Source organism: Mirounga angustirostris, unplaced genomic scaffold (genome assembly GCF_029215605.1).
Source record: "Mirounga angustirostris isolate CCGP_5_RB_7025 unplaced genomic scaffold, mMirAng1.0.hap1 SCAF_6, whole genome shotgun sequence".
Lineage (NCBI taxonomy): Eukaryota > Metazoa > Chordata > Mammalia > Carnivora > Phocidae > Mirounga > Mirounga angustirostris.
This window is the reverse complement of record NW_026991714.1, coordinates 25357303-25429004: the sequence shown is the minus strand read 5'-3', so window position 1 is coordinate 25429004 and position 71702 is coordinate 25357303. Positions and strand designations below refer to the sequence as shown.

Sequence of the window (71702 nt, the reverse complement as noted above, 5' to 3'; positions counted from 1 at the left end):
TTAGCAATGGGCTTTTTCTTATTTTTTTTTTAAAGATTTTATTTATTTATTTGACAGAGAGAGGCAGTGAGAGAGGGAACACAAGCAATGGGAGTGGGAGAGGGAGAAGCAGGCTTCCCGCGGAGCAGGGAGCCCGATGTGGGGCTGATTCCCAGGACCCTGGGACCATGACCTGAGCCGAAGGCAGACGCTTAACGGCTGAGCCACCCAGGCGCCCCGGGCTTTTTCTTATTTAGTGTTACATAAGATAACTATGTATCTTATAAGTCATGGTATTTTTGATTTGATGAAAAACAGTATAACTAGTGGGCTCTGCTTTACAAGTGTTAGTTGGAGCTTATTAATACTGCCAACTACAAAGGAAGGTACCCTGATTTGTGTGTTGAAGGGGAGAAAGGAAATTTAACATTCTTCCTTCTTGGCCTGAAGCAACTTGTCACTGTCATTCAGACTCTATATGAGAAAAAAACTTATTTTTTTTTAAAGATTTTATTTATTTATTCATGAGAGAGAGAGAGAGGCAGAGGGAGAAGCAGGCTCCCAAGGAGCAGGGAGCCCGCTGCGGGGCTCGATCCCAGGACCCCGGGATCATGACCTGAGCCGAAGGCAGACGCTTAACCGTCTGAGCCACCCAGGCGCCCTATTTTTGTTTTTTGTTTTTGTTTTTGTTTTTTGTTTTTTTTTAAAGATTTTATTTATTTGACAGAGAGAGAGACAGCTAGAGAGGGAACACAAGTAGGGGGAATGGGAGAGGGAGAAGCAGCCTCCCCGCCGAGCAAGGAACCCAATGCGGGGCTCAATCCCAGAACCCTGGGATCATGACCTGAGCCGAAGGCAGACGCTTAAAGACTGAGCCACACAGGCGCCCCCTATTTTTGTTTTTTAAGATTGTATTTATTTGACAGAGAGAGACACAGCGAGAGAGGGAACACAAGCAGGGGGAGTGGGAGAGGGAGAAGCAGGCCTCCCACAGAGCAGGGAGCCCGATGCAGGGCTCTATCCCAGGACCCCAGGATCACAACCTGAGCTGAAGGCAAATGCTTAACGACTGAGCCATCCAGGCACCCGAAAAAACTTATTTCTTGGCTAGGTTGACTAAAAGTCACTAAAGACTTTTACAGATCTCCCTAAATTAAGCCAACTGATACTTACCTTCTCCAGGTAAAAATCAGGAATTCTCTGAGTGGAACACCTCCCAAGTCAGCCAGGATACACTCTGGCAGCTAGTTCAAATCACAGGAAATATGGTAAGGGCCAGGAGATTTTTGTCACATTTCAAGGATTTAACCCAGTAGTTCTCAACCTGAGCTGCACATTGCAATTTCTGGGGCACCTTAGAATAATACAAATGCCTGAGTCCCACACCCAGAGATTCTGCACCTAGAGCATTCCTAGGCACTGATATATTTAAAAGATTCTTAGTGATTCTCATGTTCAGACAAGGTTGAGAACTGTTTCCATAATACAAGACTGGGGGTGCCACCCAAATTATTGGCCTAGTCAGGGAATGAAGACTTTCTGAGAAAATGTACTCATGTACTCATGACCACCATCTGTGCTTACTATCAGCGATTACAGACTTCAAAGACCATGGGAGCTAAGAAACAAAGCATGAAAGAGACAGTAACATCAACATAGCTCTCAGTTCTGGCCAGAAGGACTGGAAGGAAAGAAATAGATATATGTATATATGTATCTATGACATTCCCTTGAAGATACTCTCGAACAATGGGGAAAAGGCACACACAGAAGGTTATTCGTTGCAGTATTATTTGTAATTGCAATATTTTGGAAACAATCTAAGTGTACATTTATGGTACGATACACAATGGCATACTCAGCAGCTGTTAGAAAAAATGAGGAAGAACTGTGAATTGATGGAAAGTGGTTGCCAAGACATATTTCTAAGTGAAAAATGCAAAGCACAAATGCCGCCCTAAGAAAGAAGGGTATATAAGAAGATATGCTGCATTTGTCTGTTTGTGCAAAAGAAACACAGTACAGGAAAGATAAACCAGAAACTAAGGAGATTGGTTTCCTGTAGGGGATAGGTGGGAAAAAGATGCAAAGGGGGGTAAATGAGAATGGGGTAGCAGGAGTGAGGAGGTAGTGATACTCAGAGTATATATTTGTGTAGCTCTGACTCTTAGAACAATGGTAGTGTTACCCATACCCCCAAAATAAAGAAATAACTAAAACCAACTGGGACGTGGAGAGAGCCCAAATGGAATAAAAAATACTAAGTGAACCTACTGTAAGTTAAAAACATAGCCACACTAAAAAGGATGGGAAGAACTAACAGGAGCCCTCGGTTGGATATCACAAGCCTAGAGACAAAAAAAAAGAACTGCAGAAAACACTTGCATTAGCTAAACATTAGTAATTGTTGCACAAAGGGCTATTGAAGAGTGCAAAAATGAGTGGGCAGAAGTTTGAAGAGAAGCAGAATTTGCATAGTCTCAGAATATCTCCTGCAAGATATCTATTAACTACAAAGGGAAAGATAGTAGTTCTACAGTGCAAAATCTAGCAGAAGCCACCTGATCCCTTGGTCCAGTGATAAAGGTCAACATCACCAGTAACAAGACAAAGAAAATCATGAACCTGATACAATGCACTGAGGACACAATGTTACCCATAACATTCAGCTTAATCATAAGAAAACGTCAGACAAACCCAAATTGCGGGACATTTGACAAAATAACTGATCGGTCTCTTCAAAAAAATCAAAGTCATGAAAGACAAAGTCAAAGGAGCTTTTACAGACTGCATGAGACTAAGGAGAAATAACTACATGCCATGTGGGATCTGGTCAGGAGCCTAGAACAAGAAAAAGTCATGAGCAAAAAAGCTGGTAAAATTCAAGAAAGGTCTTTAGTTAGTAGTATTGTACCAAAGTTAATTTTTTTGGTTCTGACAATTGTACTATAGTTATGTAAGATGTTAACATTAGGGGAAGATGCGGGAGGGATGTATGAAAACTCTCAAGACTATATTTGCACCTTTTCTGTAAGTCTAAAATAGTTCAAGGTAAAAAGATGGGGGGCTTTTTTGGTAAAAAAAGGGTTTGTTTTTTTTTAAAAAAAGGACATTAACTCCTTCATCAACTCTTATGAGGATGACTGACCCAAGTCAAATGCACACTTTGTACAACCGTCCAGATCATTGCCTCATAATAGAAAGGAAGAGACAGAAGACTTAAAAATCCAACTTATTCACACTCAAGCCATCCCACATAAAGTTACTGGATCTGGGAAGGAGATAAAGAAGTGGCGGGGGGCGGGGGGGAGGTGGAAAACATAACCCTTAGTCTAAGTTATGAATTCCAAAAACAAGAATCCCTCGTTCCAAGTCTTGACATATGGGGTCTAGAAATTCATTTTGGAGTCTCTTCCTCCAGGTCCAGAGCATGGAGCAGCCTCTTGGCACGAGACCTGTGCAGGCGTCCAGGGCCCTACACTTGGAAGGGTCCCACCCTTGGTTTAGTGTTCTGCTATTGCAATCTTGAAATCCTTAATAATCTTTGAACAAGGGAGCCCTGTATTTTCATTTTGCACAGGGCCCCACAAATTAGGTAGCTAGTTCAGTCTGCCTCCACTTGTCAACCATAATTTAGCAGAAAGAGAAGCCTCATTCACATGGTGCACCCTGTCCCCCCAGGCCACAGTTGATTGCTCTGGGATAAGCCCCTGACCCAAGATGAACCCAATTAGATTCCTTCCCAAGAATTTGGAATGTGGACTAAGTGGCCCCCATAGTCTGGCCCATCTGTTGAAGAGAACAGATATGAATGAGAGGGCTACTGGCGTCCAACAAATGGAAACCATGGTAGTTGGCTTCAGATTGCACAATAAAGCAGAGGTTCAGAAGCAAATCAAAGATAATACTTTCTGCACCCAATTTGTTCCCAAGAACATACTGCATTAACATCCTCTCATTCTGTTAAATATCCTTGGAACTTTATAAAAGATAACCTTTTTTGCTTGTGCTATTCCAAAACATGTTCTGTTGAGTACAAAAGTCCTAACTCATTCCAATCCCCAACAAGGCAGAATGCTCAAACCCCATTTCTGTTGGAAGGGAATAGGGAAGGGAGTATCATTTCAAACTGAAAAGATTTACAAAACCATTTCTAAAACCAAAGCAACCATTCAAAGTTGCTTTAAATAAAGAAAACCCACAGTTGCTCCTTGTCAAAAACAAAGGAAAATATTGCATAAAGGAAAAAGCAACAAAAAAAAATATTATATAAAGACAACACATTGGTTTCTTCTCAATTCTCTGAGTCTCCAATCCAATGTAGTCATTTCAATCATCTTTACTGGACTGGATGCTAATATACTTGATGAAGTTCAAATTCAAGCCCTTTAAAAAAAAATTAGATAAAACACCTGATGAGGTTTTCAGTGTAGCTTTTTCCCCTCATTTACATATTTTTCCTTCTATACCTCCTATTTTTACCTTTTTTCTTTTTTTAAAAGATTTTATTTATTTATTTATTTTAGAGATAGAGCATGAGTGGGGGAGGGGGGCAGAGAGAGAGAGGGAGAATCCTAAGTAGACTCCCCACTGAGTCTGAAGCCCCAACACAGGGCTTGATACGGGGCTTGATCTCACAACCCTGAGAGATCTTGATCTGAGCCAAAATCAAGAGTCAAACACTTAACCAACTGAGCCACCCGGGCACCCCTTACCTTTTTTCTTTTTTACAGAAAACTTACATAACTTGTTATACAAGTCAGACTTCAAGCTATGGGCACTTCAAGGAAAGAGAACTGTTCTGTTTGGCAATAAATCTGTATAGAGGGAAGGAAGAAGAGTTTATTCTCCAATGTCTCCCAACCTCAGTGACCTATAAACAGAATCTGAGGTCTACCTCATCCCAGGCCAGAATCCAAATACTGAGAGTGTTCATCTGCTAGGGGGTGTGGAAACTTCTGATGTAGTGCTCCCAGAAACTGGGAGGTTCTCTTGTAGAGGCTTATTCATCCAAAGAACCTCAAAAGGGTTCACGTCCAGAATATATAAAGAAATACGGGGGTACCTGGGTGGCTCAGTCATTTAAGCATTCGACTCTTGATTTTGGCTCAGGTCATGATCTCAGGGTCTTGAGATTGGTCTATATAGTTTTCTTAGGATCTTTATCAGGTTTTGCTATTGATATCACATTAGCATCATAAAATGAGTTGAAAAGTTAGTAATTCTTTTTTTTATTCCTACTTTAGTTTTTTTAAGTAAAAAATGAATGTCTTTATTTTTTAATACACTTTATTTTTTAGAGCAGTTTTAGGTTGACGGCAGTATTGAGCAGAAGGTACAGAGATTTCCCATACATCACCTGCCCCCACACATGCATAAACCTCCCATTATCAACATCTCCCACCAGAGTAGTACTCCTGTTACCTTTGATGAACATACAACAAATGACACATCATTATCACCCAAAGTCCTTAGTTTACATTAGGGTTCACACTTGCTATTGTAGATTTTATGGGTTTTGACAAATATATGACATATATCCACCATTATAGTGTCATACAGTGTAATTTTACTGCCCTAAAAATCCTTCTGGGCTCTGCCAACTTATCCTGCCCTACCCGCAACTGCTGGCCTCCAGTGATCCTTACATGATCTCCATAGGTTTTTTTGCCTTTTCGAGACCATGGTATAGTTGGACTCATACAATATGTAGCCTCTTCAGATTGACTTCTTTTACTTAGCGATATGCATTTTGTTAATAATTCTTTTAAGATTTTATTTATTTATTTGACAGAGAGAGAGGTAGCAAGAGCAGGAACACAAACAGGGGGAGTGGGAGAGGGAGATGCAGGCTTCCCGCAGAGCAGGGAGCCCGATGCGGGGCTCGATCCCAGGACCCTAGGATCATGACCTGAGCCAAAGGCAGACGCTTAATGACTGAGCCACCCAGGTGCCCCAGCAATGTGCATTTAAGTTTCCTCGATGTCTTTCCATGGCTTGACAGCTTATTTCTTTTTAGCATCAAATAATATTCCATTGTCTGGATGTACCAGACAATGTTTATTTATCCATTCATCTACTGAAGGATATCTTGGTTGCTTCTAAGTTTGTCAATTAGGAATAAAGCTGCCAAAAACATCCATGTGCAGGTTTTTGTGTGGACACACTTTTCACTTCCTTTAGATAAATACCAAGAAGTATGATCACTTGTTTGTGTGGTAAGAATATGTTTAGTTTTCTAAGAAACCATCAAACTCTCTTCCAACGTGACTGTACCAGTTTGCATTCCCAGCAACAATGAAAAGTTCCTGTTGCTACATCCTCATCAACATAAGGTGTTGTCAGTTTTCTGGATTTTGACCATTCCAATAGGTGTATAGTGGTATCTCTTGTTTTAATTTGCATTTTGCTGGTGACATATGATGTGGGGCATATTTTCATATGCTTATCTGCCATCTTTGTATCTTCTTTGGTGAGGTGTCTGTTTAGATCTTCTGCCCATTTTTTAATCAGGTCATTTTCTATTTCTTGAGTGTTAGGAGTTCTTTGTATATTTTGGATAACTGTCCTTTACCAGATATGTCTTTTGCAAACATTTCCTCCCAGTCTGTGACTTATGTTTTCATTCTTTTAACAGTGTCTTTCACAGAACAGACCATTCTAATTTTGATGAAGTCCAGTTTATCAATTCTTTCTTTCATAGATCCTGCCTAGAGTTGTATCTAAAAGTTATTACTCTGTGCAAGGTCATCTGCATTTTTCCTATTTTAACTTCTAAAAACTTTGTAGTTTTGCATTTTATATTTAGTTTCTTTATTTATTAATTAGAGAGAGTGGGGGAAGGGGCAGGGAGAGGGACAGGCAGACTCTGTCCTGAGCGCGGAGCCCAACGTGGTGCTGGATCCCACAACCCTGAGATCATGACCTGAGCCCAAATCAGGAGTCAGCTGCTTAACTGACTGAGCCACCCAGGCACCCCACATTTAGTTTTGTGATCCATTTTAGGTTAACTTTTGTGAAAGGTATAAGTTCTGTGTCTAGATTCATTTTCACTCAAGTAAGTTCTATGCCCAACGTGGGGCTTGAACTCAAAACCCCAAGGTCAGGAGTTGCATGCTCTACTGACTGAGCCAGCCAGGTGCCCCTAGATTCAGGTTTTTTTACAGGTGGATGTCCAGTTACTGCAGTACCATTTGTTGAAAAGATAATCTTCCTCCACTGTACTAACTTTGCTCCTTTGTCAAAGATCAGTGGACTGTATTTAGGTGGGTCTATTTATTCTTTCACCAATACCACACTGTCTTAATTAGTGTAGCTTTATAGTAAGTCACATAATGTCAATCCTCTGACTTTGTTCTTTTCCTTCAACATTGTGTTGGCTATTCTGGGTCTTTTGCCTCTCCATATATTAACATTAGAGTCAATTTCTTGCTACCCACAAAATAACTTACTGGGATTTTGATTGGGATTGCATTGAAACTATAAAGCAAGTTGGGAAGAACTGATCATGACAATAATGAGTCTTCTTATCCATCAGTATGGAATATCTCTCCATTTATTTAGTTCTTTGATTTCTTTCATCGGAGTTTTGTAGTGTTCCTCACATAGATCTTAGACATTTCTGTTAGATTTATACCAAAGTACTTCATTTTGGGGGTGCTAATGTAAATTGTATTGTGTTTTTTAAATTTCAAATTCTACTTATTTCTTGCTAATATATAGGAAGGCAATTGACTTTTGATATTCACCTTGTTTCCTGCAACCTTGCTATAATCACTCACTAGTTCCAGGAAGCTTTTGGCAATTCTTTCAGATTCTATACATAGACAATCAGGTCATCTGCAGACAAAGACAGCTTTATTTCTTCCTTCCCAGTGAGTATGCTTTTTATTTCCTATTCTTCCCTTACTGCACTGGTTAGGACTTCCAGTACAATGTTGAAAGGAGTGGTGATAGAGGACATCCTTGCCTTGTTCCTGATCTTAATAGAAAAGCTTCTAGTTTCTCATTATTAAGAATGATATTAGGAGCACCTGGGTGGCTTAGTTGGTTGAGCTTCTGCTTTTGGCTGAGGTCATGATCCCAGGGTCCTGGAAGGGAACTGCGAACTGCATTCGGCTCCCTGCTCAGTGGGGAGCCTGCTTCTCCCTCTGCCTCTGCCCCTTCTCTCTTCTTAATTAGCTTAGCTGAAGGCTTATCAACTTTAGTGATATTTTCAAAGAACCAGTTTTTGGTTTTGTTGATCTCCTGTTTTCAATGTGAGTGACTTATGATGTAATATGAATTTTTATTATTTCTTTTCTTCTGCTTACTTTGGATTTGATCTTGTGGAGTTTTTCTTAGAAAATATATTATAAATCCTAAGGAGTGATTGTGGAAGCAGCTGAAACATCAGCAGTGTTCCTGTTCTCAGGCTGTTGAACGCAATGTCCCCGTAGGAGCAGGATCCCATGATCCCCATGGGCAGGGCATAAGTTAGGAGCTATGAAAGAATGTAACCCTCAGTCTCCCCTTTCTGCACCTGGCGATTGCCAGCCACTCCTCATCCCATGAATGACTCCCACTCAACATCCCACTCCTCCCTTATCCCATGAATGACTCCCTGCATGCCTACGCAGAGGGGAAAATGCAAGCCTGCTTCATTTGCCATCCCTTTGTACTCCTTTCCCACGCTTGGAGGCATCTGTCCTTGCTTTTCTGATAAAAAATAAAACAAAAGCTATGTGTGGGGTTCAGCTGCTGCAACTCTCCCTTGCGGAGGCCACCCTGCAGAGCCGTTCGGACTGGTGTCAGAACTTTACTTCAGTGCGCAGTGACAGATCTGCTCTTCTTTTTCTAGTTTTTCTTAAGGTGGAAGCTTAGATGATTGGTTTTAGAGCTTTTTTCTTTTCTAATATATGCATTCAGGGGCATTTGGGAAGCATCTGACTCTTGACTTTGTCTCAGATCATGATCTCAGGGTCATGGGATCAAGCCCCACATCGGGCTCCGCACTGGGCTTGGAGCCTGCTTAAGATTCTGTCTCTTCCTTCCTCCCTTCTTCCCTTCTTCCCTTCTTCCCTCTCTCCCTCTCTCTCTCAATAAATAAATAAAATAATACATGCATTCAGTGCTATGAATTTCCCTCTAAGTACTGGTATATTAGTCAGGGTTCTCCAGAGAAATGGACTATGTGTGTGTGTGTGTGTGTGTGTATGGAATATATATGAGAGATTTATTCTAGGAATTGGCTCATGTGATTATGAAGGCTAAGAAGTCCCATATGATGCCTTCTGCAAGCTGGAGAACCAGGAAAACTGGTGGTGTAATTCAGTCTGGGTCCAAAGGCCTGAGAACCAGGTGGGACTGATAGTGTAAGTCCTGGTTCAAAGCTAAAGGCCTGAGAACCAGGAGTTCCAGTCCAAGGTCAGGAGAAATGGATGTCCCAGCCCAAACAGAGAAAGTAAATTTATCCTTCCTCTGCCCTCAGTGGATTAGATGATACTCACCCATACTGGGGAGGGTTGTTCACTTCACTCAGTTCACCAATTCAAATGCTAATTTATTCCAGAAACACCAGCCTCAAGAGCTCAGTGGTGGGGTGCCTGGGTGGCTCAGTTGGCTAAACGGTTAAACGGGTAAACGTCTGCCTTCAGCTCAGGTCATGATCCCAGGGTCCTGGGATTGAGCCCCGCGTCGGGCTCCCTGCTCAGTGGGGAGCCTGCTTCTCCCTCTGCCTGCCACTCCCCTTGCTTGTGCTCTCTTTCTCTGTCAAATAAATAAATAAAATCTTTAAATCTTCTACCTCCTTGGGCCAGGACTTACCTTCTAAAATTTAATCTCTTACCTCCCCCAGCTCAACAGACCCACCAAAGACAAATGGAAACCTTCTCAAGCTGCCCAGAGCCCTCATTCTCTGCTCTGCCAGACCCTTCTTTTCCTGCTGTCGTGGCTCTTCTGGATCCAGCCTGTGGTATTGTCCAGCCAAAGGTCCTCCTCCTCGGGTCAGGGGATGGAGAAGTTACCTGTCAAACAAACCCCAGCCCAGCTGGTGACCCCCGCACCTCAACTCCACAACTTGTGAGCACCTGGCAGCATCCTCAGGCTGCCTGTCTGTTCACCTGCCCTGGCCTTCATCCCTCACCTCAGTTTCTGGTTCAGCAAGCTCTTCTTCCAAAGCTCTTCTTGTATCTCAGGCCACAGACTCCTCCTTCGTGCCTGAAATTGTATGGGGATGCCGTACCTGAGACTGCCAGACCCCACAGCTGGAAGGGAAATAAAGAAACCCGTCGGCCAGCCTGCTCTTCAACTCAGAGGGCCAGTGGGAGCCATAATTATGAAAGGAGAACCAGCCTGGGGATCAGGAGACATGGGTGTTAGTGTTGTCCTACCCGCCAACTAGCTGTGCGACATCCTTACTTCTCTGCATCTCCATGTTCTTTGCTGTCACAGAAGAGCTTAGATGGGATGCTTTATTTTTTTTTTTAAAGATTTATTTATTTATTGGAAAGAGAGAGAGAGAGAGAGGGTGTGAGCGAGCAGAGAGGGGGGCAGAGGGAGAGAATCTTTCAAGCAGACTCCATGCTGAGCAGAGCCTGATGCGGGCTCAGTCCCATAGTCCACGAGATCATGACCTGAGCCGAAACCAAGAGTTGGATGCTTAACCGACTGAGCCACCCAGACACCCCTAAATGGGATGCTTTAAGTGGTCTTCCCAACTCCACTTCTGTCTCTGAAAGCCTCCTGAGCTGCTGCCCAGGGCTCAGGTGTCTCAGGAGAGAAAAAGGTAACAGCAGGAATATTTATCGCAGCTTCTCATTCTATTTACTAGGTCTTCCCGAGGCCACAGGATGAAGTATGCCCCGAGTTGGTGAGGGCGCTAGAAGATGGAGGGGGAGAAAGTGCAAGTCTGGGGCGGAAGAATGCAGGCTCTAAGATCTGCCTCTGGTTCCAGCCCTGGGGCCAGAGACATGGGCTGTGCCCTCTCTTGGGTAAAACAAGCCGAGACCTTGGATTTCCTCCCTGCAGCCTCAAGGTGGGACAGGTGGGAAGTGTTGTCTGCGGCCTACAGCTCTCGGCGGCCGGCGGAGGCCTGCTTGGCCACTTCCTACGCTTCAGACGCCCCTGGGCTCCCTCATGCTTCCTTCACTCCTCTCACTGCTGATCCAAGGAGGCCTGAGGGCTCCCCGCTACTTCTTGCGCACGGGTCTCTGCCTCGGAGTCTGTGGCTCAGGAACCCGAGCTCTGGGAACGTGACACGTGGCCTGCAGGGTCCTTCGCCCTCGGGCCCCTGCCACTCTTTCCGGTCTTCTTTCTCTCCAGGGCCGCCTTGCCCGCTACCCCTCGGCCTCACCAAACTCTCAGCTCCCCAGACACCAAGTGCCCTCTTGAGCTCTGTGTGACTCCGTGCACGATGTTTCCACATAATTTGTTCAACACGCATTCATCATGCTACGGTGTCAACCACAGGAAAGAGAGGGCACACTCGAAACGGGGAACTGAGGAAAGGTGAGGGAAGGGCCGTCGAAAGGGCGGAAGCAGGGCGATGGGTGGCCGGCAAGGCGGCCAAGACTCCTAGCCCTGGAAGCCGGGAGCGCGATGGGTAAAGGGAGGGGCGGCGCGTGGAGGGTGCGGGGCGCGGGCTCAGGGCTTGGGGCGCGGGGCCGGCTCAGTCACCGGAGCGCGCCGCACCTGATCTCCCGGTCTGAGTGCGAGCCCCACGCTGCAGGGAGAGAGTCCTTGAAAAAAAGAAAATCTTAAAAAAAAAAAAGAGCTGTAGTTCAGACAGGAGCGCCATCAGACAGGAGCTCTGAACTTCAGGGGGAAGGCAGCCGTTGCTGAAGGTGAGCTAGGGTGAAAAATTCTGCAGCCTTTCTCCCGCCACCCTCCAAACTCCCACGAGAGCAACGGAAGCCCACTGGAAGCGCAGAGCAAAAGATCAGGGCACAGAGGCCCGGGAGCTGACCGGAGAGGGGAAACAGTGGGTGTGGAGGGGCAAAGAGAGCACTCAGCGGGGCCCTGCTGTGTGCCAGACATGCGGCAAAACAGAAGAGCATTTGCTGTCCTTCCATTTCCAGTCTCAAAGAGGACACTGGACTCGCATCAATAAATCATAAAAAAGTAATGAATATACCCAGTACTTTCAGGAACACATAAAACACTTACAAAAATTTACCACGACCTAGCCCGCAGAGCAAGTTCCAACAAATTTCTAAAAACTGGCATCATACAGACCGTTCTCTGCCCACAATGTCGTTGTTATAAGTCATTAACAAAAACACAAAGAAATTCTTCCTCACAGTTGGAAATTTAAAAACATACCCACGTAAAACTCAGAGCAGAGAAGAAATAGTAACAGCAAACAGAAAACCCTGAAACTGAACCATAACAAACATGTTTCATAGTAAAACGTAGGGGTTGCAGCAACAGTTATAATTCAAGGGAAATTTGAAACATCAGCATTTGTGTGAGGAAGGAAGAAAATTGAAAATTCATGAGCTAGGGCGCCTGGGTGGCTCAGTTGGTTAAGCGACTGCCTTCGGCTCAGGTCATGATCCTGGAGTCCAGGGATCGAGTCCCGCATCGGGCTGCCTGCTCGGCAGGGAGTCTGCTTCTGCCTCTGACCCTCCCCCCTCTCATGTGCTCTCTCTCTCTCATTCTCTGTCTCAAATAAATAAAATCTTTTTTTTTAAAGATTTATTTATTTATTTATTTGAGAGAGAGAATGAGAGAGAGCAAGCACATGAGAGGGGGGAGGGTCAGAGGGAGAAGCAGGCTCCCTGCCGAGCAGGGAGCCCCATGCGGGACTCGATCCAGAGACTCCAGGATCATGACCTGAGCCGAAGGCAGTCGCTTAACCAACTGAGCCACCCAGGCGCCCTCAAATAAATAAAATCTTAAAAAAAAAAAAAAAATTCATGAGCTAAATATCCAACTTAAGAAGATGGGGCAGGGGCCCTAGGTAGCTCGGTTGAGCGTCTGCCTTCAGCTCAGGTCATGATCCCAGGGTCCTGGGATCGAGTCCCTCTTCCTCGTAGGGCTCCCCACTGAGTGGGGAGTCTGCTTCTCCCTCTCCCTCTGCCCCTCCCTCCACTCGTGATTTCCCTCTTTCTCAAATAAATAAATACAAATAAAAACTTTAAAAAAGATGGGGGAAAACAGTGGACTATGGAACTCGCCCTTAAAGGGAGAACCAAGATGATAAGTAAGACAGAAGGAATTAGTGGGCTAGGAAACAGAGGTGCAGTTAGAGAAGCAAGCAAACCAAAAGTGGGTTCTCTGAGAAAGGGGCCCCGTCGCAGTACATTCACATATTAGAATGATCTCTCGCGGTGAGAACAAACTGCAGTGACAGCCAATTAGCTTGGATAAAAGTCAGACATAATGATTGAAGAGAAAAAAACTATAGAAGATGAAGTACAAGTAACACCATTTTTTAAAAAGATTTTATTTGAGAGAGAGCATGAGTGGAGGCAGGGGGCAGAGGGAGAGGGAGAAGCAGGCTCCGCACTGAGCAAGGAGCCCGATGCAGGATCGATCCCACCATGACCTGAGCCGAAGGCAGACGCTTAACCGACTGAGCCACCCAGGTGCCCCGGTAATACCATTTTTAAAGCTCAAGAACATGCAAACCAAAATTATATATTGTTCAAAATGCATGTATATTTGGAAAAGCTTTTTGTTTTTTGAGCAAGAGAATGACAAGCACAACAGTAACCATGGAGCAGGAGAGAGACACAGGGCTGGCGTCTGGAAGAGCACACAGGGGCTTCAATACTGTGGTAAGTTCACATGGTTTTAAAATTATCATGGTTCATAGCTTGCAAGGATGTTATGTATATATTTTTAGCAGGTATCAAATAGAAAGTAATAGTTTTTAGAAATTGTGAGCAAATCCTGCTTACTAAGAGGTCTCCGACTAAGCATTGTTTCTGCACATTCCCAGCTTGGATCTCGGAGCCTGAGGCTTCACATTGAGCCTGGCGTTGGCCCATCCTTCTACCTTTTCAACTCCTGGATTCTACATAGAGAAAGGCTGTCACTTAGCATATTCTTAGATGCTTGAGCATTTTTAGGATTGATCTCCTTGGGACGCCCTGCTGAGACAACAAGGAAGGGAGAAGAAAGGAAAGAGAAGCCAAGGGGTCTTCTCTTTGTCCTTCCCAGAGCCCCAGCCATGAGCCCTCCATGCTTGGGCTCCACTCTGTACATCTACTTTCACCGCCTTGCCTCCCAGTAGTGCCAGAAGGGAGGGGGTGGATGCTGAGCAGCTCAAGAGGTGAACTATAGTGGACATACGTCATCTGAGCCTGCCCTGAACATAGGTCCCTTTTCTAACAGTTCTTTGATTTCCTTTCAGGAATTACATCTCCTCCACTGAATGCGGTTTTGACGGGCAGACAGGTCTAGATGCCTGCCTCCCGCCACAGAATCTGGAGGGGGCAGAGCCTTCCAGCTGTGAGCCAATACAGCTACGAGATGGGCCTGGGACTTGTGCTGGGCCAAGTGAGAAAATTCTCCCTGACTGTTGCCTCATGAGGGAGTGAAGGGGACTCTTCACAGCCACAGTGAAGCCCTTGGCAGCTGCCTGCAGATCTACCGAGGTTCCTACCCACTGGTCTGTGGGCCTGTAATATCTTTCCAATACCTATTTCTTTTCTCTTGAATTAGCCATTCCAATTATTTTCTTAAATTGCAAGAAAAATAGATGTTCACAGCAGATGAACAAAAGAATAACAGAAATGCAATACATTGAAGTTGGAGTTCTCTCCCCAGGAAAACCACTGTTATTTGTTTGTTATGTATCCTTACAAACCTTTCTCTAGCCATATACAGAGAGAGAGACTAGATCTCTAGAGAATTTGGGGTTATGGGAGATTATTACCCCAAAACGGGATCATATGAAATATATTCTTATTTATTCTTTCCCTCAGTGATCTAGTATAAACATTCTTGTCAGTACATAGCGATCTGTGTCATTCCTTTTAATGGCTGCATAGTATTCCATTGGGTGAGCACAATTTAATCCTTATCTGTTGCCAGACATGAACATTGCCTCCAACTTTCTAGTATTACAAATAATGATGCAGTAAATATCCTTATACTTACATAATTTTGTATAACTGTGAAAATACCTCTGTAGGTAAGGACTGCATAGAAATCATTTCAGGAGCAAAGGATATACGCATTTAAAATTTTCATAAAAGACACTGCTAAATTGTCCTGCAGTTACACCCACTTCCCAACAACATAGGGAAGTGCTCACCCCCTGCTCACCCCCCAGTTATGAATAGTTTAATATATTTAGTAATTCGATAGATGGAAATCTTTGTTTCTCATATGCATTTCCCTATTGATGAGGATGCACATCTTTTTCAAAAATGTATTAGCCAATTTGCTTGTAGATTTTTTTCTTATTGCTTGATTTCCTCATGTATTAGAAATGTGAACATTTGGGGCGCCTGGGTGGCTCAGTCGTTAAGCGTCTGCCTTCGGCTCAGGTCATGAACCCAGGGTCCTGGGATCGAGCCCTGCATTGGCCTCCCTGCTCGGCGGGGAGTCTGCTTCTGCCTCTCCCACGGCCCCTGCTTGTGTTCCTGCTCTCGCTGTGTCTCTGTCAAATAAATAAATAAAATCTTTTTTAAAAAAAGTGAACCTTTTATCAGTTATATATTGCAATTATTCTCTCCAAATTAGTGATTTGTCTTAAATCTTGGTTTTGGTGTCTTTGGCTGCATATACATTCTTTATAATTTTTAAGATTTATTTATTTTAATTTTTTTTAAAGATATTATTTATTTATTTATTTGACAGAGAGAGAGCACAAGTAGGCAGAGTGGCAGGCAGAGGGAGAGGGAGAAGCAGGCTCTCCGCTGAGCAGGGAGCCCGATGCGGGGCTCGATCCCAGGACCCTGGGATCATGACCTGAGCTGAAGGCAGCTGCTTAACCAACTGAGCCACCCAGGTGCCCCAAGATTTATTTATTTTAGAGAGAGAGGGGGGAAGCAGGGGGGAGGGGCAGAGGCAGAGGAAGAGAAAGTCTTAAGCAAACTCCTTGTTGAGTGCAGAGCCCAAAACGGGGCTCAATCTCACAACCTTGAGATCATGACCCGAGCTGAAACCAAGTCGGACACTCAACTGACTGCGCCACCTAGGCACCCCTACATTCTTTGTAATTTCTATAATTTTTTTCTTTATGGCTTTTGGGTTCCTGACCACACTCAAGAAAGTTCTCCCTGTCCCCAAACTCTCCATGAACACACTGACACGCATTTTCCCCCAGAGGCAGCATGTCGTAATGGTTAGTTGTAGAAGTGGAAATTCTGGAGCTAGCTGCACTTCTTAGGTTCAGATCCTAGCTCTGGCTAATCTCTCTGTGCCTTCATTTTCTCATCGGTAACATGGGGTTGTGGTGGTGGGGATTAATGAGTGAATATATGGAAAGCATTTAGAATAGCGCCTAGCAGATAGAAAAACTCCTTCCTTTATAGTTGTTGCTTTGTTTTGTTTTTACATTTAGATTTTCACCTTTTCTGTTGCATGATCTTTTCCTCAGGTGGAGAGCCAATTTTATAAAATAGTCCGTTTTCCCACTGACTTGAAATGCTACCGTTAGAATAGACTGAGGAGCAGGTCATCCCGAGGAAGGCCCTACAAGGCTTGACCAGCGCGCAGCCCCCCATGATAACCGCACTTGCAAGGACGCTAGTCAGTGAGTACTTGGGGGCCTCCGTGGGATCCTGCTAAAGGCAGACGTTTTGAAGCTGAATTAATAATGTTCAGACACTCGGTGGCCTCTGCCCTCTGAGCCCCACCCAAACACAGGACCGGGAAGGTCACCCTGGTTACCCTGCGCGGTTGCCTGCTGAGGGAGGTGTTCTTGGGAAAGCAGGCCCAGGCTAAAGGTGTTACCACCAGCTACGTTCTCCAAAGTCGTCCTGGTAAGAGAGGAAGTGAAGCGAACTGTCCCGCTGAACTTGACACGAGGAGAAGAGAGAACGTGCCTCCAGGACGCATGCATTTCGCTGTGAAGGGTGGCTGGAGCCGGTGGGAGGTGTCTCCGGGGGGAGAGGCTTCTGTACAGAACCGTCTATGGTGGCGGGGCGGGCTGGGAACCGCCCAGGTTCCACTGCGGCTTTTCCTGGAAGACTCCGGCACAAACACAGCAACTGTCTGGGGTGTGCTGCCCCCTCCTGGCCGAACGGGTGCTGCAGTCGGAGCACCTGCTGTTGTAGCAAAAAGCGAGGCCACCACGCTGGCAGGATCCTGTAACTCAAAAAAACCACCCCTCACACCCCCTGTGCGAGAGCTCGGCAGGCTGCCTGCTGACCTTCCACGGTGGCGGTGACGGCCGGTGGTGGCCCTCGGCTGCGAGGGGCCGATGCTGGTGCCCGCCAGGCAATGCCGAGCAAGCGGATCCCAACAGTGGGGTGAGCCCAGATAGAAAATGCAGTTGGGCCAGTATGTAGCTTCCATCGTCAGATTCTCTCATAGCGGAACAGAGAGTAGTCCGGCTTGTGCACAAGCTCCCAATGCGGCAAGTCCATGCTGAAGAGAAGCTGGGGGAAAGGGTGTGAATCCAGGAAAGGCTCTGAAAAATAAACTGCTCTCACCCTACTTGCCCCTCCCATCCTCCTGCCCCAGCCTCTGGTAGTGGTAATGTCAAGCACCCAGAGATCCGGAGCAGTCTGGGGGAGTACGGTGCTCCAGCATCCTTCTGACCCCAGGAGGGAAGGGAAACAAAGCCAAAGGGAGGTAAGCTTCAAACGTTAATGTGATCTTTATTCTATAGCACGTGTGGTATCTGCAACCCCACAAGGATACAGAACACTCTATAAAACCAAACCCAACCACCCCAAACGACACTAGATGAAGATTTAACCCATAGGTATGACTCTTAAAAACAACACAGTCTCGTTTGCCGTATTATGGAAAGAGCACAGGAAGGGAGAGTGAACGACTGAGGTTTGTGCCAAGGTAACTTCCTCTTGTTATTGCACTTTTATTCTACACACTTAGTATGTTACACTTTTATTAACACTGTAATAGACATTAGTCCTTTAAAATAAACAAAATATTACATAAGGATAAAAGACAACATGCTGTCCAGACCGGTTTCCTTCTCAACCCTCTGAGTCAGGTGGCCAGGTATTCCCATGGTCTCCACGTGCATCTCGACAGGACTGGATGTTAACAAAGCAGATGAAGTTAAAAATAAAACCCTTTTAAGAACAGCAGTGTTCCTTGCAACCTCCAAAGGAGTTTGCGATGCAAGTTTCTGAAGGTTGCTCCCTCCTCACCCACTTAAATACAGCGCTAGCCCTAACCGTCCCCCCCCATATTTAGAAGGATAAACCCACTTTTTTCTTTTAAAGAAAAAGTGGGTTATTTGATCCAGCAAATCCAGAAGTCAAACTTTGAAAACTCAAAGAAAGCAACTACTCTTTTGGCGAAGGACTCTTCAAGGGCCCTTTATCCTGCTGCAAAGCAGTCTGGGCTTCGGAGACTCCCTGATTAGCCAGATGAACAGCGAGCCTGCCTCCTCTCCAAAGCGAGGCCACAGGGGACCTCTGCCCCCTTAGTGCTACTATAATCACCGATCCCTCTTGGCTTCTCAGTGCTAAATAATAAGCCAAAAAAATTAAAGTGTCATTCAGTGCAGTTACTACTTTGGAGCCCTGCTGCCCCAAACCCCTTCTCCCGTCTGGAAACAACTTTCAAGCCATCTTTGGCAGCTCAGCAAAGATGCACCAAGATGCACCAGAGAGCTGACACATACTGGGGGAGAGTTCTACCAGTCCCCCCGTTTCCATCTGTGGCAGTAATATGTCCTTTCCTTCACGGTTTCCTTGAATTTTAGTGTTAAAAATTAGGAGAAGCTGCTACATAGGCTCTGTCCCCTTGAAATTGATGGAGTCACAAGTGATTCTCTTTGGTCTGGGAAGAACCCGCACAGCCCTCCTTCCTAGAGAAGTGGAAGGCTTGCTCAATCAATGAGCCACTCTCTACAGAGGGTCAAGGAACTAGGGCCCGCCCGTGGAAACCTCAGCCAGACAAGCATTCCCCAACTCATGCCAGACTGACCTCCCTGCCAGCTCCCTAGGCACAGGGTCAGCCGCTCCGGGGCCCCACGCTCCGCCATGTCTTGATTGCTCTGCAAGAAGGTCCCTCACTCAGTTCTGAAGTAACGCAAGTGACTGGACTTCAAGCGTGTTAAAAATGGCCAGGTGATCATTTTCAGGCTGGGGTAAGTTGCCCTAATGAAGTTGATTAGAAGGACAGAACACAGTAAGGGTAACCCGTCCCATCCTTCCTCTTCCCCCAGCCACAATCTCACCTCACCACTTGGGAGCACATACAACCAAAGCTAGGAGGTAAAATCTTTAGGACTTTGGTCTTGTTGAGCCCGCTACAGCCCAAGTGCCCCCAGACTTCTTTGAATACCTAGTGTCTTCCCAAGTAATATACAGTACAGTACATTTCATGGCATTCCATCACTTTAGTAATAATGGGTGCCAAGGAACAAAGAATCCCAAATTAGCTGACAATGTTATAAAACAAAAGCAAAGTATGTATGTGTTATATATATGTATTCCCACACTCAGCCCGCTGAGTGTTCAAAAAACACCTCCAAATATCTCTACAAGGACTTTGGCTGGCCTGGAGATCTTCAGGAATATCTTGCACCTTTTCTCAAAATACTTTTTTGTAATGAATTGTTAACAACAACTACTGTCTTACTTAGCATTAGTCCCTCCCATCCTCCCTTCTCACTCAGGCAAAAAATGTGGGAGTCTGCTAGGAAACTGGTGCCTGAGAGCAGATTAAGCTGCAGGGAGGGGACAAACTGAAAAGGGACACTGGGTAGAGGAAAACCTACCCCCCACCCACCAGCCCCTGCATGAATGGGGGTAGGAACTAAGACTTTGGAAGAATGTTAGAAATGTGGCTTCCACAACGTAAGCACAGACTCCTGATTTGAGCTGGAGTAAAGGAAGAGTCTCTGGGAAAGGGAACTATAGAAGACCTTTCCTGAAATTTCGTACAAAACAGACTGATTTTTCAGCAGGTAGACACTATTCACCTCTCCTCTTTAAACTTGAAAACCTGGCTTCCTGGAAGCCCCATCATAGTCCCCAGGAGGACAAACAAGTTAATGCAGACAAGAATAGAGTGACTTGAAGAAGTAAAGCTACAAATGGCTGTTAACAATTCTAAGAGATCTACTGAACATTCCACCAGAACAAGGCTGGAGCTTATATAGAACCCAAAGACACTGGGTCGGTCACTTAACTGTTTGCAAGTAAAAAGGTTCTTAGCACTGTACAGAGTTTCTAAAGGGCTCCAAGTGCTTGGAGGCTTACTACGCTCAAGTGTATCATCATCAGAGCCCAGCAGAGTCAAAGAGTGAAAACTGAACTTTAAGAGTTATATGAAAAATTTCTTGTAGATGCCATTTATACTCAATGTTTAAAAGATGGTCATTCTCTCAGAAACAACCCTACAAAATTCTAGCAGCAAATCTGCCCATTTCCTTACACACCTACTCAGGGACCTGCTTCACAGACTTGGGGGCCAGGCACAGGGGAGAGACCACAGTGCTTGGAAATTAGGCAGATGGCTGGAGGCTACTCACCTCCACTGTCTATTCCTTCACCCACCTGGTGTTCTAAATCAAATGGACCATCTCGGTTGAGTGAGGCTTTAAGTCAAGATCTGAGATGCATCAACATGTAAATTGTCCCCCTCCAGGCACACTTCCTGACACACGCTCCAAAAGCCCACCAGCACGCCTTCCAGCCGAAGGGGAGGGACCGTCCCAGACGCACACACACAGATGTGAAAGGAACACACAGAGCTACAAAAAGCATTCTCTTTCATCTGGTGCTTTCCTTCTTAAGTTATATTCAAAATAAAGTAAAATGAAGGGACGAGTTGCAAAAGAAATCTCGGTTAAAAAGCTCATTGATGGAATTTAAAAACATCAGTGGGTTAGATTCAAACACAAAAATGGGAATTTTTGATCCTTCTAAGTTTTAGAAACAACCTGGTATCCTCCTAGTAGGTTTGCAGGGAAGCCCACGGCCTCCAGATCACTGCCCATGTCTCCGGTCTCACCAGTTACTCCATACCGGTCAGTTTTACTCAGATACTCATCCCCAGATACCATGTTAACTGGAGTTTCCCCATCTTGAGACCAAAAACGGCGGGGGGGGGAATCAAGACCAAAGGGAAGAAGAAGAGATTCTATCCTAGGGTTAGCAGTAACTCAAAATCCAATCACATATGTATATATATATACATGTGTGTACACATTTTTTTTTCTTTTTGTGGCCTCTTGGTGATGGAACCGTGACACCCACCCCCAGAAGTCAGTCCTATAAATGTAAACACACTGGCACCAGAAGGAACAGACAGCTCTGTTTCCAGCCCCCTCACTGGGGCCTCTGGCCGCTGCAACCTGAGATCTGGGTGCAGGGAGCAGCAAGTCGCTGTTTTGCTCCTACGTTCTCACAATCCCGGAACTAAGTTCAAATTTCCTAAGGGTCCTGACGATGCGATAGAACCAAACTATTCCTAGCTAGAGCCAAAATTACGAAAATTATAGTTTTTAATACTATCGCCACTGCAGTGTCCCGCCTGTCTTAGCAACATACAGTGAACAGACAATTGGTACATTTGCCTCCTTTTCAGTTCTGAGGCTGGAACATTGCATTCTTCGGCGTTTACGTGTCCTAGACAATCTTTTGCTAATGGGATGGCTTGGGGCATCAGTGAGCTGCTGAACATGACCCACAGCCAGCCAACTCTTCACTATCCAGGAGGCAATCACTGCCTGGGAAGGTCTCAAGTTGCCCAGCAAGCATCAGTTCCCTCGGGAGCTCTCTGAATAAATGTCAAATTCTTCCCATGGCCAAAAGGTGAGGGGAAGAAATAGAGAGTAAAGGAGAAAGGTCTTTGCTTTCAAGTAGAATCATCGAGTCCTCTGTTCGGCTGCTCAGAATTTGACTTGCATAGCCGGTCCATGATGCCCTGGAGCATGGGCTGGACGATGCCCAAGAGAGGTCTCTGAGAGGGGTCCCCGTCCCAGCAGGCCTCCATCAACTGCCAGCACTCCTCGTCAAACACAGGAAGACGCTCTGGCCGGGCCCCTGGAGAAAGGCACATGGAGACAAGGCCAGGGTCAGTGAGAGGGCCCGTGCCACGATGAGGCCCGACCAGCTCGCAGACCGATCGCCCAGGTGGGGCTCCGGAGTTCTGGCTTCAACTGCAAACACTGAGGTCAGAACCTAGTAGTAATGGTGACAACAAACTGGAACGTACTGGCATAGGAAGTTGAATTGGAAAGGTTCAAGAAAAAAGCCTTCTTGAAACAGTTCAGTACAGGGACGCCTGGGTGGCTCGGTCGGTGAAGCGTCAGCCTTTGGCTCAGGTCATGGTCCCGGGGTCCTGGGATCGAGCCCCGCATCGGGCTCCCTGCTCCGCGGGAAGCCTGCTTCTCCCTCTGCCCCTCCCCCTGCTTGTGTTCCCTCTCTCTCCCCACCTCTCTCTCTGACAAATAACTAACTAAAATCTTAGGAAAAAAAAAAAACAGTTCAGTACAGTACTGCCTGAAAGCGAAGGCCTGACTTCAGTGTCTTTCCTGGATTCCGTGACGGTATGTGGTCCCGCTGCTCTCAGTTGTGGTGGGGGTGGGGGGGGTGGGGGGGGGGGAGTCAGGATAAGGTAGGGCTTGTGGCTCTTACCTCTCCGCACGTTGTTCCAGAGATGGTCTTTGCTGGCACACCTCTCAAATGCTTCAGGGAGCTTGACAGAGCCCGAGCAGATATACCAGAAGAGAATGCCAAAGGCGTAGACATCGACGGAATTATCATACTTCCCTGGAGCGAGAAGGGGCGAGACAGTGAGCCAGGGACAGAGAGCAGCTGCATCCCCACTCACGGGGTCTGCAGAGGTCTCCACACCTTTTTTCCTAAAGCTTTTAACATCCATTGCCTCCCCTAAGAACCCCGGTTGGCAGGACCGTTGACAACGCCCATCTTATTACACCCCAAACCACAGCACAGGGAGGGCAGCACTAGATACCAGGAGAGCCGAGGCTGGAGCCTGACAAAGGAGGAGGACAGGCCTTTGATTTTGATGGAACACTGCTCGCTTTGGCAGCACATAGACTAAAATTGGAATGATTTTGATGGAACAGCCAAAAAGACTCATCCTGAAAGGTCGGATTAGGGAAATAGGGCTGGGAAACAGGTGGGTGGGTAGATTGGAACCAGAACGTAAAGATCTTTAAAACGTCAGACAGAAAAGTCTCGATTCGATGGACAGCAGGAAGTCCCTTATGTTTTAGGGTAGCAGGTGACACGAAGAACGTATTTTGGAAAAGATTCTTCTGTCAGCAATAGGACTGCAGAGAAACAATCCAGGGAAATGAAATACGAAGTCGCCAAAAGAAAACGAAAGCAGTGGCAATAGAACTTCTTTAAGAAGTAAATCCAGAGGGGGGCACTGGGTGGCTCAGTCGTTAAGCGTCTGCCTTCGGCTCAGGTCATGATCCTGGGCTCCTGGGATCGAGCCCCGCATCGGGCTCCCTGCTTGGCGGGAAGTCTGCTTCTCCCTCTCCTACTCCCCCTGCTTGTGTTCCCTCTCTCTCTCTCTCTCTCTCTGTGTGTGTCAAATAAATAAATAAAATCTTTAAAAAAAAAAAAAAAAAGCACACACACACACACACAAAGAAGTAAATCCAGAGGAAGAGACACGCTGCGTGCGCGCTCGGCTGCGCTGTGGCTCCAGCCAGCCCCAATCCTTCCGTGCCCGACTCCGCGGAGGGCAGGGGGCAGCGCTGTGCACGAGGCTAACGAGCGGAGGCCGCGCAGGGCGCCGATCCCAGCTCCTCCCCGCGCCGCCGAGGGGCCCGCCGTGACCTTCGTGTCCGCCTCGGCAACGCCGCAACCATGCCCGGTCGGTGAGGCTCGAGCCCTCGGGTCCTCACCCGGCCCCTCTCTGCTGCTGGTCGCGGGTGTTCCGTTGATCACACGATCTCGCCCGCTCCCCCCCGGAGCTGCCTGGCACCCGGCGCACCACCAGCAGCCTGCTCCCGGACGCGAGCCCCACTGCTCTGCCCACTCGAACCCCTCCACCTCCCGCTGCTAAGCTAACCTTCCACGAACGCACAAGCTCAAGTTCCTCAGGACCCCCACACCGAGCCTTCGCTCCTCCGCGCAGAGTTCAAGCTCAGAGCATTTCATCTCCAGCCTTGTATGCTGTTACTCCCCACCTGGATTTCCTTCCTATCGTGCCGATGCTGCAATTTTCCTATTTCCCTTTCCCCAGCTTCCAGAATGTTCTCCCCTTCGTGACACATGGTTAGATTCTAGAGCCAGAAAAACCTAGATTCCAATCCCAGCTCCATCATCTCTAGTGTTTTGGGGTGGCTTTCTGAAGTTCACCAATCTGGACTCGACTTTATCTGTGACGTGGGCATAAAAATGCATCACCATCACCACAGAAGGGCCGTGAGGATTAAATGGAACAAAATATATGAAAAAGCATACTCATGCTGCCCAGCTCAAAGAACACACTTCCTACGGGTTCCCTTCCCACAGACCAATTTTTCCAGACCTGACTCAAGTTCCACCCAACATCTCACTTCTACCACAAACCTGTCAAACACTTCAACCTTCATCACCTGTCTGAACACCGTCATGTTAGGTGGCACCCATTTTAGTGCCTTGTCACACGGTGTCCTATACTGCTTCCTAATTATCCTACCTCTCTCAGTGCATCTCTGTCATCTGCAAGTTCCTTAATGATCAGGGCCAACTCCTGACATATAGAAACCATTCAATCAGTATTTACTGATCAACCAATTGGCTGATTATGGCAATTATGGCACGAACAGCCGGAGAAACCTGCACAAGAAGACCTGGTGTCTCCCGTGTGCATTTTTCCTTCTCCCCTGCCCTGCCTTAGAGGTCTCCCTCCTCTGCTTCTCCCTTGCCTGCACCAGATCTGCCAGGAGTACTTGTGGATACTACTTAGCCCAAGGGGTAGCCCTCAGGGTTAAAGTACGGAGCCCTGCTGAAGCCCACTCCCTGCCCCACGGCTTACCTGTGAAAAGTTCAGGGGCCATATGGATTGGCGTCCCCACAATGCTGCCTGACATCATGGCCTCTGGCTTGCAGAATCCTAAGTCAGTGATCTTGGCACGGTTCTGCTTGTCCAGCTGCCAACAAAGCAGGGCAAGAGTGAGCCTGCGTCGGATCCTGCACACAGCTCTCAGATGCACAGTCAAGCTCAGAAGCAGGCGTCTACCTTCAAGTAGCACTTAATTAAGCCTCCCTGTCTCCAGATTTGTTCCCACTCCTGTCTTCTCCCCAGACTGTCAGCAACCTGGATGGCAGGGGCTATCTTCTTCGCCTTTGTATTCCTCGCCCTTAGCATAGTGCCTTGCACATCGCAGAAACTTAGTAAGTCTTGGAAGAATGAATAAAGCGAAAGACACCAAGGAAAGTATTTCAGTTCCTGATGATCCTCCTCGGACCTCCAGACCCCAGGGCAGAAAGTCACGAAGGAAGAAGGCTGAGGTCCTCTGGTCAGCTGAGGAGAGTTGCTTGAATTCCCTGCAGTTTCCTTTCCTAAAGGCCCAAGAGAATAAATCTGTGCCTCATTTGACTATTGATAAACCTCTCAGGTTTCAGCCTATGATTTTAGGGCAATCTCTCCCTTCCCCCACACGGCTGTCATCTTTATATATATCATGTACGTGTTGCCAGAGACACCTTGATGATCTCCAATACAGCTCCAAGAGTAGGTCAGAGGATTCTTCAGAACTGAGATACCAGGAGTGGTGGGTTCATGATCACCTTCCCTTTGACGGTGCATTTACCCATCTCAGCCCTTATCCAGAACCTCTGACCAAACTCTAAACAACAACCAGACCTGGAATCCTCAAAAACGTCACAAAAGCAAAAAAGGGCAGAAGGACTATTCTAGATTAAAGGAGGACAGGAAAACATGACAACAAAGTACACCGTCTGATCCCTGGAGTGACCCTGGATCAAACAAGCAAACAAACAGACTGTGTCTGGGTAACTGGGAAATGTTAATATAAACTGTTTATTAACTAACAGTATTGTATTGACGTTAAATTTCTTTGGTGTGATAATAGCATTTTTATTACACAAAAAAATGTCCTTTATAGGAGATATGAGCTCAAGTATTTAGGAGTACTGTGCTATCTGTAACTTACTTTCCTACAGTTGAGTAAAAAAGTGTGTGTGTGTGTGTGTGTGGGAGAGAGAGAGAGAGAGAGAGAGAGAGACTGAGGAGCAGAGAGAGATGAACCCCGGAGAAAGAGACCACGAATCAGATGAACGATATGTGGGTCTCCATCGGACCACTGTTCTGTATGTTTACATGTCCCCAACAGTGTCGGGAGAAAAAACTTTAAGCAACAGAAGCTTGGTCTAGGAGGCGGCCTGACACTCCCCACACCTTACATCCAAGATGCCATCAACCCATCTACTGTCAACTCCAGTGCGTTCCTGGCAGGTGCGCCCCGCGATCCCACTCACATGTAGGAGGACCCTCCGACAGCCACTTAAGCCACAGAGACAGGGCGTTATCTCGTGGAAACAGCTCTACTTACCAGGACATTTTTTAGCTTGATATCACGGTGCACGAGTCCCTGGCTGTGCAGGAAGCGGATCCCTTCCACCACATCTAGTGCTATCTGCAGACGGGTCTCCAGCATCAGCCCGGCCTTGGGGAGACAAAAGGGCTCACTCATCACTAACAAGACAACTCCTCAGTCCAGCGTGCTTAAACCCACTAAGAGCTCCTTCTGTGGGGTGCCGCAAGGCAGCCAGTGCTGGGGCACACAGAGGACAAGGGCAGAGAAGCAGGCGGGAAGAAAGGAAGAGGAAAGCAGTTAGAAGGAAGCTGAGGGAAAGCAAGGAAGGACAAGCTGTGAGGCCTGAGAACACTGCCTGGAGGCTGCATGCAGCGGCTGGATGACCCCACATGGCACTAGAGGGGGCGCAGGCCAACACCCGGAGGCGTGAGCTCATTTCCAAGCCCCGAACAGACTCTGGAACTGCCCTCGAGGCTCAAAGTAGTGCTAGGTCTCGGGGCGCCTGCCCGGCTCAGTCAGTAGAGCATGTGATTCTTGAGCTCGGGGTTGTGAGTTCGAGTCCCATGTTGGGCGTAGAGATTATTTTTTAAAAATTAAAAAATAAGGGGCGCCTGGGTGGCTCAGTTGGTTAAGCGACTGCCGTCGGCTCAGGTCATGATCCTGGAGTCCTGGGATCGAGTCCCGCATCGGGCTCCCTGCTCAGCGGGGAGTCTGCTTCTCCCTCTGACCCTCCTCCCTCTCATGCTCTCTGTCTTTCATTCTCTTTCTCTCTCAAATAAATAAATAAAATCTTAAAAAAAAAAAAATTAAAAAATAAAAGTATTAAAAAAAAAAAGGATTTCTAGGTCTCTCAGGCAGAATGCCTTCCACTGCTTTGTAGGCCTGGTTAGCCCAGGTTTGGCTTTATGGATTCAAATATCAAAGTCACTCATCTTACTTTTACCATGCCTCCAGCTTAGGGCCTCTTGAATTCCAGAGAACATTACGTCACTCATCCAGAAGCTCAGCCCACTTGTGGGAAAGCATCAGACAGTGCTGAGCCTAACTCCTCTGAAATGAAGAGGGAGAGCCAGCGGGAGAGTCATTTCCTCCATCCTACTGATTTCTCATGGCTCTTGCAATCATTTCTAAGGATTCCTGTCCTCTATCCAGAAGCTTCCATGTAATCTGTGAGAAGGGACCTACCCAGATACTCTGTGATTAGCTTCCCCCTGTCCCACCCAGCCCCCGTGTAGGGACCAGACAAAGGAATGTCTCCACGTCCCTTGTGGTTGCTTTGGGTGAGGGAAACTCGACATCCAACTGAGGGTACTTCACCTTCACTCAACATCTTTCAACAGCGGGGCGCCTGGGTGGTTCAGTTGTTAAGCATTTGCCTTTGGCTCAGGTTGTGATCCCAGGGTCCCGGGATCAAGCCCCACGTCGGGCTCTCTGCTCGGCGGGAGGCCTGCTTCTCCCTCTCCCACTCCCCCTACTTGTGTTCCTGCTCTCACTATCTCTCTGTCAAATAAATAAATAAAAAATCTAAAAAAAAAAAAAAAAAATTTCAACAGCATTTCATGGTGTACAACGGAATTTGAAGTCTATGGAAATTCTTAATTTTGGTGTTCTGTAATTTCTTCTCAGGATTTTTTTGCACATCATGCCCCTCTATTCCCAGACAGCCGCTCCAACGTGACTAGTGTCCTTCAAATGCTCTGGGCATTATGCTATTCCTTCCTGCTGGTACGGCCTCTTCTTTCTACCTGCCCAAATTTTACCCATCAAGGTGGATTTATCACACTCAAACACCAGATCTTAATGAAATATTCACCGACAGCAAGTCTCTTAAAAGCTTCTGGCAATTACACCTTTTTATTTTTTTAAGTAAGCTCTATGCCCAACATGGGGCTTGAACTCAGGACCCCAAGATCAAGAGTCACATGCTCTACCAACTGAGTCAGTCATGTGCCCCTGGCAATTTCACTTTTTGATATCCCCTTATAGTGCTTAACACAGGGTCTTGTACAAAGTAGTCACTAGTAAATATTTGTTGACTAAACAACAAACACTCGCTGTATCCATCAAGAGCAAAAAAAGAGGAAAAATAGCAAAGTGACAGGATGCTTTTCTGCTCTTCTGAGTTGTCTAGATTTTTACCACCACCACAAGAGGTAAAAGTGGTGAACCGGCAGTATTCTGGATATAAACTGGGCCAAAAAATCGATGCTGAGAAATGTTTAAGGTTTTCTGGAAATAAGGGTAATAAAGCTTGATTACTGCCCAAAAATGTCTTGTGAAAGCCAGAAGGTCTGGCTAAACAAGAACGGCAGACAGGCCAGAGGACCCCGCGGGGGTGGCTGCCGGCTGCGCCCCAGCCCCCTCTTCCTGCCTCACCTTCAGCCCAGTGTAGAGGTCCCGGTGCAGCCGCTCCATGATGAGCAGCACAGCGATGCTGGAGCCGCCGCCGTAGCTGTAGTCGATGACCGAGCCATGCAGATCCACCAAGCGCGCGTGCTTCGGCAGAGACCTGGTGCGAACGAGAGAGGCCGGGGCTGCAACGCTCCGGCTCCAATCGCGACAGCGTGCTGCCACATAGGCAGGAGTCCCCTGAGACCACTCTTGTCCGGGGCCACACGTCATGGCCCTCAGTGCAGAGGGAGGGCCAAGAGAGTGGCCTCTCTAACAAGGAGCTGGAATTACGGAATCTAAAGACTGACAGGCCTTAAGGACGAGGAAGTCAAACGGAAGGCAGAGTCTGAGAAATCGGGATGGTAGGGAGAGGGAAGAGACCATGAAGGCCTGCAAGAGAGCACATTTCTGGGCCCAACACGGAAACACTGGCTACAACATCTGGGGACACAGGAAGGGAAAGACATGGCGTGCTGTAGCTCTTGGTACATGACCTTGGTACAAAAGCCAGGCTTCTGGCTTCTTCTCTGGATCTTCTCCCATAGAGATGAATGACAGGAGAACCTACCTCATGTAGTGGAACTCCAAAGCCAGGTCATTCCAGTGCTTCTCATCTGGAGGGACGACCGACTTGAGGGCACAAGGGAAGTGTCCTCCCCAATTGTCACACAGGTACACCACACCATATTGGCCCCGGCCTAGCTCCTGTCCCAGTTTAGGTTTACCTATCAAGTATGGACACAGAGATAAGGCAGGAGGAATGAGAACTTGCTGGGCAACCTCCCTAAGACTCTTAGAACATGTGGGGCACCTGGCTGGCTTGGTCAGTGGAGCGCGTGACTCTTGATCTCGGGGTTATGGGTTCGAGCCCCATATTGGGTATACAGATTACTTAAAAATAAAATCTTGAAGACTGCAGATGAAAAAATATATAAAATATCTTGTTAAAAAAAAAAGATTCTTAGGGTGCCTGGGTGGCTCAGTTAAGCATCTTCCTTTGGCTCAGGTCATGATCTTGGGGTCCTGCGATCATGCCCCACGTTGGGCTCCCTGCTCAGCTGGGAGTCTGCTTCTCACTCTGCCCCTGTCCCCTGCTCGTGCTCTCTTGCTCGCTCTCTCTCTCAAATAAATAAATAAAATCTTTAAAAAAAAAAAAGATTCTTAGACATGGACCTAGGAGTAGGAAGTCGTAATTATGCTTGGGGAAGAAATTCTGATGCTACTGGAAACTAGTAGAAAGTAACCTAACTGGTCCAATTTAAATAAACTTCAGTCATGTTGTCTGAATTGTATAAATAGCAGGACCAAACAGACTTTAGGAATTCAGAAACACATCAGGGGGTGCTGAGGCAGCTTTGCAAGGAAGCAGCTTTAGACACTGGGATTTTCCAAGGTAGAACATGAGAATGTCAGGTATCCAGAACCTTCTTCCCATTTACTTGGGAAAAACAAGGACTCACGATGCAGCAAGACGTCCTGTAAAGAACGGCTTTCCAAAGAAAGGCGAGCCAGGCGTGGGGCATGATCTTTCCGAACCTTCAACCACAGATCTTCTGTTTTCTCCAACCGGCCTGAGTGGCCAGCTTCTAGCTGGGAGGGAAACAGAAAAAAGTCATGTGACTTATCAAGTTCCCAGCTTGGCTTCCTCACCTATTATATGGGGTAATAACAGCTACCTCCTAAGGGTAACTGTGAGAGTTACACAAGACATCCGTAACGTGACTGGTACACAGTGAGCTCTTGGTGAGTAACAACTGTTCCTCCTGGATGCATACCCACATCCCCGTACCCCACACTCTACACGCATGTACACACACACATACACGCACATCCACCCCAAGGGGACAAGCAGATGTCACATAACTGTGAACCAGTATGAGAGTTACAAAGTCATCCTTTTTCTGACTCATTCCTAAAATACTGAATAACTTAAATAAAATTCCTACCCCCCCCTTTTTTTAAAGATTTTATTTATTTCTTTGACAGAGACACAGCGAGAGAGGGAACACTAGCAGGGGGAGTGGGAGAGGGAGAAGCAGGCTTCCTGAGGAGTAGGGAGCCCGATGCGGGGCTCAATCCCAGAACCCTGGGATCATGACCTGAGCTGAAGGCAGACGCTTAACGACTGAGCCACCCAGGAGCCCAAAATTCCTACCCCTTGATTTTCATTCCTCACTCAGTGAAATGGGGAGAAATTAACTGAGTTCCCTCCATGTTCCCTGGAGTTAGAAAAATCTCCACATGAAAAATGTACTGATGAAACTTCCCATAACATAATATTATCGTTTAATAGCTAGGAAGAAAATATACTGATAATTTTATAAAAATTATATGAAGAGCAGTGGGCAAAATATTCCCCAGCGGGTAGGTTCTTCTCTCTCTTCCCACACACCCACCTGCCGTAATGAGGCTGCAAAAGCTTCGTGAGAACTGTTGAGCCGGGTCCGGAACTGGCTACAGATGCTCTTGGCCAACTTGGAGGCACTGAGGCTCTCGATGGCTTCCTGGGCCACCTTCCTCTTCCATTCCAGCGTGATGGCAGGTGGGCTCACCCACGTGATGCGCTGGATGATCTGCAGGATGAGGTCAGTGAGAACACTCAAGGGTGGGAGACAGGAGCCACCAGAAAGAACCAACACCCTTCCCCTCGGGCCTAGGCACTCGTTAGGAGCAGGTTATGAAGAATGGAGCCACGTGATGGCCAAGACTCCTCTCCAATTCCATCGACCTCAGAATCAGGGCTCAGACCAAGGGAAAGCATCAAGGAACACTAGGCCTAGTCTACGTGCTCACAAGCCCTCACTATGTACAGTTAGTGCGAGGGTGCCTGAGAATTCTCTTTCTGAACTCGGTATGGAAAAAGAGCCACGTCAAATTCAGGAAAAGAAACCACACAAATGGCCTCTGGCAACAAAGCCTGGGTCTGACAAAACATTCAAGCTGGGAAAAAGGAATATGAAGAATCTAGTGAAGGAGAGTTTTATGGCTGCATAAAATTTCATTTAAACGCACTATTTTAAGCATTAAAGGGGCACTGTTCCTAATTATTTCAGAATCGGTACAAATCAGAACTCTCCCAGGCAGACAAACCAGGACAAATGGCCACCCTACACCAACAGAATATCCTAGACATCAGTCACTATTAGTGCCTAAGGTTCATCTGAGCCAACGAGGGGCGGAAAATGTTTCTCTACGGAAGCTCCACCTGTTTGATTTGCTCCCATAGCATCCTTGTAACCGAGGACCCTGAGTGAAACGTAACTTCAACATGATAGGCGGCATTTAAGATCTGAAAGAGAACACACAAAAGAAAATCAAGATGCCCTGAGCAGAGTGGCCGATTAAAAAATGTGATAAATAATATTTACTTAAAGCACAGAGTCCTGTTTCAAGGTTCCCAAATATATCCTTCCATAAACGTGCAGGGTCTACATGAGTTGATCATCTATTTTGTGACTCTTTGGGCCCCTTTACTTCCATCTTCACTGCCTTGCATGTTGCCTTAACTGCGATTTTGCAGTTCACAAGCACCTCTGATGGGCAGGGGTCATGTGACAGGAAAACGAAATAAAATTCCAATCAGATGGGCAAAAAGGTGAAAGGGAAATTCTTGGCTAGCTTGAGGTCAGGCTTGCGGGTGGGCTCTGTTTCCTGTGTTATCTGTGATGTGGCGTCTAACCGGTCTTCAAGTACCTGTTTGAGATAATTACTGGTGATGTGAACAGAGACATCCTGGGACTTCTCCAGGCTCTGCAGACAGCGTTCCAGGGTCCCGACGAAGCTCTCGCGCAGGTAATCCACTGAGCTGATCAGCTTGTTAGCCACTGCCTGATTGAGCCGAGAGATGATGAGCTCCTGGATCTGCCGGATGCAGCATTTGATTTCTCTGGTGCCCACTGCCTCTCCATTCTCGGGGACAATGACATCTGTGGAGGCAGAGAGAGAAGCCAGTTGGCTGTGAGGGGAAGGGGCAGGCACTCAGAATAAAGGCGTCTCCCCATCAAAGCCACAGAGCTGCCATGATGACGGCTATAAAACACACGGCTGGCTGGCGAACTATGACCCTCGGTGTGATCCAGGGCCATGCGGTCCTCTACTAACTAGGGCATCTAAGAATCCTGAGAAGGAGCAACTGTGTCTAGAATGAGCCTATTGATTTTGTCAGCTTTTATGTCACTTTTATAGGACAGGAGGAATATTTATTGAGTGCAGACTATTTGAGAGGCACCATAATAAATATTTTATATATGTAATCGAATTTAATCCTCACGATAACTTTGTCAGGTGGGTATTACTGGTCATATTTTATAGGTCAGGAGACAACCTCAAGGAGAGGACAGAGGGGGCACTGGGAAGGGGATGGTACAGTTAGGAAGGACGACAGCTAGCATCTAAAACCCAAGCTCGTGGACTGCCTTGGATCTTCGTAATATTTCACACTGCAGAACTCCTGGAAAAATCCAAGAGTTGGGGATTTGATGCTAATCAATTACTAAATAAAAAGTAAACCTGAAATGTTGTGGCCAACCTGCTACTACCTCCCAGAATTAGAAATCCGTTCTGCAAGTCAGAGGACAGAACTTAAGAGAAGACAAATTACCTGCAAAAACTCCACTCCTAAAAAGGCACTCTGATGTCTACTGTGCGAATTTAAATTGGTGCCACCTCTTTAGAGGAAATCTCATAATAGCTACCAAAAAATTTTTTTAACCAATCAAAATTTTAAACTAACCAACCAACAAACAAAACTATCTACATACCCTTTGACCTAACTATTCTGCTTCTAGGAATTGTTTTTCTAGAAATATACCTTTACAAGGCCCAAAGATATGCATGTAAATGATAATGCAGTAGAGTTTGTAACAGCAAAAAAGAAAAAAGAAAGAATGAGCCTAAATGTCCGTCAGTAGGGGTAAAGTTGAATAAAATCAGGTACATCTATTAGAAGAAGACAAATCCACGTGTACGTTTATGGGAAGATCGCTAAGATATGAGTTCAGTGAGGGGCGCCTGGGTGGCTCAGTGGGTTAAGTGACTGCCTTCGGCTCAGGTCATGATCCTGGAGTCCCAGGATCGAGTCCCACATCGGGCTCCCTGCTCTGCGGGGAGCCTGCTTCTCCCTCTCCCCCTCCCCCTGCTTGTGTTCGCTCTCTCGCTGTGTCTCTCTCTGTCAAATAAATAAATAAAATCTTTAAAAAAAAAAAAAAAAAGATATGAGTTCAGTGAAAAAGCAAGGGGCAGAAGAACATATGGAGGAAAACTAGGTGGCTGGAGGACAGTATCTTTATATCTCTGAGTGAAGTACTATGCATGTAGGTATTATCTTTAAAAAAATGTATTTTCGGGCGCCTGGGTGGCTCAGATGGTTAAGCGTCTGCCTTCGGCTCAGGTCATGATCCCAGGGTCCTGGGATCGAGTCCCACATTGGGCTCCCGGCTCAGCGGGGAGCCTGCTTCTCCCTCTGACCCTCGCCCCTCTCATGCTGTTTCTCTCTCGCTCGCTCTCTAAAAAATAAATTAAAAAAATCTTAAAAAAAAAATAAATAAAATTAAAAAAAATAAAAATAAAAAAATGTATTTTCTGAAGTATGTATGTAATGCATTACCTCTATTTTATTATTTTTTTTTAATTTTATTTGAGAGAGCGAGAGCGCACATGTGCGCATGAGCAGGGGGGAGGGGCAGAGGGAGAGGGACCAGAGTCTGCCATGGGGCCTGATCCCAGGACCCTGAGATCACGACATGAGCCCAAGTCAGACGCTTAACCGCCTGAGCCACCCAGGTGCCCCGCGTTACCTTTATTTTAAAACAAAAACCAATACCAGAAATCCAGCTCCTTAGGCTATGTGGTAGCTCTCTTCTAAATCTACTTACCATTGCCTCAAGGATCCCCAGAAAGAACTGAGAACACGGTTAGTCCTATCTAATACACAGCTAACTTGGAAAATGGCTTCACAAATCCACCATGTAGTTAATAGAGCCAGATGTCTGATCTACTTGTTCCCAGTTCCCCCTGCGTCTGTTGAACTAACCACTGCATCCCAGGTACCAGACACGGTATCCCTGGCACATAATAAACAATCAAATATTTCACAGACTGCCCAACCTCCCTGCCCTGCCCCCTTTATCCTGTGCACTATGATGCTGACGCTGATGCCCCAGCATCCTAAGTTAGTCAGAAGCCTTCTTAGGATCTCCACTGCAATAAGGCCTATAAGAAATAAGGCTTCCTGTGCTTGCTAAAGTGGAGTCCGTTTCCTCTGTGTAAGTGTGACACAGCCATGTACCAAAATTCACATACTCATTCAAACTCCCACGAGGTAGTGTACACATCTCTGTGTGAACTGCTGTAGGAGATATGATGATAAACAAGACCCTGTTCTCCTTCCTCTCTCGGATTTTAGAAAACACTCAGAAGAAAATAAACAACTGTAATAAAAGAAAATGAAATACGCCAGAAATTTCAGGTACGCATGAAATGCAGTGGGAGTTCAGATGGATGTGATCACTATTAGCTAAGAAAATTAAAGACACCTTCATGAAAGATGTTATTTAGAAGAGGCCTTGAAGGGTAGGTAGGATTTGGAAATTCACAAATAAAAGACTTTTGGGGTTTAGGGCAGGGCGGGAGTAAAGAAAAAGTAAAAGAAGAGATGGAGGACAGCAAGCAGCTGAGAGCAAGAGAAACTGAAATTAGCAGAAGGTGCCTAGTGGGGAACAGGACCGGGAAAGTTGGTCAGGGCTAGGCTTTGGAAGGTCCTTACCACTAGGCTAACGAGTCTAAACTTGGAACACAGAGCCAATGCAGATGAACTGGAGAAAGGAGAGAAAGATGTCTGGGAGAACAATAGGTAGCTAGGAGCTACAGGGAGAGGAGTAGCTCAGGTGGACTGAGGAAGAGGGAACAGAAAAGCAAAAGTAGATATGATATATGGAAAAAGACACATCAGAACTTGGCCGCTGACTGGATGTGGGGACAAGGGAGAGCAAAGAGCTGGAGACCATGCTGAGGTTCCAAAGCCGGTTACTAGGAAGATGGCGGCGGCAGTAACCGGGAAGAGATTCAGAGTAAGTAAACATGGAAATTCAGAGTATGGGCTCAGGAATCAGACTGCTAGTTTCAAACTCTTACCTTTACTCTTCAGTAGCTGTGACCTTGAGCAAATTACTTAACCTGCCTAAGCCTCAGTTCTCTCATCAGGAAGATGGCAATACACAGAATCCAGGGAGGGACTGAGGAAAAACTGATGCGAGGTCCCATATCAGAAATTCTGATTAATCGGTCTGGAGTGCTCTGGGGTGATTTCAAACATCTATTTTCAAAAAGCCCCCCAGGAGATTTGGATGTACAGCCATGATTGAGAACCTCAAGGTAACTTGCAAACCACATCACTGTTCTTAATGGGTGGTAGGGCTAATGTTCCTGCAGGGAGGTTTACAGAGTAGTCAGTATACAAAGTCAGCCACATCAAGACCTCAACCCCAAAAGACCTGACAAATCACTTTGGCCCAATTTTGTTAATAGCCACTCATGAAGAATGGACTTCCAGAAAAGTTGTAAACACAACTTTGGGAAATACTCCTGAGCTGGGTTTCAGGAGCAGCCTGGAAAGAAAATGAGACCAAAGCACACAAAAAAAGAACCAAAAAAGAAGCACGGGCCATGCTGAAGGTTAAAGCCAAGGTTAAAGCATGACTTAGTAATGCTCTTCAGGCAGCTCTTTTCCAGCTCCGTCAAGGTCAAGGGGATATAGATATAAACTGGAAATTTAAGAGTGCTATTAGGATGAACTTACCAGAAGCTGGACTACCAGTCCCGGGAAGGAATGACAGTGGAATCTTCCAGGAAAGCCTCTGAGAAGAGAGGCCACTCTGGCTAAGTGATTTAAGGTGGGCTCCTACTCATGACAGTTGGGTAGACGAGATGTTCCTGAGCTGCCTTTGGCCTTCGGAATTCATGGGACTCAGTTTCCAGCTAGGAAAGGGTTAAAGAATCCTGTGGTCCCAGCAGCCCACACCAAGCTCTCTAGACCTACCTTTAAATTCCATGTTGGCAGCATCATCCAGAAGTTCCTCCTTCATGGTGTTAAGTGTCTCAACAATCATGTCCTTCATTTCCTCCTGCTTTCGGTTAGCAATATTCATCAGTGATTCGAACAACTCATTTTCCTTTTTTCGAGTATATTCCAGACGTTTGGGAGTGATCTGTAGGTCCCGCTGCATGTCAAAGGCCTGGTTAATAAAGATGTCGAGGCAGAGACAGTGCACCCGGTTCAGGGCCTTGGCTGCGTCCACCAGGCGAGTCTGTAGCACCTGCTGGGAAAATGTGCTCAAGTGCCTCAGTTTCTCACTTTGCTCCACCAACATGCTCTGAGCTTTAGTGTCTTGGCCAGGGGCCCCACAGTTGCAGTGACTGCTGCTCAGGTAGCCCAGGTCCATCAGCTGATGATGGAGGGCTGATCTTTCACTCTCTATTCTTCTGGTACACGAGGCAATGATCTCCGAGCCCAGCTGCGGCACTTTGAAAAAGAATACGGGAAAGGAGAAATACTTCCGGATTTCCTGAAGCTCTTGCTCGTCCCTCTCAGATAGTTCGTCTTTGTGGAGTGCATAGGTTATCACAGGCAAGAAATCGTTCACCAAGTCACCCAGAACATCCACTGCAGGCCGGAGGCCTTGGCATGGTGCTACCACAATGTCCACGTCCTGGAAGGGGAAGGGGGGTCATATCAGCACTTTGGGGCCAGAACCAATCCTTGCCTCCCCAAAGTCCCACAATGAGACCAAAATCCAGATCTGTGATGGGGCAGTGGGACTTCGGTATGCCCCAATGACTTACCCACCTCCTTCCCTGAGTTCCCAACACTCCCTGCCACAGCCTAAGAGGCAGGCACTCATCTAGAAAGAGAAAACAGTCTGCAGAAAGGCTGGCAGATAAAAAGACTTTAGTTCCTGCCTTCCTTCGCTGTTTGGAAACCCACTGATGCCCTCCGATGGAGTAAGACAAATAATGGAAGGAGAAAGAATTGATGTGGACATGATCAGATTGGGATTGAGGCTGCCTGGTACATTCCTCCCACTCTCTTCTTTGCTCATCTTCCCAGCCCCACCTTTCTAAGGCAGCTAACTCCCAAGCAGCCTTCCAATCTCCCTGTGTATTCCTGTCATGCTCTTAGTGAGTCCTTCCTAGTACATAATCCCAAGCACTCTCTATTTCTCCTTTCCTTAATGTTCAACACATTTAAAATTTATTTATTTCAAACCCATTTTTCGGGGTACCTGGGTGGCTCAGTTGGTTGAGATTCTGCCTTTGGCTCAGGTCATGATCCCAGGGTCCTAGGATTGAGTCCTGCATCAGGCTCCTTGCTCAGCAGGGAGCCTGCTCCTCTCTCTGCTTCTTCCCCTGCTTGTGCTGCCCCCCACCACAAATAAATAAATAAAATCCTTAAATAAATAAATAAATAAATAAAATCCATGTTTCCCCAATAGCCTGTCAACCCATTGAGGGCAGGGACCATGTCTACCTTGTGAACTATGGAAACTCCAGTGCCTAACACATAGCCCTCACTATTGTTGAATCAATCAAGCAGCAAACTAAAAGCCAGGTTTGCCAAACACTACTGTCCTATTCTAAAAGTTTGCAGGTATCCCAAAGTCTTAGCCACCAAAATCCTGGTAATACCTTTATTCTCATGATCATGTGGTATGACAGAGACTAAGGTTTGTCTATCCGATATTTAGCCTCTGCATTACTGGGAAGGCAATGGCCTTTACAGACAAGGCTGCCCGATAAGTGCATTGGGCTTTCAGAAAGGTTCTTTAGAGGGGGTTCGATTCTACTAGGAAGTATGCTCTTTGGCCTCATCCTTTTTGCCTTTTGAACAAGAAGGTCATCCTACAGCCCTAAGGCAAACCTGAGGGTAGAAGCCAGCACTGAGGATGATGAAGCAAAAAGAAATAGGGGGCCTGGGTCCCTGGTGACGGCAGAGCGGGCACACCAGTCTGGCTTCAGACTTCTTTCATTTGAGGGAAAAAAAATTAACTTCTATCTTGTTTAAGCAAGCGCATTTTTCTGATCATCTGTTACATATGATTGAACCCAATCATAACTCATACACCCAAGATATTTTTTTTTTTAAGATTTTATTTATTTGACAGAGAGACACACAGTGAGAGACGGAACACAAGCAGGGGGAGTGGGAGAGGGAGAAGCAGGCTTCCCATGGAGTAGGGAGCCCGATGCGGGGCTCAATCCCAGAATCCTGGGATCATGACCTGAGCCGAAGGCAGACGCTTAACGACTGAGCCACCCAGGCGCCCCCATACACCCAAGATCTTAAAGTGAGTTTCAAGAATGATCTTTGGTTTAGAAACAAACCTCTACAGGTCCTTTTCTAGCCAATAGTTTTTGCTTTGTGTTCTACTTCTTTCCTGAGGATCCTGAGGCACTTAGAGAACAGATGTTTCCATCCACGGCACAGGCTGCTCTTGTCTATCTTTGAAATTGTCTACTCTGCCTGGCATCCCAGACCTAAGGGTGGACAAGGAGACTCATACCTGTATCACCATCATAAGCACACCAAGGGGATGTCTTCAGGGACCCGCAAACTCAAAATCAATCCTGCAGAGAATTCTAGCACATTTTACAGAGTTGTAAAAGAATTCAACACAAACCTGTTCAAGTTTGTGTCCTTAACATTTATCAGATGTTACAAATGTACTTTATTTGAAATGTAAAAAATATGCAATTGTTTGTTTTCTTTCAGGCTCACATTGTTTTCATTCCTTACCCTATTGAGTAGCAGTTATTTTTGATGAAAAAAAATTTTAAATAAAAACCTGGGACCTTTTCCTTTTTGATCTCCTTGCCTAGATAAGAAAGGGCTGGGAAATGCCAGCCTATTGTTTCTTGTACTGTGTGTGTGTGTGTGTGTGTGTGTGAGAGAGAGAGAGAGAGAGAGAGAGAGAGATCTCCCATCCCCAGAAAAGCTTTACAAAGATCTCATCTTCCCTAATAAAGAATTAGTAAGTTTAATTCTCAGGTAGATCACATAACTGTTATTTGGCCACTCTGAACTCTCTAAAGCTAAAAGTGCTTTTAGCATCTCACCATTTCTAATTTGAGCAAACACTGAAAATCCAGCTTCTTTCCATCCAAGCCTAGGCCAAGAAGAGATCTGCTATTTCATCTGTGCCATGAATTGCATGAAATGTTTTCTGATCGGTAGACTAGTCAACACTCACCCCACTGTTCAAGACAAACCCCCTTCACTACCCTGAGTCACACTGCTGGAGTATGAATCACTTCGTGAGGCATATTCAGAAAGTAGGTAAGAACTTTTATGGCTTAGAGTAGAACACACAAATGCCTAAATACCAACATTATAATACATATAATAATTTAATAAAGACTAGGAGAGAATCCCAAGAAATGAAAAGTTATAGTAAGATAGAGAATTACAGGTGAACATGTTTTTAAAAATATTTATTTTAAAGTTGCAAACCTCTCTTAAATATATACATTTTGAAAGATATAAACCAACCAAACTTATTACAGGAATATCATGAGAAAAAAGCCTAAATATGCAAACCAAAGTAAGAGTTCTTTGAAAATCGTCAGGAATAATTTTGTTTGCTTATTTATGATGGATTTTCTTAAAATTCTAAAATAAATTCACAGGGTTTCCTCAAAGAACCATTTTGTGTGTGCAAGAAAACCAAAAGCTGCGGGGTCCACTTGCAGAACGAATATCCTTCCTAGGAGACTGCTGACTTCATTTGCTCGTAGGTGCAGATTCATTTTTTAAAGGCTTTAGGGTTTTCTAATGGTAGATACCACCTGATATACTGGCAAATAGAAAGAAGTTGTCCACTCCTAAATATATCTTGTACTAAACGAAAATGGATAGACAACAAGTACAACGCTCTCTCTCCTCCATTCCCCAGTTAGTTAGCGTGTGCAGGTGGTCTCCCCGCGCCGAAGACCATGCGTGCAGGAGACAGGCAGAAAGAGCTGCCTGCCTGACATCCCGGCAGTGGTACAAACCAGGCTGGAATGTGCTGTGTGATTCTGTGACACTTACAGTGAAGGGATGACTCATCTCTGACAGTTATAAACAAAAAGGGAAGCCAGCACTGTCTCCCAGAGACAGGGAGTGAAAAAAGTCATCAGTAATATAGAGAGGAGGAGCCAGACCCACTGTGGGCCCTATTCTGGTCCCCTGAGAGGGAAGTCTGACCTCGGACGATCTCGTGGAAGGCTATCTGCCTTCCTAGGACCTAGAATGGCGCTTGGCACTTTGTGAGCATCCAACAAATACATGTGGAATGAACGGATGAATAAATGAGGCCTTTACTACCTGCTCAAAACCATTTTCAATAATCATATGTAAAATTTCCTATCTTTCAACCCATATCCCATACATTTAGCTCTGATTTCTGTTTGCCTCTACTCCAAGAATAAAGCAGTGAGTAAGTATTTTGCTCCTAACTCAATCAGGGAAAAAGAATCTCAGGGAATAATGAGAGTACCCCCAAAATTCCCACTGGGAGTCACAGTGAATCCCTAAAGAGGTTTCTCTTGTAGAATGCATTCTGCACAAATCTACAGAATCGACAGAAGTTGGTGTGCTAACCATCAATTTTCTCGGCAAGATCAAGAGAATGAACAGAAAGGAGAGTGTTACTCTGCAAACACCAGAACTGACCTCTTGGGTTTTGACTTTGGTGTAAAATGATATTGTGTTAAATGCCAAGAAATGGCTCAATCACTGAAGATGCCTGACCATTTCCTAAGAACACTGGCTCTTATAGCTCATGGCCCATCCCTGAAACTCAGTTCTGGCCAAGAATGAGTATATTAACTGGTGGTTCAAGCAGAAGACAGCCATGCTCTCAGGTAGGTCACAAAGGTCTTCACTTTCTCTACAGTTCTGAAGCCTCAGGTTCACATCACACCAAAAAGAAGTACACAACTACATAACATAGCTCTGCCCAAGCTCAGCAACAAATCCGGTCTCGACCTCAATCCCTGTCCCCATATCTACCTACCTTTACCGTCCATTCTCCTCCCATGCCATTCTCATGGGGCTGTCCAGAGGTTTTTCCTGTTTGTTTTTACACAGGTTGATTCTTCTTCATTTTTACATGATTCCCAGAAGGATCACTCTTAAACGTTAATTACATATTAAGGAAAATACCTCTGTTCTTCTTACATTGTAGAAAATATCTGGCTGAATACATACTGAATAGCCTCTATGCAATCTACCTTGCAGCTATTCCAACATCCAGTACCCAGAGATCCAGACAAAAGCAGGAATCTGAAGCTTTATTCTCTTGTCCACTTACTACGTTCATCAAAGCAGAGAGACGAAGTAGTAGAATGGAGAAGAGAGAAGGCAGAAGGGAAAACTTTACCTTTTAACTTTATAACTTTAACTTTTGTCTTATTTAGCTTTTAATAACATCTTTCTCTTCTTCCATTACAAAAGAACCTCGAAAATGAATGATGAAGAACTTTGTGTCTAACTGGAGCAGAATAATGACGATAAGTAAGTTGGAACTAGAAGGACTTACACGTTTGACAAAAGGAAGGCGTTCCACCATGGTTGTCAGGGAAGGGATTGGTGACTGAGAGAGGGGGAAATTCTCAAGGACGCTGATTAATACATTCAAAGGGAGGAGGGAACTGGCTCACTCTGTGCCAGACACTGTGCTAAGTCCTCACACACACCCTCTCATTGAGGCCTCACACCAGTCCTAGAAGATATGGATCGCTACCCCCATCTTGCACAAGAGGGAACCAGCCCAGTCACATGGTCAGTGAACTGACAAAGCCAGGATGTAAATCCAGGTCCGCCTGACTACAAAGAGCACACTTTAACAGTTACTGAACATCCACGGTGTGTCAGGAACTGTCTGGGCTGATGTTGGGCAAGTTCTGAAAGATGAATAAAGCATGGACAAGATAACTTTAGGGATCCTGACAATTCTAGTGTTCCAGGTTAAAAAGTATATCCTATGAAGGAAAGGCTCTGCCATGAACAAACTTGCAGGACTGGTTGAGATACCATGAAAGAAGTCAAAAAGAGAACATTTTTAAAAGCCCCAATAACAGAGTTTCTGCCTGGTGACAGTACTTTCAACCCCTGAGTCTCTGAATTGCCTATCCCCACCATCCTCGACTCCAGGTGAAACACACACAGATCTTTGACACAGTGAAAACAGGGAAGCCTCTGGGTGTAAGAAAGGGGGCTGGGTGGCTCAGTCAGTTGAGTGTCTGTCTTCGGCTTGGTCATGATTCCAGGGTCCTGGGATCGAGCCCCACATCGGGCTCCCTGCTCGGTGGGAAGCTTGCTTTTCCCTCTTCTCCTGCTTGTGCTCTCTCTCCCTCTCTCTCTGACAAATAAATAAAATCTTAAAAAAAAAAAAAAAAGAGGTAGATGGGACTCTAGAAAAGAGACAAAAGAGGAAGATTAAGACTATAATCTTTGCCAGATTTTCTCCCCAAGAGCTATCCTTGGAAGGCCACAAATGAATCCCTGGTGGTGAACTGAGAAAACAGCCTCAGATTCAAGCTGTTCTTTTTACTTTTATTTTAGTGAGCATAGGGATTAAAAAAAAAAACTTGCCTCTAAACCACCCACATCCTCAATAGGTAAATTAACCTGCAGTAGGTATTTGCAGGTTTCTTGGCCAAGAGCAACACATGCAGATATGCAGGATGCTTACGTTCCACTACACCTGTTAGTGTGTTAGGGGAGAGGCAAGAGAGATGTTAAATATGAAGGGTACAGGCTCGCTGCCTAGAAAGAATTTATATTTTCGCATTTGCCTGGACTTCTGATACCCTTTTTTAACATAACACTTGAGTTCCCCTTTCTCTTTGCCCCATAAAATCGTGGTTTCTTTACTGTAATTTTATCTCCAGAGTGCCATTCTCCATCTTATACATGTTATCCCAACTTTGGGTCTTTTTCCTTAGAATGGCCATTTTTGACCCAATTCCATATACTATCTCCCCCAACGGTTATCTTTTTGCCCCAGGACCTTCACCCAGCCTTCTTTCCGTTTTGTTACGAATCAACTGTTATCTTTCAATCTAGAGACATTCAAGATAAGATATGGTATCTAAGGAAAGCTGAACAACACACAACAGATTTAGTTTTATAAAACACCATCATTTTGGCATTTATGCCAAAAACTAGACAAAAATTGAGAGAAGCTAGTTTTCTAGCAACAAACAGTATTTAGTAAATTTGGGGGCTAAAATTTTGCATAAACTTTTGTTATTTTTAAGTAAAATCCTTTAATGATTTTGGGTTGTGAGAGTATTAACTGCTGAGAAATTAAAAACACCTAGGTCTGTATGACATTAAAAATAGATTATTTCCATCGCTAGCTATTGCCTGAGACCGACTACTCCAACTGGTTAGAGTTAAAAATAAAGTTTATTTGCAAGTCATCAAATCTTTCCTAGAAACATTATAGTCTACCTCAGTTCCCCGAAAGATACCCCATCAGACACCATCCTGAGCCAATGACTGTCCGCATGCGGCAGTCTGGCCGTCAGGTGACACGTACGTTTGTCCAAAGGGTGGAGATAAACAGGCTGGCAGAAGAACCGAAAGCTCTGTCAGCGCCACCATGAGTGAGACACCAGCCAGGCTGCAGGAGTCCCACCTCGGACTGCGAGAGTTTAATCCTCTTGGCTCCTTGCTACTCCTTTTCTCATAGGTGTTCACAGGAAAAATACACACACACACACACACACACACACACACCCCAGACTGAGGCAACTCCAAAGCAGACGGCTGTGTTCCATGGGACTAGTGAGAGGAGGTGGTGGTATGCGTGCCACACAAAGGGGGAGGATAGAGAAGGGGAGGCATGTGCGTGGAGACAGACATGGTGAAATGTGTTGCCAATGGGAAAATGACTGTTTTAACAATAACAGAGGTTACGGAAACTAACAACTTGATGTTGTTCCTCTGCTGTTGAATTATGAACTGAGAATTTCAGGGGACCCAGAGCTAAAAAGCTGGGAATACCAAGCACTGTGGGTCCATGTGGGTCAGCCTATTCTGGAACACACTGAAACTGGCTAATTTATGAGGACTTTAAAGCACTGTATTAGAAGAATGACCATTGTATAAGAGGGTAGGGGAAACTGCTTTGAGAATCTGACAGCTGAAAATGAACAACTCATTTCCCCTAATTCAGTCTTGGTTTCCTTGAGCCAAGTTTTCCTTTCTTTACCAGCCCCTTTGCAAATCAAATGGAAGGGCTGTTTGGAACTAACTCACTGGTCCTAAATATAACTGGAGCTAAACAAAAAGATCTTTTTCACCAGCACACAAATCTTCAAGGTAGCTGGGAAGCACCCCCAGCAGTGAGCTCCCGAAACCAAGGCCACAAACGCAATGAGGACAGGAGCCTGACTGTGGTGGCTGAGCAGGGCCTGAGCTCCACAAGGGCTCCTAAGGACCTCTGAGGAATGGCATCAAGGGGTTCCAAACCTAGAACCGCTGGGGTCCGTTGTTATTTCTACATCAAAACCACTGGAGAATAAAGCAGATCCGGAGAAACACTGGCTAAGGAAGCCTCACAAACCACATGAAACAGAACGCAAGAGGCTAGAGAATTCCTCAGGACAAGAGAGTATTCCTCAAGAAAGAAAGTACGTATTTCAGCTGTGCAGAGGGAAAGCTGATTTGGTACCTCAACTTCCCAACCAAGTAGCCCCCTCACCTGTTACCTCAGTGGAGTGCTCAGCCCACGTCGGGAGCAGCCAGACGAGCTCTCCCCAGTGAGGGTGCACCCGGGGGACGGCTCTCACTTTCCTGCCTGGCACTTGCTCGAACTGCCTCAATTCATGCAACAGAAGTAAATGAGCATTAAAAATTAAAGCCAATAAAATGAAAGGGACCCAGAGAAATCAATCCAGTCACGAGCCTCTCCTGCACATGGCTCTGTTCACAGTCCAAGATTGTTTTTAAAAGGCAAGAACAGGAAGAATCACCACCCGACCAATAGCAGTCAGACCAGCTATTTAACAGTGTTTTTTAAGCTGCAGGTCAGAGTGTAGCAGCTCACAGCATCAATTTAGTGGGTTGCTACCATCAGTTTTAAAAAATGCAATCAAATAGAAAAGAGAAGACAATAGTGTGTTTTACAAAAAGTAAAAGTACTGTTTCATGAAATGTTATTTCTATGTGTGTAGGGACGCTTGGGTGGCTCAGTCGGTTGGGCATCTGTCTTTGGCTCAGGTCATGATCCCAGGATCCTGGGATTGAGTCCTGCGTCAGGCTCTCTGCTCAGCGGGGAGTCTGCTTCTCCCTGTACCCCTCCCCTCTGCTTGTGTTTTCTCTCTCTCTCTCTCAAATAAATAAATAAAATCTTTAAAAAAAATGTATATGTGTATATATGTACTAGGTCCTGATACAAAATGTTATTCCTTACAGTGAAATTCTTTATATATATGTGTATATGTATATATATATATATATGTATATGTATATACACATGTTTTATTTAAAAGAAAGGGCAGGATGGGGCGCCTGGGTGGCTCAGTCGGTTAAGCGGCTGCTTTCGGCTCAGGTCATGGTCCTGGGGTCCTGGGATCAAGCCCCACGTCGGGCTTCCAGCTCCGCGGGAAGCCTGCTTCTCCCTCTCCCTCTGCCTGCTTGTGCTCTCTCTCTGTGTCAAATAAATAAATAAAATATTTAAAAAAAAAAAAAGAAAGGGCAGGACGTTCTTTTTTTTTTTAAGATTTTATTTATTTATTTGACAGAGAGAGTGAGAGACAGCAAGAGAGGGAACACAAGCAGGGGGAGTGGGAGAGGGAGAAGCAGACTCCCCGGTGAGCAGGGAGCCCGATGTGGGGCTCAATCCCAGGACCTGAGCCGAAGGCAGACACTTAATGACTGAGCCACCCAGGTGCCCCCATATATATAAATATTTTTAAGTAATCTCTACACCCAATGTGGGGCTCAAAGTCACAACCCCATAATCAAGAGTAGCATGCTCTACCAATTAAGCCAGCCAGATAACCCCAGTGAATGAAATTCTAGAAAAGTCTGAAAGCCACTGAACCCCTGGCACCTGAAGGAACCAGATCGGGCCAGTATATCACAGAAAGATTGTGTGTGGCTCAAATACTTATGAACTGTGAAGAAGTTCACGGGTCAACCAAGCAGCCTCAGTTAATAAACAAGGGTTACTGTCAGAGCTGCTGTCAGAGTTATGCAAGAACCCTCTCAGCATCCTGGACCTAAGGAGTGTGAGCTCTTAGTCTAAAAACAGAGGAAAGCCACCGATGAAACTCTGCTCGGAGAAAATGCTGGCTTGTGTACATAGCCCCTCTAGCATTTATCAAGATAAATCTAGTCTCTGGAAGGAAATGAGATGACCGTTTCTACTTCTAGAGTGTCAGAGGCCATGGCCACAACCAAAGGACTCACTCATTGACTGGGAGATCAGGCCTTTTAGAACAGGGGTAGGTGCAGAGGTTATAAGAAGAAACAAAACTTCCTAGTCCTGCTAAACTAGCCCTTCCTTCCTAGCACAGCTAATCAAGGTGATGGGACTCTCTGTTCTGAGCAGGTCTGCATTCTTTTCATCTTACCCACTCTTGACCCCTGACACAGTCACATTCTTTGCTGATCCCCACTGGGTCTAATCACATAGCCCAGTCCCAGCTTATAGAGCAGGACAGGAAGCCTAGCACCAGAGTTGAGTCCTTCCTAAGTGGAGAAATGAATACCAGATATTCGGTATGATCTCTTGGAAGTCACCGCAAGAGCTGTGCTCTCCCTTAGGAGTTTACTTCAAGAGAGAAGCCAAGAAGATATCCTTCAGGATGACGGGATCCCCATATCTCTTTACACTGAGCCAGACCTGTCCTCCGGTTCTCCAGTTCTTTAGAAAGTAGGAGACATGATCTGTCCCACTTAGTAAATAATGGCTAGGTCTAAGGAAAAACTCACAAAATTCTTTACTCAATCTCAACTCGAGTAAGGGCATTAATGATCCATCATCTTATCATTCCTTTTAGAAAGGGATGGCTGGAGACAATTCTAGCCATGCCTTCCTGTTGAGAAATGAAAAAGGATTTCTGGCCCTGATCATAATTACTCTGTAAAAGCCTGTCGAGATGCAAGCAGCACATTCCTTCTATTGTAGAAAGGGAGATGAGGGGGCAAGGAGATAAGCGAATTGCTCTGGGTCCTGCCACGTGGTAGCAGACTCCGGGATAGGCGCTGCTAGGGCCTTGTGTGTTTTTCAACTTCCTAGGTTATGTGCTCTATCAGCTGATGCTCAGAGCCAAGACTATATGTTGCCAAATCGCTCTGTGAGAAAGCTCAAATACAGGAAAAGCTGGTATATATGTATGCAATTGTTGTATAAATATGAGACTGGTACCTGTAAGAGAGCGTGGTGCATCGTCACCTCCAGTTCGGCTAAAACAGGGGCAGCGTCCTCACCGTCCTCTTGGACCTCCAGGTCCTCCTCAGGGATGGTCTCCCAGTTGCCCTGGTGAGCAACCAGCGTGTGCACTAGTTCGTACTGGCCGGGGAGCGCCAGGCTGAGCCGAGTCTGAGTCCCATAGGTGAAGCGGAGGCGCCGAAGCTTACAGTTCTCCTCATTGCCCAGCCTGGCGGTGGGAAGCACCTGCACCCCCAACAGCAGGTTCAGCAGCTGGCACTTGACATTACAATCCTGGCCAAGGATCAAGATGCAGGGAAGGCAGTCCACAACCTGCTGCAGGTACTTCTCTTCCTTAGGTGGGAAGGCAATGCAGCTCAGCTGGCCTGGTTGGGGAAGGGGAGGGTGGAGGAGAAAGGAGTATAGAGAGACAGTGAGGAGGGGTAGACAGAGACTTTCCCAGAGACCCAGTCAGGATGGCAGGGCCCTAGGGAAGCAATTTCTAGGAAGCTCTTGGTTGGACGAGACACCAGGAAAACATCTCAGCCGGAAAAGGCTCTTCAAAGATCGAACAGGAGTCCCCTTCCTGGCTTGTCCCCAGAGCAGGTGTCTCTACCTAGAAAGGTGGCAGGGACCTGATCCTTCCGCACTCCTTTTGCATGCAGTGCAGGGCCAGCCCAAGGAGTGCACCAGGACTCCACCACAATCTCGAGATCCTTAAATTGGCAGAGCCAGAGAAGACTACACAAACTAGGACATGAATCCAAGGAGAAACTGTACCCGAAGATGTCAAAATGAAAACCTTCATGACAGAAGACCTAATACTTGCACATAGAAGGCCCTTTTAAATGACTCTACCATCTGCAGTTTTAGCTTGTTACTTTCCTCATTTGTGACATATTTTATAACTAAATGTGTGAACTAATCTTTTCTGTGTGTGTGAGGGAGAGCTAATCTTTACATATGCATACATCAAAATAAAATGTTATTCAAGTTTGCCTTAGTTCTAGAATCTTTTCCAGTTCGTCCCTCTGATAGCTGGTGACAGCATCCCAGCTGCCCCGTCCATTCTCATATAACTTCGGGTGCTCGGTGAAGATCAGTAACTCCTGATCAAGTCACATTCCTTCAGTTTACGGAGGACAAGGCATTGAGTAAGACAAAGGGAAGAACTGCCTGTTAGGAGAAAATCCGGGTAAATCTAGGAGGAATGTGATCTATCTCAGAAACATCCACTCAGGACAACCATGCTCATGTAAATGGCAAGCTTCCACAAATACATCAAGTATCATTCAAGAGAGAACAAAAAGCTTCTTAAAGGGGGAGAAACCTCTGCCTGGGAAAAGGAACCAGAAATTCATTGACCTGAACCTCTCAGATTCTGAACGCAATCATTCCCGACCTGCCTGCTCCTGTCTATGATTCAGGCAACCCCTGAGTTTGTTCAGAAAGGCACAGACCCGGGTTTTTAGGCTAGAAGAAGGCTGATCTCTGGGCCAAATACATCTTTATTGAAATTTTGTGTGGCACCAGCTGAAAAGTATTCACTTTATTTTTTTTTAAAGATTTTATTTATTTATTTGACAGACAGAGACACAGAGAGAGAGGGAACACAAGCAGGGGGAGTGGGAGAGGGAGAAGCAGGCTTCCCGCCGAGCAGGGAGCCCGATGCGGGGCTCCATCCCAGAACCCTGATCATGACCTGAGCCAAAGGCAGACGCTTAACAACTGAGCCACCCAGGCGCCCCTGAAAAGTATTCACTTTAGATTTAGTTACTTCACCGTGTGTGAGCTGTTAAGCCATTCGTAAGCTGTTTATTTCGTCCGTGTAAGGGAGGTCTGATTTAAGAGGCTCTTCTGCGGGCGCCTGGGTGGCTCAGTTGGTTAAGTGGCTGCCTTCGGCTCAGGTCATGATCCTGGAGTCCCGGGATCCAGTCCCGCATCGGGCTCCCTGCTCGGCAGGGAGTCTGCTTCTCCCTCTGGCCCTCCTCCCTCTCATGCTCTCTGTCTCTCATTCTCTCTGTCTCAAATAAATAAATAAAATCTTAAAAAAAAAAAAAAAAAGAGGCTCTTCTGCTTCAGCTTCTATCTATCCTGTTACAAATCCTCAAACCCCCTTCCCTTCCACAAACGGCACCACCAAAAGGTTTCAAGAAGGTTTTGCTTTCGCCCAAACCCCTCCGTGCATATCATTAAGCCCTTCCTTCCGTGTTTGTCTGTAAGCCCAACACCTGGCCTGCGTGTGTACATCAGGACACCAAGACAAGGAAATCGACTCTCCTGGGAAAGAGATGGGTTCCTCTGAAAAAGCAAGGAGTGGTAACAGAGTGCCTAACTGTGTGCAAGGTTTACCAAGCCCAAGCGTAACACACCAGACCACTGGTCCAATCTTTGACCCACGATCTAAAAGCAAGGGGACAGGGGTGCCTGGCTGGCTCAGTCGGTACAGCAGGCAGCTCTTGATCTTGGGGTTGTGAGTTCAAACCCCACATTGAGTGTAGAGATTACTTCAAAATAAAATCTTTAAAATAAATAAAAGGAAGGGGACGTAGCCAATTGCTTGTATGTGCACTGAGCAAGTAGCATCGGGCTAGTCCCGAGTCCCTTTGTATCTCGTTCCCAACTCAACAACACTTACCACAGTCTATTCTGGTTATCTGTTTATAATGATCGAAAGCAAGAAGGACCATCAGATTTCTCTCTGTATCCTCAACACCTAACCCAGTGACTGACAATTAGCAAGGACTCAAGTTATGCGCTTGTTTGCTCTGTGTAAGAATCCATTTACTGTGGAGAATTATCTACCGAAAGCTGTAAGTCGCTCCACCAGTACTCAGGAAAGTCCAGGGGCAACCGTCATTCCTAAAAACCTTCATCTCAACGCAGAGGGTGGATGTGGACAACAGAAGAGGACCTCCCCCTTCACCGCGCAGAAATGAACTACAATGGTGTCAGCCTGAGCTGTGAGAAGGATAGATTCACCAGTTGGAATCACTCTCAGCCATACTTTCCATCCCTTCCTCTTTTCCCCGTGCTGCTCAGATGCTCAGATAGGCTCCAGGTGTAAGCCCATGCTGACGGCCTCCATAACTCCTACCACAAAAGTTGACACATGATAAAAAAAGAAACCTAAATGAGCGTGGAAAGTGGGTAACAGAGAACTAAAACCAACTCATCATTTTTCAGGACCAGGGGGCGAGATCACAAAACCTCTGAGACAAAGTGTCAACTATAGGAGAGCCAGTAAAACATGCCGCCTCTGCCAAAACCACAACAGACACACCCCATTAATCATCTGACCCAAACGATCACCCTCCCCTCCATCTCTGTAGTGACAAAAACAGCCACTACAAATAAACCAGCTAGGCACAAACCACCATAGACCAGTGCAATGGGAGAGGGGGCTGTGTTTTGTTTCCACGCACTGTCCTGCCGGGATTCTCCGGGCAACTAGTGGACTGCATAAAATCTTCAATATGAGTGTCGCCATCTGTTTTTCAATATGTCACTATTCAAGTCCTTCACTTCTGCCACTAATCTTGAGCTTTTCCACTGATCTCCGACGTGGGCCTGCCAGATTTGAACAAGGGCACGGACGGGACAGAAACAAAGTCAACACTAGATCCGTTCCCTCCCCACCTCTCCAGTGCAAAGGGTCCAGGGAGGGAAGAGTGCAGCAAGCAAGAGGAAAAGCAGAGGGAGGAGGGCAGATTGTGAATCCCAGGCTCCACTGCTCACTAGCTCTGTGACTTTGGCAATTCACTTGAGTTTCCTCAGCCTTGGATTTCTCATCTGTGAACTCAGGGAAGTGCATGACATCATCGTTAACATCTTTCCAGTTCTAAAATTCCAGGACGCCATCAGGTTTTAACTGGTGCAAGACGAACAGTTGAGGCGGATGAGTGGTTGGGCTGGTTGTTTTTATGTTAAATTATCTGTGAATTTAATCATGCAAGCTCTCCCTGGCCTACTATAACAGCAGATCAAAAAGCTGACTGAACTAGCCAGGGGCTCCAAGGACCTAGAGAGTGCAGTCTCAGCAGCTCTCTAAAGAAGAGATTCCAAACTGTGGCCTGACAGTAGGAGGGAGAAAGAAGACCTGCTTCAGAGCGTGAGCAGCTGCCTCGCTGACAATTTAAGGCCTTCCGAGTTAATCAGGTTTTCTTTTGTAATTAATATAACAGCATCTGCATCTGGGGCTGCCAGAAGGGACCAGCAGGGCTTCTCAGCTGGAGCACAATAACCCTGCCAACACTAGCTGCAGGAAAATGCAACTCAAATTGTCTTAAGTGCAAGCCAAGGCTCTTATTTATTTATTTTTCTGGATGCTTCTTAAATACAGATCATCTTGATTAGGGTTACTTAGTTCTAAACAAAGGTTTCCAACTAGAAGGGGGAGGAGAAAAGCATCTACAGTAGCAACCCATTTTGTTTATTTGTTTTCCATCACAAAGAGGAGCAAAATATACCACCCCAAAATAAGCCTCTTTGGCATGCTATTTTAAGCTAGTTATTTTTAAATAACAGCAGACACAGGTGAAGCTCTACAAACTGAGCACAAGTTACCCTTTTATAAGAAACACTGACACTTACAGAGGTACAAGGGAAATCTCCATTTGCAAGGGTGTCTCCCTCTCTGTACCAGGAAGGGAAAGATGAGTCTAAATCTCTAGAAACCCTTATCTTAATGCATAACATTTACCTTTGTTCACAGTGCTCCTCCTGGTAACCTCCCATAACTGACTCCCCATCCCCAACAACTTTGTCTCTAGCTGGAGATGATGTTTAAGGTGGTGGCATGGACCCTTTTGGAGAGTTCTTCCTGGAGGAAAAACACGCATATAGGAGGTATACACATTATTAAACTTGTTTGTTTTTCTCCCGTTAATGTGTCTTTTTATCACAGGAGTGTCTTGGCCAAGAACCTAGAAGGGCAAAGGAAAAAGTTATTTTCCTCCCCACAGTTACATTTACTAAGCTCTTTCTAAGTACATCTCTTTATTTGCCTCATCTCATTTAATGCTCACAATTCTATCAGACAAGGACTATTATTATCCCCATTTACAGATGAGGAACCAGCAGCCTGAGAAACAAAACAAAACAGAGCCCATGTTTCTCCATTTATCGAAGCAGATAAGAGATGGAACACAGGACAGTGCAGGAGCTAGACCTAGGTCTCAGGAGGCCAGCTCAATACCTGGTGGTAAATAGGGCCAGTGAAGAGCCGCAGAATGTGTCATCCGAAAGGGTATTTTGAGCTCAAGGGACTTGACACACAGCACCATAAGAAGGGCATTCTGACCTCCTCCCCTTTTTCTTCCTGAAAGCAGGAGATAAAACCCCCATCTGAATGATGAACTCCCTATACCAGAAGTAAAGCAACATTCTTACCACCAGAGACCTGGAGTCGAGGCCAAGAAAAATCAGTACAAATAAGCCTTGTTACACTAACCCTTATCTTCCTAGTCGCTTTTCCATCAGGAACTGCCCTAGCCCCTCTATCTTGTCACATTTTCATAACTTACTTCTCTTTGTCCAATTCAGTATATAAATGTTCAGCTCTGCTTCTGTGGGTCTTCATCTCTCGTGGCGACTCCATGTACATGTAAAACGTAATAAAATGTGTATGCTTTTCTCTTGTGTACCCGCTTACATCAGTTTAATTCTTAGGCCCGGCTGGAGACTCCAGAAGGACAGAAGAGAAATTTTTCCTCCCCTGCACCCACTACCACATTTTTCCCAATTTGGAGCCAAAAACAATTTGGTGATTGCAGGACCCCAATTTATTATTTTTTTTTAAGATTTATTTATTTATTTGAGAGAGCTCAAGCAGAGGGAGGGGGAAAGAATCCTCAGGTGGGCTCCATACCCCAGGAACCCAATTTAAAGCAGACTGACAGAGTCTCTATGAAAACTCTGTCAAAAACTCTCTCAAAATCATGAGGAATAAATAAAGCCTGGGGGAAAAAAACACATTAGTACCACTAGCTGGTGCACATTTTTAAAGAGAGTTGTTATTCTGCCCAAGATCTCTAGAGTCCCTTTCTAAAAGAAAAGGTTTCGGGGGGTGGGGGGGCCTGGGTGGCTCAATCAGTTGAGCATCCAACTCTTGATTTTGGCTCAGATCATGATCTCAGGATTGTGGGATCAAGCCCCATGTTGGGCTCCATGCTCAGCACAGGGTCTGCCTGAGATTCTCCCTCTCCCCTGCCCCTCCCCCCACCCTCACATGCACACTCTAAAATAATAAATAAATCTTTAAAAAAAAAACAAAAATAAATTTTCAGAGAAATTTTTCATGCTCCTCTTATCAGCTTGTATTATCCTTTGCATTTGAGGTTAAGACTATTACAAAAAAGGGCGCCTGGGTGGCTCAGTTGGTTAAGCGACTGCCTTCGGCTCAGGTCATGATCCTGGAGTCCCTGGATCGAGTCCCGCATCGAGCTCCCTGCTCGGCAGGGAGTCTGCTTCTCCCTCTGACCCTCCCGACCCTCCCCCCTCTCATGTGCTCTCTCTCAAATAAATAAACAAAATCTTTAAAAAAAAAAAAAGACTATTACAAAAAGGAAGAATTGGAGGGAAGAAATGCTAATGACCTTTTATGTCTCTAGTGACCCATTAGGATACTTTATTTAAATTGTTTCTGGAGTAATGGCAATGGATCTATGTCAATGCACACTCCTTGCCTGTTTTCCATTTCCATCACTAATACACACTGGAGAGGTGAGTGAAGTCCAGGGCATGGCCAAGGTAGGGAAGGCACGATATGGAGTAGGTGAACGGAGGTGAACAGGACTCTACCGTGGCGTTCTCATACTATTAAAACTCACACAGTTGGTGGGGCTTCATAGTCAATTCAGGTCCTGATAGTTACTACTGCAAGCCTGTTCCTGGCACCCGAGGACTTCCCACTACTGGGTCCAGTTTGTTTACCTCGCTTTTAACAGTGAACTTGTAGTCCTCTCTGAAAGTGAGTGACATGCACAGGATTTTATGGGAGGATTTAATAATTCGCTCAAGTAATCAGTGACACAAATATGCATTTCCACAAATAAGCAGTGAGACATTTTTCTTATGAACTACATGTGCCAAGAGTAGAGAAAAAGACAAACTCCTAAGTTGAGAAATGAATGTCATACGGTTTTTCTACTACCGTAGAAAATTTTTCTACTGAGGTACAAAATCCCAGGAGCTGAGAGAAAGAATTCTTCCATGAAACATTTATTTATCATTCTCAAACAAGCTCTGACCATCAGCTCAATTTAAAGGCTTCTGAATTACAGGGGAGACATTAGGAGCCCGGGAGAATTTAAGGAAAACATATGCCCAGGTAGTCTGGTTTTCAGAATCCTTAGGACCAAGTAGGACAAGTACACTGTGGTGGAACGGAATGGTTTTGGAGATTAGAGATTGAAATGCTCTCAAGTAGCCAAAGCTCTTGTCAAAAGCTGAAAAGTCGAGCTGGCAGAAACGTCAGTAACTTATCCTACCTGGAGGTCATGTTAAGGTCTCTATGATTTTTTTAAGAAGACGACTGTACTGGCACCTGGAAGAGGGAGATGGCCGGCCCTGGAAGCTTCTACACCATGGGAGCCCTGAAATGCAGAGCCCAAACTCAGCAGCCTGCTGACAAGCTCCCTTCCAGGCAAAACTGCTGCTGAGGCTGGTGGCGCTGCGGAGGGAACAGAAAGGCAGTGGGCAGCTGTAGCTTATGGGATGCAGAGATGGAAGCGGCTCCCCGAGGAACCCAATCCCGAGCTCCAGAGATGGCTTAGCTTCTGTCCCTTGGGAGCCTCTTACACTGAATAACCATTAAGAATGACTCCATGATGGGAATGGGTCAAAAGGACAGAGGAACCAGCTCAAGGGGGGGGGGTGTCACTGACCAAATCAGGGACAATGAGGCATAAAAATGTTCTTAAATAATAATAAGGGATTATAATCCATTGAAAAAACTGAATAAACTGCTAAGCAAAAAAAGGAAAAGGAAAACTCTTCCTTACCATGGAATACCAACTAAGAAATACAGAAGGATGATAGATACGAAAATCCCACTGAGCCAGGTGGGAGTTGTGAATGGGTGCTGAGGTCTAGCGGAGGGAGGTGTTTTCAGGAACAGGATTCTCAGCAAAATCTTAGAACACCTCCCACTAAAGACTAATCAACTGCAAAGGGAAAAAATGGTGACTTTAAAGTGGAGAGACCTAGACGACGGCAACACAACCAGTGATAAAGCTTAACATCTCCAGGGATGGGGGTGATTGGCATCAAGTACCCCTGATGTGATGCACATTCCATCATTTCCGTGCCTCGTCTTGCTAAAAGCTCAGGACCGAGTCTAGTCGTGAGAAAACAACAGGCAGATCCAGGTTGAGGGTCATCCTATGGAATATAAAGCCTACCCTTTAAACCTGTCCAAGATCTAAATGCCAAGGAGAGGCCGAGGACCTGTTACACATTCAGGGAGTCCGCAGACACATGACAGCTAACGCAACACGTGTTGCTGGGCAGGATCGTGGATCAGAAAGAAAAAGAGCCATTCTTGGGACAGTTGGCAAAATGTGAGGGGGGTCCATGCACTGGACGGTGGCACCGTGTCACTGTTCATGCCCTGACTTGGGGAGTTGCGCACTGGTATGTAGAAGCACGTCCTTGCTGGGGACGATGGCTCACTGGAGTGTTTAGAGGAGAGATGACCACCTATCAACAGTCTGCTTTCAAAAGGTTCAGAGAAACAGTCGATATAATAGAGGCAGAGAGAGAGAGATTTAGAGCACGCCCACGAACACCAGCAAGTGCAAAAGCAATAAAATGTTAACAACTGGGGAATCTGCGGGAGGTGGGTAGAGAAGTTCTTTATACTGTTCTGGCAACATTTATGTAAATTTGAAATTATTTCAAAGTAATTTTTTTTTTTTTTTTTTTTAATGAGCCAGAAGGATACCCAGCAAAGTGTATCCAGTTCTGGATCTCACAGGAAAAGAGATGGAGAGAGAATTTTACTTGACAAAAAACCCAACAGGTAAAAAACACATCGAATACAGTCACAACAGAACTGAAATAGGAACTGTTTCCTCACTGTCCCTCCTTTTGCCCAGCATATCACCTCCTCTCTCCTCCACCTTCCTGTGATAGTAGTGTACCGTGGGCGGCTCAGAGTCTGCAGAGTTCAAGGCACTCATCTAAGTAGACAGTTCAGGAGCAGGCTTAGAATCCAAATCCTCAAGGCTAAACGGCACACACAAACATGCTCCGGGACAGGAGCTGCTAAAAATTACCTGTAACCACCCAGTGCATTGAACGAGAAGCCACCAGAAGCTGCATGACTTTGCATCGCTTGCAGAAGTCCCTTCTGATTACTTAGCAGTAGGGAACACCTCTCCACCTCTTCATACCATGTAACTACTTGTATCCCACGGTTACAAAGTACGTTTCCAAGTTGGGGCAGCAGAACTCCTCCATTTCTCTCCATGGAATAAGAGGTTGCAGAGCAGGCCACTCACTCACTCAGGAAAAACTGAAACAGGCTCCCCCAGTGGGGTCTTGTCCGCCAGAAGAGTAAGAACGCCTTTTCTCCTACTGGCTATTTTCCCCCTACATTGCCCCTTGCACCTACATATCTCCATAATATTAAAAGTTAAGGCTAGGGGCACCTGGGTGATTCAGTGGGTAAGTGTCTGGCTCTTGGTTTCGGCTCAGGTCATGATCTCAGCAGTGTGGGATCGAGCCCCCCCATAGGGCTTCACGCTCAGCAGGGAGATTCTCTCCCTCTCCCTCTGTCCCTCCCCCCGGCTCTTTCTTGCGCTCTCTCTCTCTAAAATAAATAAATAAATCTTTTTAAAAATGGGGGGGCGTCTGGGTGGCTCAATCAGTTAAACCTTCGACTCGGTTTCTGCTCAGATCATGATCTCAGAGGGGGATTGAGCCCCATTCCGGCTCTGCACTCAACAGGGAGTCTGCTTAGGATTCTCTTTCTCTCTCAAATAAATAAATAAATCTTTAAAAAGTTAAGGCTATATATAGTATGTTGTACACAATATTCTTAAAAAATACACTCCATATGGGCTGAGACACTGTCCCTCTAATTAAATAGTGAGCTTTTATTCAAATTAGTCTTGAATCTAGCTGCATTTATGACAGGGCCTTAGTCTTTGCTCTGGAAAGTCTGGCTTGATTAAAAAAAAAAAATCCTGGGAAATGTAATTTTCTCCCCATTACACCAACTGGAAAGGGTAAAAACCACTAAGCTATAAAATATGTCCAGCATAAATCAGGCACTAAAGTTCTTAATCTGATGAAGCTAAAGTTGGACTTTTTTTTTTAACATCTGAATAAAGACAAGGGATAAAAGCATTTTTTTTTTAAGTGTGAGTTTTGTGTGTGTTCTTTTTTTTTAATCAAAGGCTTTTATGAGTACATAACCTATCATCATTCTTCGGGATAGTTTTGAGGCATTATTCATTAGACAAGTGAAAAGCAAAACAATCCTCAAGTCCTACTTCCCATCTTCCTGCCCAGAGAACACCACCCCAGGGAACGGAAGCACATTACAAAGCCCAACTCCAAAGAGAGCTGTGGTCAAAAAGCTCCCACAGCCGCATGGCCCAAGGCTGGGGAGTAGTCCAAACCATTCACACTGCCTGCTAAAGAAGACAGAAAGCACTGCATGTGATGGGCACTTCAACCAGGGGCCGCAGGCGACACAAGGAGTCCCCATGCTCTGGCCAACTTTGCTTCAGAGAGTTTTGGTTTGGACTTTGGAAGAGTATCTTATCTAAGGGGACTTTCTCAGAGAGGCTGGCTGACAGCTCTGAGCAAGGGGCACCTATCTCCACCACAGCTACATCTGTTCTTCGTTAAGGTGTCAGATTCCAGGATCCTCATTTGGCAAAGAATTGAATCCATCTTCAAGCATGGGGTGGCCTAGACTTAGACTGGAAATCCTACAGGGGACTCCAGACCAACCTTTGAGAGTCAAGAAATAAAGACTGCATCTTCCACGTGGACTCACTCTCTATACCCTCGCTATGAATACCACCACCAGACTCCCTGCACTGTGTAAGAAGCAGAACCCTTCATCCCTAGAGGTGAACTATTTTCCTACAAGAAGTAAGGAGCAAACCCACCTTAGGTCTTAATACTGTTAGGGAGAAAACCACATGCACCCACACACCTCATATTCTTCATGCTGGCTTCCCTCTGAGTAAGCTCTGAGAGAAGATAGGAAGATGAAAGCCACTCTAACAACAATTTTTGTGAATGCATTCTGCTTTTGAGCCATACAAACAAGACAAACACAATCACTCCATCAAAGACAGACTGGGCCTAATTTTCCTGAACTCTGTCAGAAAGTTAGTAAAGCATCTCAACTCCTCTTTCTGTCAATGTCATTTAATGTCATTTAATCTTACAACTTCCCATATGACTTTTCCCATGCCCTCAAAGACAGGTAAGGGTTAAGGAGATAACCAATTTGTAGACAATCCTCTAGAGGGAACATGACGAAACACTAATCCTTCTTTCCATAACATCAACTTGTAATAATATCAGCTAGTGGGACAGTGGTTCACCATTGTGTATCCTGTGCCCACTACTGAATCAGGCATTAATAAAGATTTGTTGAGTGAATGAATATTAAGGATTTATTTCCTTTACCACGGTGATGCTCCGCCATACTGGGATTGCATGCAACTCATTCTTTGGGGCATGAAAATCATTGGGTATCAGCACAGAATGCAACCCAGCCTAATCAGTCATCTCTCAAATGCATCATTGTTCTTTTTTAGGGGTCCAGCTAGTAAAATGTGGGCAAATTTACAAAAATCCCTATCTTTTATGGGGGAGGAAATGTCCTTCTGAAGTGGAAAAAAACATCATTCCAGTATCTACCAGCCATGGAAATAATTTAACAGGTATTTATATATTTTTTAAAGATTTTATTTATTTGACAGAGACACAGCGAGAGAGGGAACACAAGCAGGGGGAGTGGGAGCCCGATGTGGGGCTCGATCCCAGGACCCTGGGATCATGACCTCAGCCGAAGGCAGACGCTTAACGAATGAGCCACCCAGGCGCCCCTAACGGGTATTTTATTTGCCTACTATGTATAAAGCACTATGGCTGGCATTGCAGGGGATACAAAGATGAATAAAACACAGCCTTTACCCTTAAGGGTTCACAGTCTAGTAAGCGGGATAAAACAAATACATCCATAGCAATCATACAAACAAAACAACATATATACAAAAGCATGTTCTGTATGTCCAGAACCTACAGGAATTGAGCAAAAGGTACAAGGTGAAATTCATATTTCCCTTTACTTCAACAACGTATTTCTTGAGGTTTTATTTTCAAAAGACTGTTTTTGAGAAGTACATTTAATGCAGGAAGTGAGATGGAGAAGAGAAGCATAGAGAAATAAAAGGAGGTGCTGGGAAAGCAGACAGAGCAAAACAAAATTTACAAACCAGAATGGATTTTTGTTTAAATCGTGCTTTCCTTAAAAACCACTTCCAAGGCTGAAGAACTAAACGTATTGAAACCAGTGATGACATTTCAGACTAAACTACACACACGGCAAATCTTAAAGGTAATTACGTCTTTTCTTTTAAAGGCAGGCAAAATTATCCAAGCCTTTTCATAGTGGGCTGCCCTGTGCCATGGGAAACAGATTATCCCAGGAAGGGAGAGTCTGTAAAAGTAAAGGTGCAAAGAGCCATTGTGTTTGGGGATGGGAAGGTGGGGGCTTCCTCCCAGGCTCCTCCCAGGGTATGGGAGGTAGCAAAATCAGCAAAGAGGGGCCGGGTGCCCTAAATGTCGGGGACTAGAAACGAATATGAGGCTAGAGTAGGTAGTGTCATATACTCCATTCAATCAGATAAAGTCTCCCGCTGGAGTCAATTATGGCTCCATAGCTGGGCTATGACTCATCTGTAACAAAATCTCTCCATTGCCAGGGTGCATTTGATATTCTCATGGCCAGGTCAGAAAACAAGGAAGGAATCACAGAAACAGAATTGGACTGGGGAGTTTAGAGACATGGGGCTGAATCTGGCTCCAGCTCAAAACTGTTCTGTCCCACATTCCATCTTTCTGCTCCTCTTATTCTTCCCCCAACCCACCATGCTCCAACCTCCTAATCTAGTGCTCACCAAACTACATACGTACACACACTCAAACAGCCACATCTATTTAGCACTAACTATACGCCTGCGCTAAGTGCTTTAAAGTAGATCATCTCTAAATGTCACAACAACTTTGGGAGACAGACATTACCATTCCCATCTTATGTATGTATGTATTTAGATACAATTCACCCTTTTAAAGTGTATAATTCAGTCTTTTTTAGCATATTCACAAAGCTGTGCACCCATCACCACAATCTAGTTCCGGAACATTTTCACTCTCCCAAAAGAAATCCCACATCCATTAGCAGTCACTCCGCATTTTCCTCTCTCCTCATTCGCTGGCAATCACTAACATACCTACTATCTTTATGAATTCGTCTATTCTGGGCATTTCACACAGATGGAATCATACGATATACAGCATTTCATACCACTACCATTTCACATAGGAAGAAGCCAAGACTCAACGAGGTTGAGCAACTTGCCCAAGTCACACAGTGAAGGAGAGGCTGAACTACAACAGGAAACCCAGGTCTGATTCCAATGCTTGTGCTTGCTTTTCAACCACCATCACTGCTTCCATACAGGAAGAAAATTGAGAGAGAAGGCAAAAGTTTTCGATATGCCTGGGGTAATAAAAGTCATAGGTAAGAACCACAATTACAGCACCATCCCTGCAGAGGTTATACCGAAGAGCCAAAACAGATCAGGGCAAACTACTCTCTAGAAAGCACACCTGTCCCAGTCTCTGGCTGTTTCACCCCACAACCCGACTTCCCACCGCGCAGCTGGGTAAGAAGGCAGCCCCATGAAACCAGGCTGTAAACAACCTCCTTTCTCCCCAATTTTCTGTCTCTTCCCCAGATGTCACTCTGCCACTTAATTACCTATACCGATTTCCGTCTAAGGAGTCCAAGAAAAATGTCTATTTCAAATAAGTGCACTAGTGCTTTTCCTCTTCTTTTAAATTCTGGCAACCAGTTTATACTAGGTGTGAAAAAAAGAAGGCAAAGAATGTTGGAGAAACTAAGCTGTTTGCCAACCAAAGGCAAAAAGCTATAAAAACCTAAGAATTGTAACTCCCATAAAATGCCTATAATCTAGCCATACCTTAGCTCTCTGCCATTTTTCTGCTTTAGGTGCTGCCTACGTATATGGTTGAAGTCAGACTGTCCCTTTCTAGAGGACTGACTTCAGGTCTTCCTAGTCCTTTTCATCCCTCCTCCAACAGAAACAAATAATAGGTGCACTGCAATGATGATAATTATAATTCTTTTTTCTTTCTTAGGAGAAAAGTACAGAAGGGAAAGACTGATTCCCACTAGCCTAAGGCAAAGGCCAAGGTCTTTATTTGACTCTTTGTCCCCTATACCAGATACTCAAATGTTTACTGAATAACTATGGAATAATATGACCTACCTATAATACCTACACAGCACGGTAACAGGCACTATTCTAAACATACACATTACCATATATTAACTCCCAACAACCCTAAGGGCAAGCACTACTGTTGGAATCCCCGGTTCCAGATGAGGAAACTGGCTCAGCACAGTTGTGATGTGCCCAAGGTTATCCAGATAGTAAGGAGTGGAAACAGGATTGAAGGAAGGCAGCACAGAGGAGAGCACTGAGGAGAGCATTCCAACTCATTCTAATGTCTTCAAACGTTCAGGATATGTTACAACAGCTAAGAACTCTGTTGGATCACAAAACAAGAAAAATACTTTTCCCTCTGCTACTTTGTAACACTCCATTCTGACTTTTTTCAAAGAAGTTTTCAAAGTCTTTTTCTCATTACTTCTGAAGCTGGAAAATAAACTCATCCCCTGGAGTTTGGTGAAAAGAAGGTCAATGATTTGGGCAGCAGAGGAGGAATGGAATTAAAGAAATTTCACTTGTAACTCAGTTTACTTTGTACGGGCCAGGCACAGGTACTTTTTTAGCTCCTAAAACATCATGTATGTTATATACTCTCTAAACTGACTCCAATGAATACAAAACTGTCAAAATTAAGAAGAAAGCACTATTCTGGGGTCCTTACTATCTCCTTTGTGGTTAAAAGTGATATAATAAAAATCTGGGGTTAATCGATGATCTTCAGTTGCTCAAATACTATACTACATCCAACCTAGAAGCACACTTCCACTCTGAAATGATTAAAACCTTCTAGAGGGGGCGCCTGGGTGGCTCAGTCAGTTAAGCGTCTGCCTTCGGCTCAGGTCATGATCCCAGTCTGGGATCGAGTCCCATGGCGTCCCATGGCGTCCCATGGCAGGCTCCTTGCTCAGTGGGAAGTCTGCTTGTCCCTCAAACGCTCCCCCCACTTGTGCGAGCTCTCTCTCTCTCTCTCTCTCTCGAATGAATAAATAAAATCTTAAAAAAAAAAAAAACACAAAACTTCTAGAGGTTTGTTAGGTTAGGAATTGACTGTTCCTTTCATTCATATGTGGAACTGAAGAAACAAAAGAAATGGGCAAAGAAAAAAAAAGGGACAAACAAAACAGAACTTGTGGTTGCCAGAGGGGAGGTGGGTAGGGGTTGGATGAAGTAGATAAAGGGAATAAAAAAATTTTTTTGAGTGTTCCTTCTCTTTTTTTTTTTTTTTAAGATTTTATTTATTTATTTATTTGAGAGAGAGAGAATGAGAGAGAGCACACGAGGGGGGGAGGGTCAGAGGGAGAAGCAGACTCCCTGCTGAGCAGGGAGCCCGATGCGGGACTCGATCCAGGGACTCCAGGATCATGACCTGAGCCGAAGGCAGTCGCTTAACCAACTGAGCCACCCAGGTGCCCGAGTGTTCCTTCTCTTAATATTCCGAGTTCCTATTCAGAAACCAACATTCACAAAAGAAAGTTGAGACAGTCTCTGAGTGAACTTGACCTTGCACAGATAGCCTGTAAAAGGAGAAAACAAGAGCTAGTTGTCTTTTAAGGAGTGGTTTCTACTTTCTAACACAGTTACCTAAACAGCTGGAAAAATGGCATTCCCAAAATATAAATAGTAAGTGCCACCTCACTAATCTTCCCTGATATCAACTCATTTTCACCTCTAAGGACAAAACTCTCCATACTGAAAGGAATGGAAGCATTTTATGGAACAAAATCAAATTGTTCGCAGTCCAGTCATCTGCACCCTACCCTGGTTTTTATTTCAGATGGACAAACTCCAGAGGGTGAAGAGAATTAGTTAAATACAATACGCAAAGATTAGTTCATGATGCAGTCAACTAGAAAAGCCAATGAGGCAAAATACAAAGGGTACATTTGTCTTTCTTAACTTGGCTTTTAAAGAATAAAAACAAGAGCATGTCAAAGTGCCTTGAAAAGCTCCATCTCTGTGATTTTTTTTTTCAGTAGTGATTCTAAAATAAATAGTTGTTATAAAGTAACAGCAATAGAGAACTCTTTGAGGTAAGCTATAAGAAAAACTTGTGAGCAGGGAAGCTGCTAGAAAGCACTGCTGGGGGGAGAGGGTGAAAGTACACATTCTGAGGATCATCTCTGAAAACATTAGTCCTTCTTGCCAGTTCTCCGACAGCCTCTGTAGGTAGGTCCATTTTCAGAACAGCAAATCTCTGGGCACAAGTCAAAACCACAACTCCAAAAAAGCTATCATGCCTTTCCTCCCATGTTTATTACACCCAGGCCAACTAAATGGAATAGTATCATTTAAGATCTTATCAGAATCTTACTATCTTACTTTGGTCACCATTTCTGGAGTCTCAGACAAATTTAGGATATCAAACATGCAACTCTGGAAATGCAGGACCCAACACACAAACTCTGAAGAGTTCAACAATTCATTCTGTCCTGAGCCTCCTATTCAAATGTGCTATGAGCAACTAATTTGTGCTTCCCAAACTCTGTTTGTAGACCACTTCCAACAGAATCCCCTGGGGCATTTCATGTTTAGATTCTCAGGATCCACCCATGAGACCTACTCTATATGTGGGGTAGAGCATGAGATAGATTTTTAGTTAAACTTAAGTTTGAGAATCACTAAATTAAACCCACTGACTTATTTGCTATGTTGGCCCCCGGGTACTTGTCCACATGGGACGCCAGTCCCTTCTCCCTTCCAATCTATTTCCTAATTAGACGCAGTACTTAACAAACCCTCCGGTTCCCCACCAAGAGCATTTGAAAATGAAGCGAGAAATTAGGAAAGATTAAAGCCCCTGCACGATTTTAAGTGCTTTAGGGACTCTAGCACATCCCAGGGAGAATCAGGGCAAGAAGTCTCAGCACCAGCACCAGCACCAGCACCACCCCCACCCCACCACCCCCACCACCAAAAAACCCGATCCCTTCCTCTCTAACTTCCTCACCATAAGCACGAGCAACCTTCCAGGCAACTCCCTGGCACCTATCAGACAGATATTTGCTTCAGCGACCCCAGCCCCATTTAGAATACATTCCTGCTTCTTCACAGAGTTGCCTCGCGACTGGTGCAAAAACATTGCACAAAATCACACACGCGCGCACAACACACACAATGCACTCCAGTTCCCCGGCCTCCTCGGGCTCCAGAGGCCCCCTGCCTGCTGCTCTTCCTCTGCCTGTCCACTCCTCCATCCCTAAGCGGGTCTCCGACTACAGCGGCCCACTCCCCACTCATAGCCACCCTCCCCGCTCCTCGGGGGACCCCGGCCCCTGCGCACGGCCCGCTGGCCCGGGGCCCCGGAGCCCGCTCCCGGAGTTCGGGCGGCCCTGGGCGCCCCTCGCCCGCCCCCGCCCCGAGGGATGCCCGCCCACGGCCTCGCCGGTCCGACCCGCCCAGCCCCCGCGGCCCCGCCACGCCGCCCTTCTCCCACTTTCCGCCCCTTCCCGGCTTGTTTTGCAGGGACAGGGGTGCGGTCCGCCCTCCAGCTGGCCCCTCCAGCCGCGTCTCCGCCGCCGCTGCCCTCCTTACCCGCCTGCAGCCCGGGCTCGGCGACGTCGCCGGCAGGGCCGCGCTCGGCCCCGCCGCCGCCCGTGGGGGAGGAGGGACAACTGTGGCTGTGGGAGCACTTGATGTCGCGGAAGAACTTCTGGGTTTCGCGCAGGTTCTGCCGCAGCCGGCCCAGGTAGCGGCGGTAGCGGCCGAAGCCCCGGCACAGCTCGCGGATCATTCCGCCGCCGCCCGGGCCGGGACCCGAGACGGGCTCGCTCCCCCACGGCACCCCGTCGCCCTCCATCTCCTCAGCCTGCTCTGTCCGGGCGGCTCGGTCCCCGGGCCGTGGCCCCGCTTCCCTCCTCCCCGCCCCCCTCCCCACCCCAGTGCTTCGGGGAGGAGGATTCCGCCTCCTGACGCCCCCGCCTGCAGTCGGCCGGGCTTCCAACCTCCGTCACCGCCGTTGAAAATAAACCAACCCGCAGTGCGCTGCCAACGGAACCTTTGTCTCCACTCTCCGGGAGAGTGAGGGAAGGATCACTGGAACGCGCCGTCCCTCTGCGGCGTCTCCTGGGACTTGTAGTCCGGGCCAGGCGGGCTCCGAAACCTGGAGACGGTGGATGGGACTGATTCCCCATTGAACCTCGCCGGTTCTTGTGCTCACCCGCTCTGCTCGTTTCAAAACGTGTTCCCGCCCCCTGCATGGAGACGAGAGAGAGGAGGCTGCAGAATCCGGCGTCAGCAAAAGTGGGGTGTCTTACTGAAATCAAAGCAAAAGATTTCAATAGCAAAGAGAAGGAAGGAAACAAGACTGAGGCCAGCAATATCTCCACGGCTACCCTACCCTAAATGGTTCTCACTTTCCCGGTACAGTAGATACTGGGAAATCTGCTGAAAATTCCCTAGAAATAGGGAAACCGCTCCTGTTTGTATTGCGTCCTCTTCTTCTGACTTCCTTCTCCAGGTGTGGAAAAGGGGGATGTGAAAAGGTCGTTAAAGAGCTTTAAGGTGAAGTTCGTTGGTTTCTGGAAGTCAAGAGACTGGGCTGGGTAAGGGGAAGTTGAGGTTTGCAGCGTTTCAAACTAGTTCTGATTATCTTAACTTGGCTTCTGCTAATATAGACTTTTATTGACAAAGACGGCCACGGAGCCCTGGACACAATTGCGGAGGAGACAAAACTTAACAACCACCCCCTTTTTCGCCTGCTGCTTTCTTTTCTCTTCTTCAGACACAGTGCTCTCCTGTCTTTCTTGCTCTCCATCTTTCATCCAGGCGAGACCTCTGCTCCAACAGGCTGGATGGTGTAGTTCAACTGGTTTTAAGAAGAGACTTGGGTTTGAGCCTGAATTCCTCCAATGTCTTGTCTTGGACCTATGAAGTAAGGGTTTGGACTAGTTGATCTTCAAGCCCTTTTGGCTCTAAAATTTTTTGAGTCTCGCTTCAAAATGTTTGCTTCTGTCTCCCCACCTCTCATCCCTTGAGTGCAAGTGCTTTTAGCAAAGTGATGTCATGATAATTGGGCTAATTCAATGTAAAATGTGAAGCCTTCACATTTCCAGGGGCTTTTCGGATTTTATAAAAAGGGGTCACTGGTTCACATGAATCTCTGCTTGGTAAGTGCATGTGAAAGACTATAGGCTAGGAGGGAGCCTCTAACTCTTTCTCATGTACTTCCTCCCTTTTACTTGCCTACATATTCTCCACTGGCCACTCCTCATTTTGCAAGACCCCCATGCAACCCCTAAAAGGCTTACTAAAACACAATGAAAATACAAAATGGACAGTTTAATACAAGATGGTTGATACTCTTTAAAAGAAGCAGCAGCAGGGGTGCCTGCGTGGTATAGTTGGTTGAGCATCCAACTCTGGCTCAGGTCATGATCTCAGGGTCATGGGATCGAGCCCCATGTCGCGCTCTGCACTCCACGGAGTCGGCTTGAGATTCTCTCTCTCCCTATCTCTCTGCCCCTCCTGCTCGTGCGCTCACTCTCTCTAAAATAAATCTTTAAAAAATAAAAATAAAAGAAGTAGCAGCAGCATAGCAAATTAGTGTGTGACAGGTTTACTGCACACAATCATTTCTAACAAAGGAGATCAGATAAGAGAGTACTGGGGTTGGAGTTGTCCAGAAAAGAATTTGGGAATCAATATCCATCTTGAAGAAGTAACAGTTGGAAAGATGGAAGTCACCAGGGAGAGCATTATGTCAAGTAAAGGTCATGGAGCTCATTCTTTTATTTATTTATATTTTTTTTACATAGGGTCTGAACTCAGGACCCTGAGATTGAGACCAAGAGTCAGATACTCAACTGACTGAGCCACCCATGTGCCCCTGCTCATTCTTTAAAAAACTATTCACTAGTACTTTATTTTTAAAATAAGTAATATAAGACTGTAGTATAAAATGCACATGCTACAAAGGTTATACAAGGGAAAACTAAGTCTTTCTTCTACTTCCTGTCTCCCAGTCACCTAGTTCTCCTCCCAGGAGGTGACCCTGTTGCAGATACAGGTATGTATCTTTATTTATTTTTTTTTTTAAAGATTCCATCCATTTTTTAGAGAGCGAGTGAGAGAGAAACAGCATGAGAGGGGAGAGGGTCAGAGAGAGAAGCAGGCTCCCCGCCGAGCCAGGAGCCCGACGCGGGACTCGATCCCAGGACCCCGGGACCATGACCTGAGCCGAAGGCAGACGCCCAACCATCTGAGCCACCCAGGCGCCCCAGGTATGTATCTTTAAATCCAGATGATAGCATACTATACTTACTCTATTATGCCTTTACAGACTCTTCCATACCAGAACATAAAGATCTGCTTCATTCTTTTTAACTGTATAATATGCTACCACGTGGATTGGTATGTTTTATTTAACAAGTCCTCTACTGACTAGGGTGCCTGGGTGGCTCAGTTGGTTAAGCATCTGCCTTCTGCCCAGGACCCTGGGATTGAGCCCCACATCAGGCTCCCAGCAGGGAGACTGCTTCTCCCTCTTCCTGTGCCCCTCCCCCTGCTTGTGCTCTCTCTCTCAAATAAATAAATAAAATGTTAAAAAAAAAAAAAGTGCTCTACTGATGGGCTTGTAGGTTTTTTGCAGTCTTTTTTTTTTTTTTTTAAGATTTTATTTATTTATTTGACAGAGAGAGACAGTGAGAGCAAGAACACAAGCAGGGGGAGTGGGAGAGGGAGAAGCAGGCTTCCCGCAGAGCAGGGAGCCCAATGCGGGCTTGATCCCAGGACCCTGAGATCATGACCTGAGCTGAAGGCAGATGCTTAACGACTGAGCCACACAGGTGCCCCAGCAGTCTTTTGCTATTACAAATAATGCTAACCTTGTACATACATAATTTAAAAATTTGAGTATGTATATGTCTCATCTCTATTTTTGCTTTGCTGAGGAAAACGATCGTTTGTTTCCTGCTACTTAAAAGTTTAAATATGCGACTGTCAGTGAACTCTTCCTAAATCACAGTGAGCTACACGTAAAAACACATATTTTATTCAAATATCTAAGGACAAATGGAGGAGAATAAAGATTTGAATGGTATCAAGAGAGAACTCAAGTTAGGATAGGAAAATGTTCCTCAAGAGTGATGAGAGTTAAGCAGTTAATAAGGATGAACACACAGATCTACTTTTGTTTCCTCCTACAACACCATGAAAATGACAGTAATGGGATTTTTAAAGCATGAACCCACAATAATGAGAGGAGCCAGTAGGAGAAACAAAAACAAAAAAAGTAGAAGCTGGAAAGCAAATGGACAAGCGTTAACTAAGTTAACCTGGAGAAACCTGAACCCTAAATCCAAAGTGGATAAAGCCGAGGCCCAACCTGATTTATACCTGCCGAATCCCTCAAGTCTCCAAACTTGGTGGCATTAACCCCACCTGCCACCCCCCCCCCAGTTGCCCACCAGCGATGTCTAGGAGCCACCTACAGGTTGTACCCTGGGCAGGGATTAAAATAAGAATTTCGAAAGCTGTTTAAGATCTCCAGGTTACCTCCCCCTTCTTCAATGGCTGCACTCTTCCTCTAAAAGAAAACTGAAGTATTTATTCTCCAGAGCAGGTCGAAGAGGAGTCTCTGTATAAACAGGGAGATAAGTGGATTTATGGATATTGGATGCTAAGATTCCTAGCCCTGTTCCTCCACTCAATTTCCAGATCTTCGGCTACCAGGCGTTGACCTTCCAGAGAGGAAATGTGACGTGTCTTTTTCAAGGACTCTGACCAGGCCAAGAGGAAAAGCCCAAAGATACTGACATCAGAACAGAGATTTTTTTTTTTAACTGAGATATAACTAACATTGAAGTTTATATTAGTTTCAGGTATACAACATAATGATTCAATATATGAATATATATTCACCATAAGTCTAGTTAACATCCATTACCATACATAAAGAATTTTTTTCTTGTGATGAGAACTTTCAAGACTTACTCTATTAGCAACTTTCAAATATGCGATAAAGTATGATTAACACCAGTCCCCATGCTGTAGGTGACATCCCTGTGACTGATTTATTCCCTACCTGGAAATTTGTGCCTTTTGACTCCCTTTACCTATTTTGCCCCATCCCCCTGCCCTGCCTCTGGCAACCACCCATCCAGAACACAGATTTTTTTTCTGGCTTGTTCACTGCTCTCTCTCCTGCACCTAGAACAGTGCCTGTGACTTAGTAGGTGTTCCTTAGATATTTGTCAAATGAATGAATGTTCACTGTAGATATTTTTAAATATTCAGGAAAGCACAAAGGAGAACATAAAAACTACTCATATTTTTACTATCCAGTAAGAACAAGTTCCTCTTGGAACTATGACAAGTTCCTCTTGGTTAGATTTGATTTGATTTCTAGAGAAATTCCAAAGTCTTTTTTTAGGTTTATTTTTATATTTTTAGTATTTTTTCTTTTTCTTTTTTTTTTTTAAAGATTTTATTTATTCACTTGAGACAGAGGGAGACAGAAAGAACACACAAGCAGGGGGAGAGGCAGAGGGAGAGGGAGAAGCAAACTCCCTGCTGAGCAGGGAGTCCAGTGTGGGGCTCCATCCCAGGACCCTGGGGTCATGACCTGAGCCAAAGGCAGACGCTTAACCATCTGAGCCACCCAGGCACCCCTATTTTTAATTTTTCTTAAGTAGGCTCCATGCCCAATGCCGGGCTTGAAATCATGACCCTGAGATCAAGAGATCAGCTCTACCAACTGAGCCAGCCGGGTGCCCCAAGATTCTGGAGTCTTGATCCTCATGTTCACGTAGGTGGAAATCAGGTGTTTTTTTGTGGAATACCAAGAGA

At 45.7% G+C, this 71702-nt stretch overlaps 1 protein-coding gene across 2 annotated transcripts; it reads right to left on the bottom strand.

Annotated features, from left to right (window-relative positions):
* Nucleotides 1-17718: 17718 nt before the first annotated feature.
* DSTYK (dual serine/threonine and tyrosine protein kinase) lies at nt 17719-66894 on the bottom strand. 2 transcript variants are annotated; one of them, XM_064593933.1, is made up of 14 exons: nt 66450-66894; nt 53111-53230; nt 48406-48794; nt 37020-37689; nt 32678-32910; nt 32190-32273; nt 31381-31557; nt 30445-30574; nt 29553-29709; nt 28970-29102; nt 26609-26722; nt 25069-25183; nt 22704-22838; nt 17719-22109 (listed from the first exon to the last, which is right to left on the bottom strand). In XM_064593933.1, exons 1-14 carry the CDS (start codon nt 66712-66714, stop codon nt 21922-21924), a joined length of 2910 nt encoding a protein of 969 aa, XP_064450003.1. In that variant the 5' UTR covers nt 66715-66894; the 3' UTR covers nt 17719-21921. The 2 variants fall into 2 exon arrangements, with proteins under 2 accessions (XP_064450003.1, XP_045732917.1); XM_045876961.2 differs by lacking the exon at nt 53111-53230 and having other exon boundaries at nt 66450-66887.
* Nucleotides 66895-71702: the final 4808 nt, after the last annotated feature.

Excerpts from the sequence above, each read along its gene's own strand:
- DSTYK (XM_064593933.1), bottom strand. The coding sequence starts at position 66,714 with ATGGAGGGCGACGGGGTGCCGTGGGGGAGCGAGCCCGTCTCGGGTCCC. Across the intron at positions 37,690-48,405 it reads TGCACCACGCTCTCTTACAG|GACGTGGACATTGTGGTAGC; the intron begins GTACCAGTCTCA and ends TTCCCCTTCCAG. Across the intron at positions 32,911-37,019 it reads TGCCAACATGGAATTTAAAG|ATGTCATTGTCCCCGAGAAT; the intron begins GTAGGTCTAGAG and ends CTGCCTCCACAG.